This window comes from Watersipora subatra, chromosome 11 (assembly GCF_963576615.1).
Source record: "Watersipora subatra chromosome 11, tzWatSuba1.1, whole genome shotgun sequence".
Classification (NCBI taxonomy): domain Eukaryota; kingdom Metazoa; phylum Bryozoa; class Gymnolaemata; order Cheilostomatida; family Watersiporidae; genus Watersipora; species Watersipora subatra.
The window spans coordinates 29,512,499-29,584,587 of NC_088718.1; the positions used below are offsets into that span (position 1 = coordinate 29,512,499).

At 32.8% G+C, this 72,089-nt stretch overlaps 1 protein-coding gene across 1 annotated transcript; it reads left to right on the plus strand.

Annotated features, from left to right (window-relative positions):
* Positions 1–22,267: 22,267 nt before the first annotated feature.
* LOC137407954 (uncharacterized) lies at positions 22,268–28,997 on the plus strand. Its single transcript, XM_068094341.1, has 3 exons — positions 22,268–22,418; positions 24,652–24,711; positions 28,153–28,997. Exons 1-3 carry the CDS (start codon positions 22,268–22,270, stop codon positions 28,995–28,997), a joined length of 1,056 nt encoding a protein of 351 aa, XP_067950442.1.
* Positions 28,998–72,089: the final 43,092 nt, after the last annotated feature.

The following is a 72,089-nucleotide window of genomic DNA, read 5'->3' on the forward strand; positions in this document are numbered from 1 at the left end:
AGGTATATAAAATAGTCAGTGTTGTCTTACATGATTTGTATAGTTAAAACTTTAGTACCATAACAGGTTCCGCACATTCATTGGCATCCGTGGAAGACCTCACATCAACTCTTCTCACTGGCAAGATATCTGCTAAAAGTTCAACCAGGGATGACCAACACGAAGCACTTTTTAAAAGCATTTCAAAACTTCAGGCTGATTTTGACAGTCAGACTTAAGCTATGCTAAAGATTATTTGTGAGAAGAGAGATGCTCAGGTTAGACAAAACAAACATTCAAGTGTGCTTCAACTTAATCTATGAACAAGTCTGCATATCTTAATACATTTTCTGAAACGGTATGTTTTGCAGAGATTCAATGCCACAAATATAATAAAGCGGACAAAATAGTTTCAACAGAAATATGATTTTATTACTAAAGGTTCTTATTATGACATTTATCTCATATGATGACATTTAAAGCTAATAAAACAATCAAAACTAGAAAAGACTTGTACATTTATATTCATGAGTGACTCGCAAATTACACCTTGAAGGTGTTATATTCTATCAGTGTTGTTTCTACTTTGCTCATAGTCTATATAGTGACATGTTAACAACAAAACAGGCTTGAAGAATAAACTGTGAAAATATGTCTTTCTAGCTGCATAACTATTTATACCAATTATTCATAAGGAAATTAAATTGAAATTGAAACTTGGCTATCAGGCATAAAAATATTAACTCATACTGCCAGTGAGAAAAAGATAACTTCAACGATTTAAATAACTTTGTCAATATTAATATAGAATATGTGATGTTTGATTTGCATATTTTTATTCGAGACTGAAGCTAAACTTAATATGCTATATTAATAATTATGCATTTTACTACTGTATAAGTAAACGCAAGGGGAGTTGCCTTCTCATTACTAAAATGAAGCATTGACAACATCTTTATCTACAAGACCATGTTATATGATATAATTAATCAGCATGTCAAACTGGCTAACTTTGTTCCCGAGTACCTGCAACTCACTTGATACAATAACACAATTATTATGTCTTCTTTGTATTGTTACATATGATCATAGATAAACACACTGAAGCAGCAGTATGATGACCTAGAAGAAAAGGTCATTGAGAACAGACAGCTCTAAAGTACAAATTTAGGACGTTGTCCTAGACAAATGGAGAGGTCTTAGAAGTCAGAGGGAGATGTTGGAGTTTAAAATCAAGCATTCCCCACCTGTAAGTGAATATGTGTTTTAAGCTGTAATACAGTAGTTAAGATACCCTGCTCCTATAGCTAAATGCTATGAGTTCCTAATAGTCTGGTGTGCTCTGAAAATTGTCAGCTGGGCCAATAAAGTACTGTTAGTAAGTATATGTTCAATACACATAATCTTTCAAAACAGAAGATGAATAACTGGCTTGGAAGTTAATGTGTTGTTCTGCCAAGCTGATGCTTGTGGGTTTTAATTCTGTGTGATAAAATTTTTACAACATTTAACCATGGCTTTGGACACATAGAATCTGATGAACACAATGCTTACTGTAGTAAAGATTTAAACCGACTTGAAAAGTCGAATTGAAAATGATTATTTTTGTATAATGATAATTTTGGTGATGTAAAATAATAATCAGCTTTGATGCCTTCAAATGCTGGTCAATGATCAGGGCTAACATATAATTTTGGTTTCAAGTTAAGCTTTTTACAAGCTTACTAATTTTTTTGCGGTTTAGCTAGTGATTTGACATGATATCATTCACCAGAGTTGATTATTACGACATTTTACAGTATGATTAGTTATTTTAAATATTATCGAAATTTATCAAACTGTGCATATTTGTAGACCTGATCATGTTACTCTGGATCTGACAGTATTTAGTTTATCACTAAGAATAACTGGCTGATTAAAGATCACCTATGAATTATAAAAGTTACATATTTTAATCTGATTGGATTTATCGTGTATATTAAAAGCTTATCTCAGAGATCTACTGTATATATCTTAATGGATACTCAAAGAATACATCGGAGATATGGGTAACAAACTACTACACATTATGTAAAAGTTTGCTCAGTGTTCTAACGTTTAGGATGCTGTTGTAAGAGGGTTCAAACAACTCAAAGCGCAAATGGACCAGTTTATTTTTAAAAAGTCGCCCAACCTGGAAGTGAAAGAACAACTCCAACTAAAAGAAAAATATGAGACAGGGAAATAGTTGTACGATTTAAAATAACATAGCCTAATCACAACACAACCAGAATATTGCAACTACTATGATAGCTTGTTGGCTAAATGGAATGAAAAAGCTGCCCTTAAATAATGTTTTAGAAGCATTAGCATGTCTATTAAGATGGTAATAGTGTTATGGGAGGATGCTGTCATCAGGGCTGTAGCGGTAGGTCTCTTAGTCACCATGGTCGTAAAGCTGAGCCTTGAAGACCCAGAGAAAGCCCTGGCAACCGTTAGAGCATTTGGGCTACTGAAAAGAAACCGAGAGACCAAGGAAAAGTCAAGAAAGCTGTGAAATAGACATCGAGCGCAAATCAATGGAAAAGGGCCAGAGCCTAAAACAAAAATATGAGTATGAAAGAACAGTCGATGCTTTCAGCAGAGGCTTATATGCACCCTCTTTGAATGCTTGAAATTTGGTTTCTTGCCTGTCATGTAGGTAAACTTACCTATTACTTGGTAAATATATAATTTATTGGCACTTGACACTCGATGTTGTTGTTTGACAGCCCAGTGAAGAGTAAAGGGAACTGGCAGTTTCCTTTACCAGAAGTTTCATATAAAAGTATTATAAACTGTTAAATTTTTAACATAATTTGGGTATTTATGTTACACTTCGATTGCTGTTAAAATTTATTGAGTGAGGCACATGGCTATATTTTCCAAGTTTGGTAAGACTTCATAAATTTTATTAATATTCTATAAAATCAGCAGCAGAGCTATGCATATCAAATGAACAATATAAAGTACTACTATCAGGATGAGGAACTTGCTATCAATGTGTCTTTGTGCTAAAATTAAAGATGCTATACATGCCAAGTCCTAAGGCTTCATTGCTTCATGAAATGGATGAGGGTGGCTTCAGTGTACTAGCTAAAGCTTTACATGAACCAGCTGGTTTGTTGTTAACAAGAAAAAGGGAAGGTAACTCACAAAGCTATTTGATTGTCGGTTTTTGAAGTCTTTAATCATTTTATAGCAGTTTCGCTGTGTATTTTAATCAGACTTTTTTTTGAGCAGAACAGGCAGGCATATGAGTTATGACACATTAAAACTTCAATGTGCAATTGCAGTGCACTGAGCTGCAATTTGACCACTACACTGGTCTACTATACTTTGACGACTACACTACAACTGCACTACAACTTGTCGCAACACTACAACATTATGCAGTGAACATCTACTGATACTACAACTATATACCCCTAATGCAAATAACACTCTACAATGCACTGTTCATCAAATTCAATTACCGACTATCTGGAACTCAACAGTTCATGCATGCTGCAATTGTGCAACTTTAATGATTTGAAGCTGGCCGTGTGCAACTACTGCCCATTAGTATAAAACTGATACTGTGGATCAACTGACACTGCTGGCTTTCCAAAAAATGCCCTGTAATTTCATTTTTACTGAAGGCTGCCCAAAGTTCTCATGACAGTTGATTTTATTTTAAAGTTGAAAAATGAACTCAATTATGTACAAAGCTTGTCAGGTTCTATTTTTAGCAAGCTTATAAACTTGGGCTCTAACTACCATATCATTCGAAATAAGGAGTTGGGCATTATCACCCTTTTGAGGAAGTTGAGTTACTTGTCTTGTAGTCTTATTGACAATGTATATGAACACCATAATATATTCTCATTTTAGAAAAAAATGACATACTCATTGTGATTATCTTGATTGCTCACTCGTACTAAAGTTTCAGTAGTATTCAATTCATGCAGTTATATGGAACTGTCGCTAATATATTTTAGCTGTTGTACATCATATTTAATATGTTAAGCTGCATCGATTTATTAGCTTGAGTAAACAACTACAAACACATAGTACTTTTACAACTTTTTAACATGGTCAAGGTATGCTGCATTCAATTGTAAAGGGTGCTAAATTTTGTAGTTGAAAATTGTGAGATTGAATTAGAGATCGTTTCTTCTGACAATAGTGTACACATAGTTGAAAACTATCAGGACTTCATGATACCTCAACCTCTAGAATTTTTTTTCTTTCTAAAGCTTCACACCCAACATCTATAACTTTACTCAGCACCATAGAACTACCATCAAACCCCATATCAGTATGTCAGCATGAAGGAGTCACATATGTAGGACTGACTAATGATACTGTCAGTAAAATTGATAAAAATTCAGGTTGCATAACTCATTCATCTCTAAATCTGGCTGCATTGATTTAATCAACATCCACGAGAACAGACTATAGATATTATTGTCTAGCAGTAAAACTCGTAAAGTCTATGTCTATGACATGTCAGGTAGAGAGATAACAACCTGAAACTACCCAAATCATGACTGCTACTGTAGCATGCTGACTGTCGCAGCTGATAAGGTAGTGGTTGCTGACCCTCCTTATAAGAGGATAACTGTTTATTCTTTCAATGGTGAGGCTCTGATTCACATTAGCTGCCGCTTTTTGAGTGATAATATAATCACGATATGCGCTGTATATAGAGATGTTGTCATCATAGCTGATTATGACACAAACAAAGTCTTCAGATTAAACCTGACTACTGGGTGTATTGTGTAGGCTTTCGATCAACTTAGGAAACCATTAGGTCTGGTGTGCTATGAAGACTACATACTGGTAGCTGCAGATGACACTGATTTCTTTTACACACTCAGCTATGCTACAGGTAGGTTCGCTATTATATCTGGTGATTATCATAATTATTATTAGTGTAATTTATAAGTTCTGGCAAATTTTAGAATTATGAAAAAGTGTTTTAAATCAAACCTATTATGAAAAATTTAATGTTTTTGAAATACAATTTTTTTTTAAATTGACTCGTAAAAAGTTTTGATAATATGTAATTGCAAGACAAAATAATTTCACCAATAAACTTTTGGGTTTTAGCTAAATTGCAATTATGAAGCCAATTCAAAAACTTAAAAAGATTTTTGGAGAGTTATTATTTGGTGCTTAAAGAATAGTTCTTAAAATATCGCTCTAAAAATCAAACAAGTTTTGAAATAGCTCTTTAGACCAAATTTATCAGAGCATTTTTACAAACTAGAAATTCCCCTGTCATACAGCCCATGACCAAAGTGATAATGGAAAAAAGAAAGGGTTCTGCTGGTGGAGAAATGCAATATTAGCAGTCAAATGGCACTGCAGTGCAACCGGAGAACTGCAATGGTAGCTGCAATGGTAGCTGGAATGTCCTGGTGTTATTATGTACAAAAACAGCAATAATGAAAAGAAAAGATTATATGTTTATATCTCTCTCCTGCAATAGGAGAAATGCAATACTAGAAGTAAAATGGCAAGCTGCTTTGGAATATACACAGTTGGAAAGTTGGTTGCGTTGAATGTAGAATAGTTTTGACAGCGATCTTTAACCAAAGGTAAGAAATTGGTCATGATCACAAAAACCATGGTAAAGTCGGGCAAAGCGATATTGGGCACAGTCGTAGTATCATCAACAAAATCTTTAGAAAAAACAATACTAGTAACATATTGCCCAACATCATTCACTATATACTTTGATCTTGTAAATTTGAATGATTATTCTTATATTTAAATCTTATAATAATCTTATAAAATCAAACAATTATTTTTATATATAATTCAATATTGGAATAATTTTATAAGAATCATTTAAAAAACATCATTTTCATTTCCTTTGCTTTCACTAATTTGGACATCAGTTAGAATACCAAAGTACTCATTATAAGTGTCCAAAATATCAGTTATCTTTAATATCGACCAAAAAGAATCAATTACTTTTCAGTACTTCTACGTTAATTACAGAAACCTTCGGCAATTGGATAATGCCATAGACTGGTGAAAGGTGCTCGTTTTTCTCATTAAATGCAAACAACTTAATGGTTCTACTCTCTGTTGCACGGCTTGATCGGCGTTTTTTTGGCCGGTCCTAATTTTGATTAAAAAAGTCTTTTCAGGTTTTATTGGAGATTTTAAGCCAAATGAATGTTGTTAGTTACGTTTCATCCGATCAGATGAGTAAGTTTTAGGGTATTGTCATCAATTGTCAAAGAATTGATAACATATTTAAATAGGTGAATATGTGTTTTGTATCATTATTATATTTAAACGACTTCACAAAAAATGGTTAAACCTTTTGATGAGATATTGGTACAAGGGTTAGCGTTGGGCCATTCGCGGAAACTTTTCAGGAGTTGTGTGCACATATGCATTCACCAAAAAGCTGCCAAACACTCGCTTCGCTCGTGCTTGGTCGTGGGAATAAAAATCCATAATTTAAAAATATAAACTGTCAATCTAATATTAGAATGCATGTTTATGTGCCTTCTTCGTAGTCAAAAATATTTGATTGTATCAAATATTGACAAACATATTCTGTAAAGATGTCAGGTTCTCTCGAAGCTTACGATAAGTATGACCAGATTTCATTTATTTTGTTATAAAAATCCAATTTTTGTTACACCATTTAAATGCAGAAATGTTTAAATTACATTTTAAATAATTATGTTACAGTACTTATTATATGTTGTGACAGAACATATAAGTCCTATGGCTAATAAAACTGTTATAATCGGTAGAGGACCAACCAATTTTTATAGCTTATATTTCAAGAATGGAATTTGCTTTGCAGAAATCATTTTCTGTATATCCTTAAGTAAGATGTTTGACTTTGCATTAACTCTCACATTTATATACATAGTTATCGTTAGCATATGACTGTTTGTTTAGAACATTATACACTGTTCATGTCTTTCTGGTCTTTCTATTGAACACACTTGTCATCCTTTAGTAAGGCAATAAAAATGATAAACTTGTTATTATTATAATTCACTCTGTAATAATTACAATAATATGTAGTTATTAAAATAGTCTTCACCATAACTATTAATTAAGAAAGATATGATTAGCATAAGTATTGTTAACAATAGTGAGTACAAAATATTATTTATTATTGATATCTGCAGCAAGGATAAGAACTTTTTTATGTTGCTGTCTTGCTTTTTAAGAAGTCAAATGGGATTAATTAATTATGCAGTGTCGAAGTTTGAGCATTTTACTACTTTAAAAGTTGAGTAGCCGTGACCAGCTATAGACAGATGACACCTTGCGATAACTATCCGCTAATAAAATGTGTTGCAGTGAATAATGCTCAATCAAGATTGACAAGAACAATATTCCGATTTAGTAACAGTGAGCTTTGTTAACTTTTAAGAAACTTCGGTAGCAAAGTGCTACAATTATAAAATACAGATATTTGGTTATTTTCAAGTAACTTCTATGCAAACCTTAAATATGAACAACTGGTAAGCACAACACATTTCTAAATGTACAAATTTTATCAGTTAACCTACATGTAGTTAAAGTAATTTACAGTAAATCTTCTGGCAGTAATTGAACTTATATGAACGAGTTAAACATTTGCATTGCTGTTACAGGGAACTTCATAACAGAGTGATATGAGATTTGAGACAGAATCAATATAAGTTTGTTCATATTGATAATATAAAATTATTTTTGTTGCTAATATTCAGTATAAAGTGTCAATACACTGTAGTTTGCTTTTAATTGGAAGTAAAATAGTTTTTGTCTTTAAAGGTAATGCATTTCAGTTTTTATTAAAGTTTTATTAACATTATTATCTTATTATCTTTATAATTATCTATTATCTATTATCTTTTTAATTATAGTGCTAGTTTAATGCCGAATTGCGCAAATATAATCGTTCATAGAGTAGTACACGTATATGAGTCTAAACTAACTTGTCTGTTGGTATAGTTCATAGAGTAGTACACGTATATGAGTCTAAACTAACTTGTCTGTTGGTATAGTTCATAGAGTAGTACACGTATATGAGTCTAAACTAACTTGTCTGTTGGTATAGTTCATAGAGTAGTACACGTATATGAGTCTAAACTAACTTGTCTGTTGGTATAGTTCATAGAGTAGTACACGTATATGAGTCTAAACTAACTTGTCTGTTGGTATAGTTCATAGAGTAGTACACGTATATGAGTCTAAACTAACTTGTCTGTTGGTATAGTTCATAGAGTAGTACACGTATATGAGTCTAAACTAACTTGTCTGTTGGTATAGTTCATAGAGTAGTACACGTATATGAGTCTAAACTAACTTGTCTGTTCGTATAGTTCATAGAGTAGTACACGTATATGAGTCTAAACTAACTTGTCTGTTCGTATAGTTCATAGAGTAGTACACGTATATGAGTCTAAACTAACTTGTCTGTTCGTATAGTTCATAGAGTAGTACACGTATATGAATCTAAACTAACATGTCTGTTGGTATAGTTCATAGAGTAGTACACGTATATGAGTCTAAACTAACTTGTCTGTTCGTATAGTTCATAGAGTAGTACACGTATATGAGTCTAAACTAATTTGTCTGTTTGTATAGTTCATAGAGTAGTACACGTATATGAATCTAAACTAACTTGTCTGTTGGTATAGTTCATAGAGTAGTACACGTATATGAGTCTAAACTAACTTGTCTGTTGGTATGGTTTGGTTGGTTATATAACATAGTCATTGGCAACCAGAGAGATCTTAGCAGGAGTGCTTCTTCAATAGTTCAAAATACCTTTGAGGACAATTCATTACCATACATTACCCTCTCTGCATCATTTATTATTACTAGTACTTTTTGGCAGAGCACCGTGAGAGGTTGTAATAAGTAATCAGTATGTGCATAGTTATTCCACGAAGGGATTAGGTAGCTGAGTGGTGTAGTAGTTACCTTGCTTGTCTGTAAAAGGAAGGTGTGAGTTCAAAACTCGAGCAAAGAAACTTTTTTGATAATGCTGTTAACAAAATACAGATAGTCAGATGGAAACAGCTGTTCTTATAGTGAATAATTCTTCATAGTGCTTCAGTCTTTGGCAGACTTTGAATATAGTATATAAGTTCCTAGAGCCAGCTAAATTATGACTCTATATACTTGTGTTGCAGGAGAGCCAGTATCTATCATGGATCATGATGATCATGATGGGAGCTGTGTCTATAGCTTAACTGTATCTGACAGCACACTGGTTGTACCTGATTTTATCAATTACAAAGTGATATTCTATAAACTTGATGGAAAATAAGTGTCCCTCACCCCGGGGCTAATAGTTCTTCAAAAGAGCTATGTTTGATTGATCTACCGCTAGTAGATTACATGAGATACACAGTTTATATGTAGTACAAGTGATAATCCTATACTTTGTATTACTAGATTTTAATTAGTCAATTGATTCAATTTCTGCAGCTTCAATTGTTCAGTTGACTTACTTCCAGCGGAATATGTTATTACCGAGTTTATGAGCTCATCCAATAGTCTAGTCTGTGTAGATTTAGATTTTCAGTAAAACAAGTCAAACTAAGTATTATCTTCATAACGGCTTTAAGTAAAATAAAATAATAGAAAAATGGAAAATTTTTAAATATATGCAATTTCTTAACTGTCAGCAATAAATTATTAGTTGTAACTGTATTCTAGTTATTTTACTCTCGCAATCATTCTTCTTGCAATCATTTCTTTTTGACTTCTGTTAGATTACATGAGATATACAGTTTATATGTAGTACAAGTGATAATCCTATACTGTGTATTAATATATTTTAATTAGTCAATTGATTCTATCTCTGCAGCTTTAATTGTTCAGTTGACTTACTTCCTCTGCATTTATTATTATTGAGTTTATGAGCTCTTCCAATAGTCTAGTCTATGTAGATTTAGACTCTCATTAAAAAAAGTCAGACTAATTATTATTTTCATAACGTCTATATGTAAAATAGAATAATAGAAAAATGGAACATTTTTAAATCAATGCGATTTTTTAACGATCAGCAATAAATTATCAATTGTAAATGTATTCTAGTTATTTTAATCTTGCAACCATTGCTTTTAAATAATTGCAACATTTTGAAGATTGTTACGTGTAGGTTGTTGTAAATCAGTATTTAGTTCTCGTTTTACTAGTTTATGTTTTTAATTTGTACTACTAATTATAATTTAAGTTAATAAACTATAACAACTCGCCCGAATGTAGGAAAAGTCATGCAACAACACACGCTCACATTTGAAGCCTTGGTTACTATCTAATTAGTTTGCTCAAATCCCAATTCCCTTCTCACACTATCAAATGTTCTCTAACGATGTAAGTTTCATTTCTTTCATCTATCGGTCCCTTCTGAATCTTTTAAAAAACCAATAATGTTTTTATACACAGTATTTGTTGATTTGAAAAGTTCTTTTTTCTGAACTTTTGTGGCATATTTTAATTGCTGCTTCATGCCTTTCAACATGCATTTTAATTACTAATAAAACTACTTAAATCAAGTCTTTGGAAGACCAAAGGAAAAACATGTTCAACCTTTTGTGGGAGGTTTTTGTAGTGTTTTTGTCTTCAATAATTTTGACTGCCAAACATCTGACAGAATGGAGACACTATATGATAAGATGGCATAGGATGAGGTTTTTAAAAAAATGAGCACGGAGCGTGTAGTTTGTACACGAGGCACTACGAGTGTCAAACATGGTGAAGAGCAGCCTAGCTCTTTCAGTTATTCATTACACTACTCGTAGTAAGGAACTACTGGACCATTGGGTAAGATTAAAGCCATTATGTGCGACTATTCACTACCACTTTTGGTGCAATACAATCACCGTTAGATTGACTGTACCAGAGTAAACTTACCTTTAAATGTTTCTGATGCAGTATGTGCACTTAGATACAAAAAATTGTACTTCAGCATGGTGATACAGCCTTGCTGCAGGAGACCTACATTTTAACAGTAAATATGGAAACAATGTAATTTGTCTTATTGCCTTAATGCAGTGTTGTTAAACAAATATAATTAAGAGAAAGAAACACTTGAGATGACAGTTTCCTGGCTTTTAAAACGTAACCAAACAGACCGAGAAGTTGGTATTGACCATTTGCAGAAAAAATAATTATTAGTTGTTGGTAGATCATATTTCAACAGCAATATTCTCTATTTGGCAAAGTTGTGTAAAAACATTATTTTTTCCATTGCTTGAATAACTTATTATACACTGTAGTGTTCTAGAGCTTGTTCAAACCTATAAAACTGAGATGTTTGAAATAACTGCTTACCCACATTTAAAACATTTAAGACTGTAACCCACAATTTCATGCATTTTTATGTTAACATTTGCAAGAGACGCAACTAATTTCTTCATTATTTTGAGCAGAACACCATTTTTTTACAGCTTCTGATGTTTGTTTTAAAGGATTCTCTCCTAATGAGGGTAATTCAAAAATCATCATCTTCTATGGCGTACCTAAAAAAATTTACAGTTTGACTATAAAAAATTAGCATGGAGCGTGCAGTTTTGATATGAGACACTAAAAGTGTCAAAACACAGTAAAGAGCAGTTAGTTGTTTTAGTTATTAATTACACGACTAGTAGTAAGGAACTACTGGACCTAGAAATACATTAACAGAACTGTTATCTATAGGCCTGAAAATCAAGATGAGATACTGTGGGTTCAATGTGGTTGAGAAAGCTTCCACTTTCCATTGACTGATTCTCCAATTTAATTGTACATCACATACATTAAAATTACGTGAGTTTAAGATCGGAAAATAAATTTCAGCACTGGAGTCCATGTTTGAGTTAGAAAAGTCCAATTTGGATAAAAATATTACCGTTTCGTGATTTCTAGAGACAATTTTTTTTACACTGTAACAATCTGTAGCTTTTTTAAACCTTAAATAATGATTTGCTTGAGATGTTTGCTTACCTACTGTTAAGACTCTAATCAACAATTTAGTAAATTTTGATAGTAATTTTTGTAGGAAGAACAACTAATTTCTTTGTCATATCAAACATAAAGCGATTGGTTTCGTAGAATTCTCTAATTTGTTTTCATGACTCTATTTCAATGAGAATAGTTCAAAAATCATCATGTTCTACAACGTGCCCATAAGAAAGAGAATGATGATAATATAATAAAAAGATTAAGTGTGTAGTTTGGATAGGAGACTCTTCAATTGTCAGCACATGGTAAGGAGCAGTGCAGTTTTTTAGTTAATAATTACAGCTGTAATAGTGCTGTAATTAATAACTACCATGGTCCAGTAGTAAGGAACTACTCGACCATGGGCCACAAGGTAACATTGAAGTCACTATGTGTGATTCTCCACCACCAATATTGGTGCAATGCAACCACCACTAGGTGGGCTGTACCAAGGAAAACTTACCTGTAAAAACTGCTCATGCTGTGTGTCTTTAGATACAAAAAAATTTCCCTTAAGTTTAGTAATACATATTATTTGCAGAGGTATGACATGTTAAACAGTACATATGGGAACAATGTCATCTTCTGTATTGTTTCAATCTAGTGTTTGTCAATGAAGATAATTAAGATTTCAAACAGAAGTATAAAAAATAGGATACTTTAGATGACAGTATGCTCAACTTTTAAAACTCAGTCAGACAAATTGAGAAATTCAGATCAACAGTTGGCAAGGGAAACAACTACTAGTTTTGGTAGATCATATTTCAAATCCAATCTAACAGATTTTTCAAAGCTTATCAATTATTTCAGTAATTTTATCATATATTTCAGTACTTCAAATTCTTGGCTTTCGAATAAGCCTATATTCAATACACAAAGAATAATAGAACTATCAAAAACAGGGTGTCAAAAGTATGTCTTGCAATAAAAAATTGCTTGATTGTGGTTCGGACAATGCGATGCCATATTTAGCATTTAACCTTTGGTCGTCGTTCCCTTTGCTGCTGTTGAGGCTGCGCTTTTCTGTGACAATCGGTGCTCTTCAACCCAAAAAGCGCTGATATTAAACTAGGGTTCTAGATAATCAACAATGCCCGGGGATCATGCTAACGCCAGACCAATAAAAACACATATTATGTATTAATAGAACTCTGGTGATTGTTAGAGTTTGCTTTTTTCATCTTTTCATTCGTTTTAAACATTTATAGTAGTTGTTATCTCATCGTTTTATATGGCTGCGTTGTTTGTCCCATATCGAAATGCAGAGGAAATCGACCCGTCGTTGATATACTGCCATTGATAAAGGTAATTAAATCACTTCAATTAAATTGTGACCTGCAGTGGTGTGGCCCTAAGACTATATGTAAATTGCACTCTCCTGAGATCACGCAATGCTTGAAATTAATTACCCTCAGTCTTGCCACTCAACATCACAATATAAGGAAAGGGCTAGTGCACAATATCATCAAGAAAACATAGTATGGTGCTTGGAATCTGAGCTGCTTATCATAGAAATAATTTGTATATGGAGAGCTAATGACACTGATTCCTTTGTCAGCTTCATTAGTTCTCTGGAGTGGTCCTACCTTTGCCTGCCACTAGCGTTATTATCGTAGTTGATAAATGAGCGGTAAAAGCACACAACACCGAATATGAAAACTGTCGCATCATAATTTGCGAGCCTATACCACTGAGCATTTTTCTGGTACAGCTTTGAAGAAATTCTATAAACACCAACCAAGTCTGCCTCACCATGACAAACAATGGCTCATTTGAAAGCCAAGATATAGAAAAACCCGAATAGGCTAAAATAGTACTGATATAATTGATGTGCTTTAAGCCACAAGTTTTTAAAACTGATGACTAAAGTTTTGTGGTTTATAGCAAAGAGCCGACCATTCTGAAATCTAATTTTTTTAAACCTTTTACAATTATGTTTTAACATATAAAACATGAGCATCAGTGAAAATGGACACTTTGTACAGAGAGCATTCCAAATTGTCAAGAATTGCCTTCCACTTACATTATTTATTTTTGGCAGCATCACTAAATATACACCAACAAAACTGTCATCTATAGGCTTAAAGATAGAATCAAATTAAGAAACTGTAGGTTCAATGTTGTCGATAAAAATTTCATTTTCCATTGATTGATCTTCCCATTTAATTTTAAATCATGAGCATCAAAATTAGGTGAGTTTAAGATGGGGAACAAAATATCAGCACTAGAGTCCATGGTTGAGTTAGATAAGTCAAAAGTTGTATAAAAACATTACCGTCTTTCCATTTCTTTGGACGCTTATTTTACACTCTCATAATGTAATGTAAAGCTTTTCTAACCTAAAATTATGATTCGCTTGTGATAATCACTTGCCCACTGTTACGACTCTAATCTGCAACTTGGTGCATTTTGATATTAAATCTTACAGGAAAAACAGCAACTAACTTCATTATTTTGAACATCATGCGTTTTGTAGAGTAGAGTAGATTCTCCAACTTTTTTATGGGCTCTTCCTCAATAAGAGTACTGCAAAAATCACAATTTTCTATAGCGTACCTATAGGAAAATTTATGGTTAGACTATAGAAGAAAAATGACTGAGCATGCACTTTAGACAGCAGACACTAAAAGTGTCAGAACACGGTGAAGAGGGGTCCAGTTGTATTAGTTATTAATTGCAGTACCAGTAGTAAGGAACTACCAGTCAATGGGCTACAGGGTAACATGGAATTCACTATGTGCTACTCTTCACAATCAATACTGGCGCAATATCGTCTCCGTTGAGTTTACTGTACCAGAATAAACTTACCTTGTAAGCCTGCTAAAGCAGTGTGTGCGTTTAGATATAAGAGAATTTCACTCTGGTAATATTGTTTCGTTTCATATGTCCTACATTTTAAACAATAAAGAAGGAAACAATGTAATTCTGCTATTCATCTCAATGCAGTGTTTGTAAAAAAGTAGTTGAGATTTCAAAATCAAGTATGAAAAATTAGGACACTTCAGGTGACAGTATGCTTTGGTTTTAAAACTTAATCCCATGCATCGAAAGGTCAGGATTTACAATTCACAAGGGAAGCAATTACTAGTTTTGGTAGATCATAATTCAAATGTTATCTTACATATTCCTCTAACCACAAATTTTAAAACTTACATGTATGATTAAAGTTATGTGGTTTATAGCAAAGAGCCACACATTCCCAAGTGTAGTTTCACGACTTTTTACAAAAGAATTTTAGTATGTAAAATATGAGCATCATTGACAATTGAGATGCCCTACTGCATGGATTCTAAATTGTAAAAAAAATTCCTTTTATTTGAATTATTTGTTTTTGGCAGCATCATTGAAAATATACTAAGAAAATCTGTGATCTATAGGCTTGACAATCAAGTTGAGATAATGTAGGTTCAATGTTGTTGTGAATACTTTTAATTCACAGATTCCTCTAATCAATTATACAGTGTGCACATCCATAGTCAAGTGTGTTTAGGCTAAAAAGGATTAGGATTTTACATTTTTAGAAAGCCACATTTTTTTAAACTGAAAACTAAAGTTTTTTGGTTTACAGCAAAGAATAACCCATTCCCAAATATAGTTTCACAAGTTTTTACAAAAAAGTTTTAGTATATAAAATATGAGCCTCAGTGACAATTGAGACGGCTTAATACAAGCATTCTAAATTGTAAAGAAATGCCTTTCACCTGTATTGTTTATTTATGACAGCAGCACTAAATAAACTCTACTAAAACTGTCATCTACAGGCTTGAAGATCAAGATAGAATCAATTTGAGTTATTGTGGGATCAATGTTGTTGAAAAAACTTTGACTTTTCCTTGACAGATTTCTCGATATAATTATACATCACAGAAATCTAAATTAAGTCCGTCTAAGCTGGGTAAGAGAATACCATCACTAGAGTTAGACAAGTCAAAAGTTGTTTTACGCTATTACCATTTTTTCATTTCATGAGACACTCATTATAGACACACATTTTTATGAGACACTGTAATATTTTAAAGCCTTTTAAAACCTAAAATCCTGATTAGCTTGAGATAATCTTTTACACTGTTAAGACCCTAATCCACAACTTTGTGCACTTTGATGTTGCTGTTTACAAGAAAACCAACTACTTTTTTTTTTATTTTGAACATATCACGATTTGTTCTGTAGAACAGATTCTCCAATTTTTTTTTATGTTCTGTCTCCTAATGAAAGTACAGCAAAAATCCTCATCTTCTATAGTGTACCTATAAAAACACTGATGATTAGACTCTAGAAATAAAGATTGAGCATGCACCTTAGACATCAGTCACTACAAGTGTCAGAACTTGGTAAAGAGTAGTCCAGTTGCTTTATTTATTAATTACAGTACCAGTAGTAAGAAACTACTAAACCATGGCTCACAGGGTAACCTGAACGTCACTATGTGTGATTCTTCACCATTAATACTGATGCAATACAATCATCGCTAGGTTGACTTTACCAGAGTAAACTTATTTTTAAAAACTTATCATGCAGTGCGTGCAGCTAGATACATGTATAACAAAATTTCACTTTGGTGTAGTAATGCAGTTACTTTGCAGATGCTCTACATGGTAAACCGTAAATATTGAAACAATGTCATTCTGCTTATCGTTTCAATGCAATTCTTGCAAATAAGAACAGTTAAGATTTCAAAATAAAGTATGAGAAAATAAGATACTTCAGTTCACAGCTTAACTTTTAAAAATCATTCAGATGCATCAAGGATTTTAGATTTAGCAAAGGTTGACAATGGTTTGCAATAAAATTTATTTTTCAATCATTCTACTAGTTTATTTTTTCTGTTTTCAATTGGAAGTTGGCAACAGAAAACTAACCTTTGTCAGAGCATTGACATATTATGCTTAGTTGGTAATCCGCCAGTTGAAATACCTCTCACTACTTGCAACCTTTTTTATATTTTTGGTAATATATTTCATTAAAGCACAGCAGTTTCTCTCAGCAGATAGGTCATTCTTTCACTATGGAATATTTAGCTGGTTTTTTGGACTTAGTTCATGCCTACATACCTTCATGTAAGTTTGGCCTAAATTCATTGTATTTTTGGTTATGTACTTGGTATTTTTGCTTATGTACTTGGTATTTTTGGTTATGTACTTGATATTTTTGCTTATGTACTTGGTATTTTTGGTTATGTACTTGGTATTTTTGGTTATGTACTTGGTATTTTTGGTTATGTACTTGATATTTTTGCTTATGTACTTGATATTTTTGCTTATGTACTTGATATTTTTGCGTACCTAAGTAGTATTATACATGGTATTTTTCCTAGGTACATTTAAGTAGTGCATGGTATTTTATGGCGCTTTTGCTATAAACGTTAGAGTTTCTGTGATAGAGGATTATCTAAAATTTTTAGGTATCAGCAAAAAAAACTTGTGCGAAAATCAATCTATTTGACAAACAATAGCCGCACACAGTATACTCAAAAATTTAGTGAAATCAGCTAAAAAAGAAAAATGCTGTCATTTTCTCACATCCTTATTCTCTAACACAAAAATATAGTTATCAGAAATATCTGAGCCCCAAGTTTGAAGATATTCTTTTTGCAAAAATACTTTTAGGTCAGCATATAAATTTGTTTGTGTCGATTCTCAACCAAACATAAAACCTTGGGTAATGCAATTTTATGCTGTAAAATCATATTTAGCAAAATGATTACCCGATATCTCGAATTTATGGTGGCAAAAGTTTGAGGAGATATGCTAACACTGTGACCCGCCATCATCGTTTTCGAATAGGTACTAAAGCTAGCCATTATGAATGCTTTCTGTAGAACAAGCGTAAATTGTTGACAGACAACTAAAATCCTTGCTCCATTCATCAGCCAATTACTATGAACTATAAGGTTTGCCACAGGAGACTATTTCAAAAGGTTTTACAAGCACGCTTAGTTCATTTAATGGAAAATTACTTATATAGGAAATATAAAATTTTTGTCTCCAAATAACTAGTAGGTAGGATTTGACTGCTTGTACCAATATTGATCCGCTAAAGAAATAAAAAATAACCAAAAGTATTTCAAAAAGTAGTTTTAAAAGACATACTTTATAAAATTCCCCAAAAAAATTTTACTATTGCATTAAAATTGTGAACTTTTCTAACTTTCATAGAAAACGATGCGTAGAACTTTTGAATAAAATCTCAAGCTTTTATTTTTATGACAAACTCTCTAATGTGAAGAATACTACTCACCCTTGACATCTTCTAAGTAGCAGCATTCACAGCATTGGCGGAATGCTGTACACAACTCTCTGACTGACTGGAAGTCTTTCTTTGTTTTAGCAGTGATATGTTTATTATATCTACGCAGCGTTTCAGCTCTTCATTCTGGTGTTTTAACAGCATCTGGTAAATTGAATTGGCAGTTAGCAATGAACAAATTTGTTTCTGTATACATTCCTACTTCTTTTCTATGCAAATTGTCAAGCAATGTGGTGAACATGGTTTTTCATAGTAATTAAAGCAACTTTTTATCAATTTTTGACAGCTTTCTTATAGCCTTCCTATAAAAAATGTGATTGAAGTTTCAGTAATTAACAAGACTAGTAGCAGGCAATAAACGTCAAGTCAGCTCAATACACACTCAAGTCATTACTGAACCTCGAATTTTATTGGCTAATGTTATATTAGACTTTAGTAATTCACAAGCTTGATTGGCCAATATAACTTAAGTCAATACGATTATCACCATCTTTCATCTCTTCTAACATGTACTTGTTGCTGATTTACTAAAAAAACTGTCATATAAAAATATAACTGCAAATACCATCAGAAATTCTTCAATTTTGAATAATCACGCTTTACGGCATGTTCGGTTTAAAAATTTGTTACCTTTTTCTGCTACAGTTAATTTACAAAAAATTTATGTTAGGTTGAATATGATTTCTTTGCTTGCTTCTGTCTAGTTGCTATGTTACTACCACACTGACAGTTGCTATTTATGAACACCATTCAGATACACTAAACTATGGTTTATGGGTATACATATTGAAATGCTATCCTAGACTCCTCAATCATCTTGAGCACACAACTCTTGTTGTGAACTAACAAGTTTAAATGTGCTACTAACAGGTCGGTTATCTGACGGTAACCAAAGTGCTGTGTTTTCTATAGATTAAAGAAAGTACATTATGATATTTTTTCTGTTCTAAAGAGATAGTTTCATGAACTAGTGGCTTTTTTCTCTTTGTCAGAACTATGGAAGTTGTAAGTGCCTCTTCAGTCTGGCGCAAGACTTTTCAGCACTCTTACTTTCACACTAAAGAAATTGTTTATTTTGATTTACACTAAATAAATAATACAAAGATAGTATCAAGAAAAAGCAAAAAAACTTTGTTCTTTTCATGAAGCTTTGCAGAAAAATATCTTTTTTTCAGAATGCTTAAGGAAACAACCTTACACGTGAACATTGCAAAAATAATTTGATTGAAGGATCTTGCAAAACAACTTTGTAAAATACATGTATGCGAATGTTGCCAATGTGTGTATATTTTTTCCTTTCACCTTTAAATGTAGTTGAAAATTTGTTGAGCCAAAAGTAGCAACAAATGACCGTAAACTCTGAACTTGTAATTTGTGCCCAAAGGCCCCATTTCACCTGTGCTACACTAGAACGCCGCAACTTTGTAAACCTCTAAACAGGAGTGGGTGGTTGATATAAGAATAGTTAATGAAGTTATGATAGGTATTGCAGATTATAAATAAAGATATGCCAAAAAAGTGAAAACATTTTCGCGAAAGTTTACTCATTTTGCATGCTGTGATATATTTACAAAAGTTTAACAAATCTTTGTTATATGCACTTTTCCTAAAACTTTGCACCTTCCTGCAAGCAAAAACCTTGCAGTTTTTGCATATTTTATATGTATGCCTGCTTCAACGCAGTTGATTAAAAATTACATGCTTGTACGTGGCAGAAAACGTGCTCCATGAAGTGTGTAACAATATGTGACAGGATATCATCATCGGCGCATGTGTACTCAGTATTAGTCTGTTATAAACAACCAAATTTGGGTTAATTTTGTCCAACCCAATCTTGGTTTACAGCTCAACATTTTTTAATAAAATGTGGTAATAAGATAAAAACCTAAAAGTAATTCTAAAATATTGATATAGAATAATTTTTGTAAATAGATTAAATGATAAATTGCTGGAAGACAAAACTAATATGTTGTGTTCAACAATGCCAAAAAGTGCAACCAGCTCTGTAATATTGCTCAAGAGAGCAATTTATCGCTCACGGTGAACACAAGATCACAACAGAAAGTCGACCTTTTCTCCAGTCACTATATACCAATGGGGCGTCACATGTCTGCTAGACGTCTAAGCCGGACCCATTAGTTTCAGTAGCCATAACCTGTAGTAGTCTATTTAGCCTTTGTTTCTTCATTCCTAAACATGTTACAGTATGAATATATAACATGCCCCTTTTTTCTAGACTACAACGCTAAATCCAAATGCAAATTCTAATGTCAATACACTCACGGTTCATCCAAGTGCAACCACAATTAGCAAAACAGATAATCTCTTATCAAACAAGCGTTAAGTTCACTTAAGCAGGGTTATCAAGCAAAGCGGGTTACATAATCACAAGAGCATTAAATGATACTTAATCAAGATCACAGATACTAAATTTCCAAGATCAGATAAATATATATACAGTTTTCTACTCCCCCATTATTCTGTTTACTTACTCGTCTTTTCTTAGGTCATCTGTTATTGCAAATTTAACAATTTAATCACAACCCAATCCATCTCAATCTACCTCATTTTCATTTAACCACTCCAATTCATCCATACAAACACTCTCTCTGTAACAATTAGTTTTTCCAAGTTCTACCTCTATTGCCAAAAGGCTGCCTGTAACTTTTGGCTCAGAACCAGCATGCTGGCACCCATTGCAGCTTGTTGGCTCGGAACCAGCAAGCTGGTCGTCATTGCCACTCTTAACCTTTGGCTCAGGACCAGTAAGCTGGACTTCTTTAACTGTCGCACTACATTATTGCAATGCAGTAAGTGCAGTGCAATAAACGGTAACTTTGCAGGGTATCACAACTTTGCAATGCATGGTAGATATTTAATGCTATCATCATCAATTTATTGCACTGCAACTTCTATGACTGACTCAATTTACTTACATGTATTGTCAGGGTTCCAAAGCTGTCATTGTTTTTGCCTAGAAGTATCTAACAATGGAAGTATTTTTTGTGAATTTTTTAATTATAAATATGGTGTTAGAGTAGGTAAGTCTAGTTTCAGAATTTACAAACTAAAGAGCTATTAATAGCACAAGTTATAATTTATAGACCCAAACAATATTTTGACATTTGAAGTTATCTTAAATTTTGAACCTTTTCTCTATAGTTTTTAGCAAACAACCAATATTCTGCTTTTAAAATATAATTTTAATAAATTAATATATTTATTATTTAAATGATATATTGTGCTGCCATTAATACAATGGTCCAACTAGGTTATATTTATATAGACTATCATAATGACTCTTGGCCAGTGGCTTATTGTCTTTGTAATGGCTTACCATCAAAATGCTGCTGTCACACTAATATATTAAAACATCTACTATATTGTTTTATTGATTTGAGCTGACAATTACAAAACAAGTTACTCATGTACATTTCTAAAGGGGTCAGTGTATGCTACTTTTAACAGGAATTTGATCATATTTTGTAGGTGAAATACATGAGGTTGAGTTAGAGATTGTCTCCTCTGATGACATCGTAGTGAAAAACTACTGGGATTTCATGACACCTCAAACACTACATTTCCCCTCTTCCAATATTTCTCTTCCAACATTTATAATTCTACTCAGCACCATAGAACTACCATAAAACCCCATGTCAGTATGTCAGCATGAAGGAGTAACATATGTAGGACTGAGTAATGGTACAGTTAGTAGAATTGATAACAAGTTGAAGCTGCATAACTCATTCATCTCTTCATCTGGCCGTGTTGAGTCTATCAGCACCCATGAGAACAGACTATACATATTGTATAACAGTAACCCTTGTAAAGTATGTGTCTATGACATGTCAGGTAAAGAAATAACAACCTGGGACCACCCATTCTTAACAGTTACTGTAGCAGGCTGACTGTAGCAGCGGGTAAGGTCGTGGTTGCTGATCCTCCTAACAAAAGAGTGACAGTTTATTCTCTCACTGATAAGGCGTCGCGCAACATTAGCTGCAGCATGCTGAGTGATGGTACAGTAACGATAAGCGCTGGACATGGAGATGATGTCATCATAGCTGGTTGTTAGACAATGAATGTCTTCAGACTGAACATCACCACTGAAGATATCACGTGGAGTGTCACTCATCCAAATAGTCCAGAAGGTCTGGTCTGTTATGGAGATTACATCTTGGTAGTCGCAGCTGACAGTAATAGCATCTACATACTCAACTATGCTACAGGTAAGTTGTCTCTTAGATGTGCTAATTATTGTAGTTTTTATTGGCAATATTTAGAGCTAGCAGAGAGTATTAAAATGTAAAAAAACATCTTAACTAAGAGATTTATTGAGAAAACAAATTATCACTGGAAATTGACAGGTAAATTCATTATAAAGTTTTGATGAAGGAATTATTGTTAAAATCAACACTCAGTTTTTTAAAATCAATTACAATTATCAAAATTTTCTTATTAAAATATTTTCAAATGTTTGGATGATATAATTATTAATGCTTAAAGGTTATTTTTGTGAATATTTCCGTCGGTTTGTTACAAAATAAACTTTTTTTCTTTTTCAAAATAAAATTTCTGAGTCAACTCTAAAATGCAAATAATATGCAGAATAATTTTATTTCAATATCACTTTTGTATACAAGGGTTCACTAATAACTAACTGTTTCACTGTACTTCAAACTACATGTATAAAAGTGAACAGCTCCTGCGTTAGTGGTGACTACTTCATTTGTGTGACCTACAGTGCAAAATATATGTATTCTAATACTAAGTTTATTAAATTAATGTTATGCTACCTAAGGATACTCATAACAATAGCTTACTAATAACATTAGATTTATTCTATTGTTGTGAATAGAATATACTGTACAGAGTACATTACATGAGTTATTCTTCAACACTAAAATTGTTAGCACAAATATTATAGGTCTTTCCTGAGAAAATTAAAAAAGAATAAATGGTGTGAAATGTTAAACTATCATAACATCTAAATCTAATAAGAGTTGTATCTCCTCTGTCCTATTAACTAGCAATTAGTTGTCCAATAAGAACTCACGCAGGTAAAAATAACAGCAAGGCACAAAGTAGCTGTAACCAGTTTGGGAATTAGCATAAACACAGCAGCGTTTGTAGAGTTCCGTAACCATGGCAGCACAGGGTGATGATTTCTGCTTATGTAAGCAGCCCATCCTACAACAATAATAACAATTTTGTTGTCAACAAGCAGTCAGTTGTATAAAATATTGGCAAGCATATTATTTACAGATATTAGGTTCTCCTACAACTTACGGTATGTATGGCTAGATTATATATATTTCTTATATAAATACAAGTTTTTTTACCATATTTAAACTACAAATAAATAAATTATGTCCTAAAACAAATGTTAGATTATTTATTATAAACGATGACAGAATAGACAGCTATTAACAATATTACTGTTATAAGAGGTAGAAGGCCAGCCATTTTCTATAGTTGATAATTTAGGGGTAGTCTATGCTGTGTAACAGCCTACTAAAAAAGAGGAAGACTAGTCCATCTAATGACTGAATGACCACAAAATAGGCTGGCCTACCACCTTTTTGATGATGTACTGAAGTAGGATATATAGGTCAGTGTTTGATACAAACACTTAAAAGCGTTGTTATTATTATCAGCATAGGAAATTTTAGTCAAGACGGTATTAATTATTTATATATCATAGAATACATTCATTCATTCATTGAATACACTTTCTTTAGGTAACGTAAAAATAATTTTGCGATTATAAAATTATCATGTAATTTAATACAATACATTATATGTAATTTATAAACATTTAATTGGTATGTTATATACTTTTTACATAGGTTTATATATACATGTACATTAAAGTATTATTGGATTATTCATTATTTGTTAATGTATTACATATAATGCTTATCTTAGTTTGACAACAAAGACCTTTGAAATATTTAAACTAGGATATTATGAGTCATGTTGATTTTAGCAGGAATCTATGAGATGAGGGCTAGTATAAAAATACATTTAGGTCAGGTTAATAAAATAGAATATTTCTGGCAATGTTTGGTATTACACTATAGTTTGGTTGTAACTTGATGTCATAATTTTTTGTCCTTGACTCCAATAAATTTCAGTATTCATTAAGGGTTTTGGTAACATAAACTATGTTTACATTTAGTAGTTTTTACAAGTGTCTCAATTTTAAAATATACATTCACTGAGCTGCAGCTACAAAAATAGTCATTAATATTGTAGTATAATAGTTTATAACTCATAATATCACCACAACAAATACTACTGTATTGAATTTAAATAACAATAAGGTCCAGTTCATTACCATCACTGCTTCTGCAATATTCTTATTTGTTTTTCATTGTGCTTTAGTTTGTAGCAAACTTTAATGTAGTGTTGAGGTTAGTGGAACTTAATAAAGTATGAATCTGAAAACTTTTGTTGTAGGAGAGAAATTATCACTCATTGAAGATGATGATCTTAGTGGGAGTTTTGCCAAATGCTTAAGTGTGTCTGATAGCACATTGGTTGTAGCTGATTATACCAACTTCAAAGTGTTCTTTTACAAACTTGATGGAGAATAAACGTTTTCATGGAGAGATGCCAACTTTTCAAAGGAGCTATGCTTTCTTTCTAACAACATTTCACGCTGAACATAAACCCAACAATTGTTTCTCAGTAATACTGTTGAAATATACCGCATTTAATTAAGTATCTATTATACTTAAACCAGCTTCGATTACACACTAACTATTTCTATAAAATAATATAGTACTATATACTCAAGTTATAAGGAGTGAATATGTGGCTATATATGAGTATATGACTCTAAAATAATAAACATGCACTTTGATTAAACTGCTAAAAAGCGTTGCATTCACCAGAGTTCCAGGCTATTATGATTTTGGATTGACATGTTTCCTTTAAATAAATAAAGTGGTAATTCGCATACTCGCAAGCAGATACAGATAATAAAGAGCCGTGCTTCTTCAGATAACTCAAATCATATGAGCAACGCAACAACTAAAATATCTGTGCATAACTACATCTCTGTTATATAGCCTGCCAGAAAAAACTATATTCCTGATCATAAACTAAAATTCACAATTACGTGAAAAAAAGCAATAGGATGAAAATCTCTATTGCCTGGTTTGGTAGCCGCAATTTGTTTTTGACATGTGCAAGAGCATGAGTTGTTCAAATCATTTGATCTATTGGTTCTGATTTTCCTTTGCAGTGTTGTTTTCTGCTATTTTATAAATAAAGTGATAATTTTTATCTTTGTAAACAGAAAAAGATTATATAGAGGCACATTTTTCTGGATAACTCAAATCATGTGAGCAACACAGCAGCTGATATAATTAAATATAAATAAATGCCTGTTACATAGTCTGTTTGCAAAAAGATATGGTTGACCACAAAGTAAGACTTTAGATACTTAATTTTAGACACAACAGCAAAGAATGTTCATTTAATTTGCTCTACCAGTTTTGATTAATTTTATGGTGTTGCGTTTTATGATATGAATAAAGTGATTTTGCATCTTCACAAACAGAAATAGCCGATATAGAGACATGCTTTTTTTAATCAAACAAATCGTATGAGCAACCAACAGCTGATATAACTACAAATAATTACATGCATGTGACATGCGTGTCTAAGAAACAATTAAGTATTAAAGTATAATGTATGAAAGGATATTAGTTATTAAATGATAAGTATCGGCTATACAGGCTGGCGTTTTAAGATATTCTTGGTTAGAGAGGGCTCCAATGCATTAATGTTTGGCGGATTGACAGTTTGAACATGCATGCCATTGTCATTTGTTACAGTTCACACTTGAAAGTCTTTAATCTCTGTTCTAACTGTATTTTAGACAGAAAGACTGTATTTTAGGAAAGCCGTGAAATTTTCACAAATAGGTCTCATTTGTGTCTTACGTATACAGTTTCTACTCGCAGATCTACATGTACATCACTAAGGCTAACTCTATAGCAGATTAAAAATGCCATAGTTTTGCAAACAAATGTAGAAAAGGGTGATTTACTGTTTAGAAAAACTAACAATGATAACATCATGCCATAATCAACTTATCTAAAAATGCCCCACAAATTCTTTAGGGTATCAACAAGTTTGTTTTCAATGATCCCGACAGAGTAAAAACAAGTGGAGAACAGTTAGGCAACTGGAGAGTGTTATAACATATCTGGACTTTTTTTACCTTTTTACAGCTTTAGTAGTTACTTTTTGTCCCTGAGTTTTACTGAACAAATTCCATTAATGTGTTCTTGCTAATTAGTTTACATTATACTTCAAACAAGTTAGAGTTTTGAATTCCATTGGACAGGATTGTGTGCCTTTTTTTTCAACATTTATAGAAAAGGCTGCCCACGTCTAGTTTAGCATCTTATAGTGATTGGTCTGCTAGAGTTCAAGTTCTAATAGCTTTGACTCTCAAAACTAAATATCAAGTATATTTATAGACTCCTAAGTCATTAGGTCTGACTGCTAAAAAGGATTTGTCTGACAATAATGACAGCTACTATATAAGTGCTTTTCTTTCCTCTTTTTGATTCATAGTTTTTAGAGTTCATCTTTTAGGTTGACTGAGAAGCTAACTGACTGCACTTTTAAATTTATTTTACTAATATACCGTGAAACCTCTGTTTATACGCCACCTTTATAGGCTACCACTATAACAGAAGGATAGGAAATAGAGTGCCACCCACTAGTCAAAGACTGCCTCTATTTGGCTGCAACTTTGAAATTATTTGATTTTTAGGTGGCAATAATAGCCAATGATCAATAGCAAATGTGGGCAAGATGGTGCTAAAAATTACTTGGTTATACTTATAACAATTAATTATTTTGCGGTTGCTGTTCATATTGAAGTCTATTTTCTAACTCCATATCATAGAGTTGTTTTTAAAAACTTTGTAAACAACACTAATATTAATAATTAACTTTATCAGGTTAAAAGGAGTTCTATGTTTCACTCTATCTTGAAACTTCAACCTATGTAAAAATTGGGTTCACAATTACAATGATATCTTTGGGACTATTTTGAGGCTGAAACTTGTGCTTAGCGCGCATGCAACTACACTAGAAGTGTATCAGCATTTTTACTAAAGTTTTCTAAACAGCCACGCATAAAAGTTTGGCTCTGCTAAAAAATTGTTTGAACGCCATTATTGGCCAGCACCATCCATGCAGCATCGCAAACAAAGAGTTCGGGTAAAAAAACATTGCGAAAAGTATTGAACAGGCAGAAAAAAAAGTTTGCCATTTGACTTTAATGTGGTGTATGTAAAAGGGAAAAAACAACATTGCAGACCCACTTTCGAGGTTGATATCACACGACCCTAATGCTAAAAATTGGTCCAAGGCTGATCTTGAAGAGTTGTCAGTAAGAGCAGTAGTTGTTAATTCTACCCTCAAAGCTCTAACTGCTAGACAGATTGAAAGAGCATCCCATCTAGATAAAGAGTTAGGTAGAAGTAAAATCATGTCTTGAGAATGGAAATTGGTCACAGTTTACTGGTCATAAACTTTTCCGAGCGCTATCCCACGAGTTGTGTAGTGTAGGCTCAGTAATACTCAGAAGCTCTAGAATTGTGATTCCCAAAAGTCTAAGACCTCAAGTACTGTCTCTCACCCATGAGGGTCACCTAGGTATAGTGGGTACAAAAAGTAATTTAAGGTGCAAAGTTTGGTGGCCAGGTGTAGATGCTGAAGCTGAGAAATTGTGTAAATCGTGTCATGAGTGTCAAATCACAGGGAGGGGTTTCGGTCCAGAACCTTTGAGATCCACAAAACTGCCCACTGGCCCATAGGAGGACTTGGCTATCAATTTTTTAGGCCCACTACTGTCAGGGGAATCTATGCTAGTTGCAGTGGATTATTACAGTAGGTTTTATGAAGTCGCATACCTCAAAAATACCACTGCAGAAAAGACTGTGCTAGCCCTAGATTCTATGTTCTTTATACATGGTCTTCCTAAAACTGTGAAGTCAGATAATGGACCCCAGTTTGTTTCCCAAGTATTCCAAGACTATTTAAAACACAATGGCATTGAGCACTTAAGGGTGACACCAAGATATCCACAAGCAAATGGGGAAATTGAAAGACAAAATTCCTCACTCATGAAACGCATAAAGATTGCTTCCAGCCAAAATCGAGATTATAAGTCTGAGGTTCAAAAGTACATGACAGCATATAGGTCTATCCCTCATCCTAGCACTGGCAAACCGCCAGCATATTTGTTATATGGGAGAACTATTAGAACAAAAATGCTCAGATTCGAGACCTGTGCTGGTGACCAGGCTGTGAGAGACTCTGACAAAGAGTACAAAGCTAAATCTAAATTGTATTTTGACCAGAAAAATTCTGCAGACTTTGCATCCTTAATACCAGGTGACATGGTGCTCATGAGGCGGGAGGTCCAAAACAAAGTTGACACACCTTTTCAGAATACTCCAGTCACTGTCGTAGAGAAAAATCAAAATCAGGTGACTGTTGAGTGTCCAGGTGGCCATAGGTTAAAGCGCAATGTAACATGTTTTAAACCTTATGTACTGCCGAGTGATACTCTTGTAGGTAGAGAAGAAGCAGAAAACCAAGAGACAGGTACATCCAGTCTAGCTGAGCAGACTCCAGTCCCAGATCTTGTAGATGAGACGCCTTTGGAAGCTGAGCCGACACAGGAGGCACCTACTACAACCAAGCCGAGATGGACAAGAGAGAGAAACACAAAGCCACCAGGCTATCTGAAGGACTATGTCATGGGAAAATAAATCCCACTTACATACAGTTTACTTCTACTCGAACTCGTAGACAGCCGAGTGATACTAATACTCCGTTACAATTACTCATATACAGTCGAGAGATACTCATACTCAGTTACACTACATACAGTTTCGCAGATATCCATATTTTATCACATTTTGTCATTTGTGGCATAACAAACTTTATCGAGAAAGAGAAGGATGTTATGTCTATTATATATATTTGCTTTTATTCACTAGTGTTATATTACCGCGCGCAATATTATATTATATTATACCTAAAAAACTTTGTACCTCGGAGACATCGCTTGGCTGACTTGCATTTAAAATGGCTGAAACTTTGCCAGCACCAGGGTCCACACCTTCACTGGATAACTTGTGGCCCAGAAATTCAATTTCAGTGGCTCCAAACACACAATTGTCTCGGTTTAATTGTCAGCCCTGCCTCTGACAACCGGTTTAGGACCTGTTCTAGTCTGTTGTCATGCTCGTTCTTTGTAGAGCCATGCACAACCAGGTCGTCACTCATTTTTGAAACTCCTGGTATACCGGACACAACTTTGTGTTATTCATATTGGTATAACTCAGGTGCGGCATTTATGCCGAACATAAGACGTTTGTACCTATATAGGCCAGTGTGTGTGTTGAAAGTTGTTATACCTCGGCAGCTTTCATGAAGTTTTATTTGGTGACAGCCCCATTTGAGGTCTAGTTTACTGAAAAACTTGGAGCCATCCAAATCCAGCAACATTTCTTCAATTGTTGGGATGGGGTGTCTTTGCCTTTTGATTGCCTGATTAGCCTGTCGCATGCCTATGCACAAGCGGATGTCACCATTAGGTTTGGGGGTTATGACCACTGGGCTTACCCAATCAGTAGGCTCATGAACCTTTTCAATCATGTCAGCCTCAACCAACTCTTAGAGTTTTTCCTCAACTTTACTTCTCAGCCCAAAGGGTATTCGGCGGTAGGGCTGGATCACTGGTTTTACCGACTGATCGATGTACAATTTGATTTCACGATTTTTCAAGAGATCTACACCACTAAAAACTCGTTCGTACTTGTTGCACAAACTTGCATACCCATCGCCTGCACATCTATTTACGTTCGCACCAATCCTGAGCACACCCAGTGACTTAGCCGTTTCTCTACCTAATAGAGCCTCAACATCATGATCTACCACTACAAACTCGGTGTGTATTTCAGTTTGACTATGCCTAGCAAGAGTATCAAAAACACCTATTACCTTCAAAGGCTTGTAATTGGTCAATGCTCCTAACACCTCTTATATAGTGCATAAAAAGCCAATTTTGGCCTCAAACTATAGCATTGATATCATTGAGTGCAATGAGCTTATATGCCACATTGTTAATTATCTTAAACCTGGTTTTCTTTGTCATAATGTTTTAGTATTCTGTGACAGACTGTCTAATGATATTTATGAATCTTTATTAAATATATTTGAATATACTCATAGTTTCGTACTTATACTCCGCTACTTGATGAAAAACTGTTACAAAAATCCAACAGTTGTCAAAAATTGTAACAAAAATTCAATAAACCTCAACAAATTTTCAAAAATTTAACTAACAGTTTTTCAGGTTAAAACCAAAACAAATCATACAATTCTGAAAACTTCAAACAATTTTTGCACTAGCGTCATGTTTATCAGGAAAACATTCATCATCGTTTTATGACTCAAATAATCTAGGACATTGTAATTAGCAAAATATGGTTCTTCATCTACATATATCATTCACAACCATCTATTATATGAAAAAATTAGTTGTATAAATTTTTGTTGCGTTATTGCACCAGTAAAATTGTTAACATAGTGAAGGAAGTAGAAAAATAAAATTGAAAACAATTAAAGATGAAAGTAAAATTTTCAGTGTAAGGGCCTACACAAAAATAAATTTTATTGGTTCATGGGCTACTAATAAACCAGTATTTGTAAACAAAGCCATATTGGATGTTGGTATGTTAGCCATCAGAGTTTCTGACAGATCATACGCAATGCCAGAATTTCTGACATCAGAGTTCAAATGATTAAATGTAGTTATGAAATATGCCTTTATATTGAAGTTTATATTGAAATACAAAATAGAAAGCTGCAGAAAAGTTCAACACGGACTACAAGGTTATCATAAGCTAATTGTGAGCATTAGATATCAACTGGTAGAGATACTTTGCAGTTTCCTGAATCATTTTTATTTAAATATCTACAATCAGTTGGAGGTAAGTTTTAGTATTATTACGTCCAAGAGGTAATTTTACTAAGCTCGAAGGAGAGTGCGATATGAAGCGGACATTTGCTTTGCCTAAAATAGATTTAATTTTAGCTTTCCAAAATTTTGAAAAGCTAATCGCAAAAACTATGTCATCCTTTTTTGTGTATGTCACAAAATAAAACAGGAAAGAAGGTTAACAAATAGAGTACCATGGAGTTCAAAAATAAATTTTGCGGTAGTCGTTACTTTTGTTTTCTTTGCACAAACTGGGACATTTTATTTAGTTTTTTGCAACTTTTTTAATGTTAGAGCACAAAAAAATTCAAATTTTGAGACAAAAAAAACCTTTTTGACATGAAAACATCATCTTTCAGTAAAACCCTGACTGATGAATCACATTGTCAACGCCAACGAGTAGCTAGAGCATGAACCAAAGACAAAAGCACATTTATTGGTAATCATTCTTATGTAGGCCTGTTATCTTTTTGATCGAGTTTATAAAAATATATATTAAGTTGGTATGGCTCCCCAAAATGACAGATAATTTGATACACAAGGTTCTAATTTTTTCAATCAAGAAGGAGATTTGGTTTGCTTAGAAAGATATGAGTTATTCACGTTCAAGAATAAGAAAAACAAGAAATTAGCCTGTCTATATTGAAGAGAGCAAATAAAAGTTTATTAGAAACTAGCTTTATGAACATTACAGGGATAACTAGCGACAAACAATAAAAAACACAAAGTTTTGCAGAAAAGCTATAAAGATCATTTAACTTTAACATTTAGGTTCTGTTTATAGAATTACATCAATTGGCTTGTGTGTACACTTTGTGGAATGTGCTAGTAAAAAAATTGTTTTCACAAAAATAGAAAATCAAAAATGGTTTGTAAAAAGTTACCTATTCGAAGAAAAACATTTGTTTAATGACTTGTATGAGTATATTAAAATGGTTTGGTTGTTTGAACTCTTTATCTTTTTAGCTTTTCTGTTCTTTTCAGCCATATTGTAACAAAAATTAAAACAACACTGACTTTTTTGGCTTATTCTTCTTTAGAATAAGCTGAGGCTTAATCAGACTCTGTACTTTGCTATAGTCATGTTATATTGCTTCTAGAAACTAGATAAACCAAGCTAAAACATAGTATTAGAGAGGTAATACATCTTGAATAGTTCTTTTGACAAAGTATTCTGCAACAAGAAACAAAATATTAGTTTTACACTCATAAGTACGCAAGTCATTACGCAAAAACTATTTTAACACTTTCAGCACGGCCTTCAACAGATGGACTGCTAACTGACAGACTCAAGTCGTATAATAGAAATGATTACGATTATAGCAGCTTATTAAGTTCTTGAATCTCTACCAACACTTCTGATCAGCTTATCAGGTAACTTCATTTACACCAACACTTCAAATCAGCTTATCAGGTGACTTCATCTACACCAACACTTCTGATCAGCTTAACAGGTAACTTCATCTACACCAACACTTCTGATCAGCTTATCAGGTAACTTCATTTACACCAACACTTCTGATCAGCTTATCTGGTTACTTCATTTACACCAACACTTCAAATCAGCTTATCAAATAACTTCATTTACACCAACACTTCTGATCAGCTTATCAGGTAACTTCATTTACACCAACACTTCAAATCAGCTTATCAGGTGACTTCATCTACACCAACACTTCTGATCAGCTTAACAGGTAACTTCATCTACACCAACACTTCTGATCAGCTTATCAGGTGACTTCATTTACACCAACACTTCTGATCAGCTTACCAGGTAACTTCATCTACACCAACACTTCTGATCAGCTTATCATGTGACTTCATCTACACCAACACTTCTGATCAGCTTATCATGTGACTTCATCTACACCAACACTTCTGATCAGCTTATCAGGTAACTTCATTTACACCAACACTTCTGATCAGCTTATCAGGTAACTTCATTTACACCAACACTTCAAATCAGCTTATCAGGTGACTTCATCTACACCAACACTTCTGATCAGCTTAACAGGTAACTTCATCTACACCAACACTTCTGATCAGCTTATCAGGTAACTTCATTTACACCAACACTTCTGATCAGCTTATCTGGTTACTTCATTTACACCAACACTTCAAATCAGCTTATCAAATAACTTCATTTACACCAACACTTCTGATCAGCTTATCAGGTAACTTCATTTACACCAACACTTCAAATCAGCTTATCAGGTGACTTCATCTACACCAACACTTCTGATCAGCTTAACAGGTAACTTCATCTACACCAACACTTCTGATCAGCTTATCAGGTAACTTCATTTACACCAACACTTCTGATCAGCTTATCTGGTTACTTCATTTACACCAACACTTCAAATCAGCTTATCAAATAACTTCATTTACACCAACACTTCTGATCAGCTTATCAGGTAACTTCATCCATACCAACACTTCAAATCAGTTTATCAGGTAACTTCATTTACACCAACACTTCTGATCAGCTTATCAGGTGACTTCATCTACACCAACACTTCTGATCAGCTTATCAGGTAACTTCATTTACACCAACACTTCTGATCAGCTTATTAGGTGACTTCATTTACACCAACACTTCTGATCAGCTTATCAGGTAACTTCATCTACACCAACACTTCTGATCAGCTTATCAGGTAACATCATCCATACCAACACTTCTGATCAGCTTATCAAATAACTTCATTTACACCAACACTTCTGATCAGCTTATCAAATAACTTCATCTACACCAACACTTCTGATCAGCTTATCAGGTAACTTCATTTACACCAACACTTCTGATCAGCTTATTAGGTGACTTCATTTACATCAACACTTCTGATCAGCTTATCAGATAACTTCATCTACACCAACACTTCTGATCAGCTTATCAGGTAACATCATCCATACCAACACTTCTGATCAGCTTATCAAATAACTTCATTTACACCAACACTTCTGATCAGCTTATCAAATAACTTCATCTACACCAACACTTCTGATCAGCTTATCAGGTAACTTCATTTACACCAACACTTCTGATCAGCTTATCAAATAACTTCATCTACACCAACACTTCTGATCAGCTTATCAAATAACTTCATCTACACCAACACTTCTGATCAGCTTATCAGATAACTTTATTTACACCAACACTTCTCATCAGCTAGAAGATTGCAAGAGCTCATAAGCATCGGCTTCACCAAGTGCAGTTTTGAAACATAAAACAAATGTGTTCTCATCTTCCAACAAAATTCTAAGAAGTGTTTTTCTGTGTTGCTTTTCTTCAATAATTGTGTATATAAATTACATCTAGCTATAGTACAAAATTTATTAAAAAATCTCTTGACAGGAAGCTCTGTTCTCAATATATTTGTGACAATTTGATAACACTTTTGAATTCTGTTCAAGTGTAAAAGTCCTGTAAAGTAGCAGTTGAAAAAATTGTGTTCTGTCTGTGCATTATTTGTCATGTATTTATATATTACCATCTCTGTAACTCCTGTTTTGTTTATGCCAACAGAAGCACTCCTTTGTCTTAAACATGTATAATGCTATTAATCATAAAAAAGATTTTACATAAAGAACTGTACTATCAGCACTTAGTTAGTTAACGTATCAGGATTGAGCAATTACATATTTTAGAATGGTCAGTGATTTGATTGATTGGCAAAAAGGGTGACTATGTTTAAAATATTTAAAGACAAAATGTTTGCTGATAGTGTATACAAAAATAAAACTAGGAAAAACTAGCATTTGAGTGGTTTGTCTCTCACACAATTGGTTAAAATAGCATCAAGTTTTTGAAAACTGAATTACAGCAAATATTGTTTAATTTTCTATTTTGAGCCTTAATCTAAATTTGTAGTGGGTAGTTGTTACAAGTTTTGAATTTATTAACACCAGGGACTATTTGTAGACAAAGTAATTACCATAGCAGGTACATGTGTAAATCAATACTAATTCAATACTCATTACTCATGCTCAATACTAATTTAAATAAATACTAATGAAAATGTCTGTGCTGCCTTGTATATGATTTTTAAATTGGAATAATAGTATAATAAAACTAAAAATCAATACATTAGAATTACCGCCTCAAGCTAATAAGAAAATGCATAAATGAAACCATAAAACAATAGTGAATATCTACTCTTATGGAATACGTTACCATATGTTAACAATTAATGGATGATGAATCTGAAGACAATGTACCGAATTCACATGTAGATCTTCATGACATCAAACTAGAGTATTGTCCTAATAATTGTGATAATTCGTCTTCTCAGGTACATTGTCATTAAAACCATGAGAACCATTACAGCTCTGTTGTCTACAGAAGTTGTCTTAGCAACATAAAGTATGCAGTGTAATGTTTTTACACAAAAAACATCCACAACAAAAGTAAGATTTGTGTGATTAAAGCACATGGGTGTAGCAATACTTGAAGTGGGTAAATACGATCATACATGGCCTTCACATGCAAACCACACAGCTCTACCTAGATGACATAATCGCCCTTGCACCAGACTTTGACATTCTTATGCACAAGCTAGAACAAGTGTTCTAATATCTGAATGGAGCAGAGGCATAAATACTTGCACGTATTGAGATATGACAATCATGCATGTCTGTTCTGAATATCATTCAACATTCAAGGTGCGCATTATACTGATAATCACATTGTTTGGTCAAAATTTTGACGACATTTTTTTGAAACATTATCTGATAATGGTTTACAAACTGCTTGACAGCATACCTAGTAGAGTTAGTATGACAAACTGATGCTTCAAAAGTGGGGTTTTACAAATTTTACAGCAGCAATATGATTGCTTTGCAACTCCGTCAGTTGGCAGGTAAGCATGTCGTTTTTCCCAATACCCTGTCATCCCATATTATAAATTTGAAATTTTTAACTCCTGCTTAGGTTTGGTATACAATGGAGCAATGAATAACTGATTGATGAACTCGAAATAGTTTTAGAATGTGATCATATGATGGCTCTGAACAGAACAGCGGTAAAATTGAACAGTGGCATTACAGCGTGTTAAATTTAATGCATGACATTTTGTAGTGAGGGATTTTTTAGTACAGTTGTTCTTGTGTGCTCCTGTTGTTGTTTGTTATAACAGAAGACCAATTAAAGTTATGTTTAACAACGAGTATGATCGCGTCTTGCATCTTTCAGCAAACCATTATCAGGTTCACAAATCCACCTATGCATGATCAAAATCTAGTGTGTTACAATACCCAGCCATACATCAGGATTAATACAAAAATTAATAAAAGAGAACTAACATCCATTTGCAAGTGTAAAGGTAAACTTTAATACTCCTTTAAAACTTATAAATGGTATAAAACTGTAACTTTTGTAACTTTACTTTTTCATACTTATAAAATAATTATACTACTTTAAAATAATCTGATACTACTCTATAAATAATATAATATAACTTAAATTATTTATATAACATATATTAAATATAGTTGCATATAATTATACAAAAAACCATATGTCTAATTGAAAACATTTTTTTTAACATTGTTAACCTATAATGGTTACCTACTAAATATATTGCATACAGTTCCATGCAAAAATATATGTAAAATAAAATGACTGTTAAGAGTGTCTAAAACAGTGCAAAATTTGTGTTAATTTATTATAGGTTTTCATAAATAGAAACTGTTGACTACTAGATTCTACATCTTTGAGCTCAGAGCAAGTCAAGATTATCACATCCCTGAGTCAACAACCTGAAACAAACTGAGTTTAGACTCAGTAGTGGTAGTCATGTTAACCAAAGGAACTTCACCAAACCCTAATCTAATCTTTTATCACAATTGTTTCTTGGAACATCATTTTACATCAGTTTTATTCCATTGAAACCAAGTAGAAGTAACCAACTTGCATTTTCATTTGACAAGTGTGCAGCTTCACCATTACAGTGCTTATTTGATTGACAGCAATGTAAACCATAGCCAGTTGGCAGTTGCAAAGTCAAACACTGTGCTACCACACCAACTGACTGACAAGAAAATGCCTTTGTGCAGCCAGACCTAGAGAGAGTCGAGCTGACCTTATATGATCAGCCCGAGATGAGACCGTGTCGACTGTGCAAAAGGCTGGTCAGCTGTCAAGCGGTAAAAGAGTGACTGACCAGTCACCGCCATTATTAAGATAATCAACCATCCACTAGGACGGTGTAAGATGACTGGCTGGCCTCAGATGATAAACAAAGAGCCAACCCAGCATCTAAAGTTCTGGGACAACCAAACATTGGTGGAGCAAGATGAGCCTCGCCCAATGCAGTTGTATGTAAACACACTGTTCTGCATAATATATATATTTCATACATAGGTGGAATAGTACAGAGTTCACAGTGAACTCTTTACACTCAGTCTAATAGCTTCCTATGCTCATTCAGCCTTTATCTGGGTCATCTGCTTATCCTCCCGCTTACATTTACTATATAAACGGCAACAGTTGCCTGTCTGTGTATCCACCTTATAGAGCGGTCTTTCCTTTTATCGTCGTACGAATTTTGGTCTTACGAAGCCAACTGAATTAATATGTGTAGTAAATATCGTAATTTCGAATTATTAGCCGCTACTTTTGTCTGACGATTTGAGCCAAGCAGCTTCTATAAAGGTGTGGCGATTCTGTTTTTCTTTCACCGCTAGGGCGCATTAACCGAAATTTCCAGTTAGCACACTTTTTAAACAGCAAATTTGCTGCCGTATTAAAAAGCACCGTTCCTAGTTCTGCAGCCTATACAAAGGTGTCTATAAAGCTATACAATTGTACTACTCACTAAAATAAAATAAATTGATATGTAGTTATTTACATGCAATTAATATTTACTGCCAATGTATACTGAGAAGGTCACGTAAATGTTTGTTTCTTGCAGCCACTAGAAAAACACAGTACTCACCTACAAAAGTTCCACATCAAAAAGGTAAGTGGTTCTTATTCAATATTTCATTGTCTATGAATTGCAACACTTTCAATATATAACCCTATCACTTGCGTCCACGTACAAATATTAGCTATTGGCCTACTGCCAGCCATTTTGCCGATATTGCTTCATATGTATACAATAGATTTTAAATTTCAAACTCCATCTAGAACGTTTGTTTTGGTTATATTTTTCATTTTGCCAACATGTTAACAAGCACTGCTATGCAAAAAATTCTTTGTATCTATACTTTGTGCATTGATAAAACGATGTGAAGCTACAAAGCAAAACGATACTCTACAATGTTCCTTATTCTTACAAAACCATTACTTTCACTGTCATCAGAGTCAGTGCTGCTATTGCTTTTTAATTATCCTAATTATTAATTAATCACAAAAATCTGAATCGGCTAATAAGTCCTCAACACAAATAGTAATTTGTTTTCTAACTCGGATGCATTTAATGAACTTGCACAAAAACTTTTGTTTTTAAGTTTTAAATTCTCAAACAAAGCTTTAAAATTAACCTTTTGGTTAATTTTATAGAGAAATCTTAGGAAAACACTGTCACTATCATAAAAGTCCTAAAGACCAGTGGTTATGTAATCAACAATAATATAATTAGGTTACTAGCGATTGCTGGTAAAATCTCAAAAATGCGTCTACGTGGTCGACCATAGAAAACGCATAAATGAGTCTACTTCAGTGAAATGGTTAAAAACGTTGGATTTGCCACTGTTTGTGATAATAAACATGTTCATTTCTTTTGCAGCCAGTCTACTTATCCATTTTTTCCAGCTATGACTACACAGAACTACAGCTACTACAGAACTTGCACGGGTACTGCTAATGCGTTTTACCTACTAAATTTCTACTTCAAAATGGTAAGTACTTTTCATTCAATGTTGTAGTGTATTGTATATGAATTGCCACACCTCAACTTCTTAATAACGTTGGATTTGCCACTGTTGGTGTTAATGGGACAAGTTCATTTTCTTCAGCAGCCGAGTTACTAATTTTTTTTCCAGCTACGAGTAGGCCTACTGTAAATTACTACTACAAAACTTGCACGAGTACTCTGAGGGTTGCGATAGGCGATGGTGAAAAGAAAGAGAGCAGCTGGTATCAACTTACTCACCCTGTTTTAGCCATGCCCAGCTGTACGTCGCCTGCTCAGAAGTAGGCACAAGCCTAAAACTGTTTGTTCATACACCTGACAGAAAAACAATTCTCAGGTACATCGTCATCAAAACCATGGCAATCACTACAGCTCTGTTGTCTACTGAAGTTGTCCCAGCTACATAAATTATGCAGTGTGATGTTTTTACACAAAAAATCCACAACAAAGGTAAGGTTTTGTGTGATTAAAACACATGAGTGTAGCAATACTTGAAGTGGGTGAATACATGGCCTTCACATACAAAACACAGCTCTACCTAGATGGAATCATTGCCCTTGAACCAGATTTTGACATTCACATGCAGAAGCTAGAAGAAGTGTTCTAATACCTGAAGAGAGAATAGGCAAAGATACTTGCACATATTGAGATATGATAATCGTGCTTGCTTGTACTTAATATCATTCAACATTCAAGGTGCGCATCATACTGGTAATCACATCATTTGGTTAAAATGTTGAAGACAGTTTTACGAGGCATTATCTGATAATTGTATACAAAATGCTTGACAGTGTACCTAGTAGAAGCAGGATGACAAACTGATGCTTCAAAAGTGGCATTTTACAAACTTTACAGCAGCCAAATGGCTGCTTTGCAACTCCGTCGGTTTGCAAGTAAGCATATCATTGTTCCCCATTACCCCGTCATCCTCACATATTTTTTTGAAGTTCTTTTAACACATTCCTATGTTTGGTATACAATGGAACAATGAATATATGATTGATGAACTCTAAATGGTTTTAGAATGTGAACATGTGATGGCTCTAAACAGAACAGGTTTAAAATTGAACCGTACCATTACAGTGTGTTAAACCTAATACATGCCCTTTTGTAGTGTGGACTTTTCTAGTACAGTCGTTCTTGTCTGCTCCTGCTGTGGTTTGTTAGAGCAGAAGACCAATGAAAATTTTGTTTAACAACGAGTGTGGTTGCATCTTGCTTCCTTCAGAAAACCATTATCAGGTTTACAAGTCAACCTATGCATGATCAAAATCTAGTGTGTTACAATACCCAGCCATACACCAGAAATTTTAATACAAAAATTATTAAAAGAGAACTAACATTCCATTTGTAAGTGTAAATTTAAAATTTAATACTCCTTTAAAATTTATAAACAGTATAAAGCCGTAACTTTTGTAACTTTTATTTTACATACTTATAAAATAATTATACTATTTAAAAATAATCTTATATTACTTTTGAAATGATATAATATAACCTATATTATCAATATAACTTATATTAAGTATGATTGCATTTAATGATACAAAAAATCATATATGTAACTGAAAATTAATTTCTAGTTTAATTTAACATTAGTAACCTAAAAGGATAACCTGTTGAATGTATTACATACAGTTCTATGCAAAAAATATATGTAAAATAAAATTGCTGTTAAGAATGTCTAAATCAGTGCAAAATATGTGTTAATTTATTGTCTTCATAAATAGAAACTGTTGACTACCAGATTCTACATACATGTATTTGAGATCAGAGCAAGTCAAGATTATCACATCCCTGAGTCAACAACAAGAAACAAACTGGGTTTAAACTCGGAAGTGGTGATCACGTTAACCAAAGAAACTAATTAACCAAATCCTAATCTAATCTTTTATCCCAATTGTTTCTTTGAACATCTTTTTGCATCAGTTTTATTCCATTGGAACCAAGTAAAAATAGGCAAATTGTATTTTTATTTGACAAGTGTGCGGCTTCACCATTATGGTGCTTATTTGATCGACAACAACGGAAACCCTAGCCGAATGACAGAGACAAGGCCAAACATCTTGCTACCACACCAACTGGCTGGCAGGAAAATGCGTTTGTGCAGCCAGGTCCAGAGGGAGTCGACTTGACCTTATATGATCAGTCCCAGATGAGACCGTGTCGACTGTGCAAAAGGCTGGTCAGCTGCCAGGCAGTATAGGAGTGACCGGCCAGCCACCACCATTATTAAGATTATCAACTAGCCACCAGGCCGGTGTAAGACGACCGGCAGACTTCGGATGATTAGCGAAGAGCCATTCCAGCATCTAATGATTTGCGACAGCCAAATATTGGCGGAGCAAGATGAGCCTCACCCAATGCAGTTATTTGTGAACACACTGTACTGCATTAATTATATTTTATACAAATAGATATATATATATATATTTGTATATCAAAATATATCTATGTATATATATATTTATATATCAATATGTATATATATATATAAAATTGTTTCCTCACCCCGGATACCTGTATGGGTGGTAAAATCTGCTCTAACTCGGGTCTAATTCTGCTGTAACTATATATATATATATATATATATATATATATATATATATATATATATATATATATATATATATATATATATATATATATATTGTAATTCATTAGCAGTGATTTATTCCCTCATACTGTGAGGGTTAATTTTTATATATTGTTATTGCTTCTTGAAACTGTATGTTCACATATTTTTTTGCTCTGCTTTCATTAATAAGTGAAATTTGAGCTCGCAGATGCAGTCGTGCAGTATTGCTATTACGGAGTTAGAGATCAAAATATAGCTATAATTATTAAACCTGCGAGTGCTAAGAACTCTTCAACATCCAATATTTTATTTGTATCTACCAATATATTAGAATTTAGAAAGCACTTTGCTTTTCTCTTTTTGCAGCTGTAAATATTTTAGTCAAAAATACTTGACTGCAAATTCTAAATGAGGTACAATAAAGACAGTCTAGATATAACATTACAGTTTTTGTCTTTCAAAAACGTTTGAACGCCTTTTCATAAGTTGGTATTGCTTTCTCTGGAAACAAAATGACTGCAAATTTTTGTATAACTATTAAACCATTCAAATATCAAAGCAGCTTTTAGAGCTCTGCATCTAAGCTATTCAATATATTGCACATTTAACATAATTTGGTGAGTTGTTTTACTAGTCAGCATTAATGACACACTTGAACTAATTATAAAAAATTGTCAGTATGCCAGAGACAAAAATATAGCAAATATACAACAAATTATTATTTTCAACACACTTTGGTCGTTTTCAGCTAGAACAACCACATTTTTTACAACATGCATTTTATTACATATATATTGAATTTAATAATCACAAAAATACAACAATTATCAAATGTGCAGCTCACAGTAGAAGATTACATCATCAATATTATTTTCCCTTAAAGATAACGCAAAGCATAAATAATAGTTTAAGCCGAGTTGCTTAAAGACCAAATGCAAAAACTGAAAAACAATAGATAAATTGTTAAAATAGACTATGAACCATGAAGAGAGACAATAGCTGAAGAACAATAGGTAAATTGCAAAATGAGGCTATGAACCATAAAATCAGACATTAGCTGAAAACCAATAGGTAAATTGCTATAATAGACTATGAACCATATAAAGAGATAATATCTGAAGACCAATAGGTAAATTGCTATAATAGACTATGAACCATAAAAAGAGACAATAGCTGAAGAACAATAGGTAAATTGCTATAATAGACTATGAACCATAAAAAGAGACAATAGCTGAAGAACAATAGGTAAATTGCAAAATGAGGTATTGAACCAAAAAACTAGACATTAGCTGAAGAACAATAGGTAAATTGCAAAATGAGGTATTGAACCAAAAAACCAGACATTAGCTGAAGAACAATAGGTAAATTGCTATAATAGACTATGAACCATAAAAAGAGACAATAGCTGAAGAACAATAGGTAAATTGCAAAATGAGGCTATGAACCAAAAAACCAGACATTAGCTGAAGAACAATAGGTAAATTGCAAAATGAGGCTATGAACCAAAAAACCAGACATTAGCTGAAGAACAATAGGTAAATTGCAAAAACACCATTTGAATCACGGAAAATTATAATATAGAAATCTATCACAGATATTGCATGATTGCATGATCATGTAATATTACCATGATAATATTTGATCAGGTATATTTATGTAGTATGATGATAATATTTGATCAGGTATATTTATGTAGTATGCAGAGAAAATACAAACAATTAAAAACTAAAAACAACCAAAGAAATAAGATAATAACAAGAAAATTATACCCAAACTTCATGATATTTATCTGTGAGTTTTACTTCTTGAATTGTTTAATAACTCCCACCTACATGTAGTCAGTCTGCTATCTACTGGCCAATTACTACATGAAACAGCAATGTTATTATTAAAACCTAATTTTACCATCCTCAATGCTATCAACTACAGAGATAAAGTTCTTGTATAGCGGTAACCTTGTCTTAAAAGTGATATAAAAACTTACCAGAAGGCTCAATCGTGTCTGACCACGATTGGTCAATTGTCTTAAAATTTAGGGAAATAAATATTTATTATCAAAAAATTGTATTGTTTGAAACTATTTTTGGCATGGCTAGTAGTCAGTGACTCCCCTATGCATGCAAATATAACAAGTGGTGACTTATTAATTGATAAAATACACCAACATAAGTTAACTCGTTATAAGCTACTCTCAGAGCTGTTAACGTTATACAAGCTTCTGAACTTGCGTGAAACATTATTATACAAAAAGTGCTATCAAAACTGAAATTTAAGACTACAAAAATTTACATATCAAAACGTCATTAATAAAATTAGACAAAGGAACTGTTAACAATGTTTAAACTGTTAGTACAGAAAATATAAAAAAATTGTGAGCTTTCATTAAAATATAAAAAAAACAGAAAATTAGTTGAATGAAACATTTTTCCTTTCTCGGTATATAGTTTTCAGTTCGGACCATAATATGAAAAAGGTGGAGTTGTTATGTAACTTTTGTGTGATCAACTTTTTGCTACAACTTGTTGCCTATTCCATGGAAAACATGACTACTATATCATAAAAAGTCACAACGGATATAATAGTGGTAGTCATCTCTAGGATATAATTTTTGTTTATTTTTTAAAAAACAAACAAAATCGTTACAAATCCATCAGCAAAATATTGCTTCTAAGTATAACAGAACATGGTCTGTCTGACAAGTACATGTGTGCATGGGAAATAAAGTTGGCAACAATATTATAAGCATGAACATAAACTGTAGTTATTAAAATCTGTATAACAATATCAAGACAACTTAAACAATAGTCTATCTGTGTAACAAAATAGTTCGACCATGAACAGTGCTGATAATAAGAAGCCAGATAAATAAGATTGATGTATTGTTGAAAGCGAACCTGCCAGTGAAACTGCAATATTATCTATTTTGGTCCAACACACATCATTTGGTAGTTTACTCTAAAGGTTTTGTCTTTAATTTTTTGGCAACATTCAACTTTCTAAAGGAATAATTTTAGGCAAGTTTATTGCGACAAGAAAGAGTTTTGTTTACTTATTTAGCAGTTACATATTTTCAAACTACACAAAGTATTGGGTATGTCAACTAACATCATCATTCATATTACTGCATGTATTTCAATTTCGTATAAGTTCATAAAATTAGTGACCATAAACTGTAACTGAACTAATCTGCCCGGTACAAGAGAAACACATTTTATCAAGGTGTAATACTGGTCAAGTAGTCCATCATGATGTCCACAGAAGTTATCCCCCTTTTCCGAGACATAGAATATTCCAGAAACGTCATCTGCTACTGTGACATAAGCATTGGCTGCACGCTGGTAGGTGCCTAAAGCTACAATTTGAAAGCTGTGAGTGCAGTTCCAGAATAAAAAAATTTTTAAATATTTGAAGAACAGATTTTAAAGATGTTGAAGCAGAGTTGCTGCTATAAAAGTCTCATGTAAGTTTAAAAGTTTTAAGCACTGTATTCACTCACTGTTATATCATGTGGTCACTCACTGTAATACCCTATGGTCACTCACTGTAATACCCTATGGTCACTCATTGTAATACCCTGTGGTCACTCACTGTAATACCCTATGGTCACTCATTGTAATACCCTATGGTCACTCACTGTGATACCCTTTGGTCATTCACTGTAATACTCAATGGTCATTCACTGTAATACCATATGGTCACTTACTGTAATACCTTATGGTCACTCACTGTCATACCCTATGGTCACTCACTGTAATACCCTTTGGTCACTCACTGTAATACCCTATGGTCACTCACTGTAATATCCTATGGTCACTCACTCTAATACCCTATGCTAAATTCTTATCACTGGGCTTCCATGGCACAGTTTATCCGCATGTTTGTGTCATACGCAAGCTGGGAACAGCAAAAAATTTGCAAGTCCAAGTGATTTTTGTTACTCGTAAATTTTTAATGATCGTTGCATGCTTGCCAAATATGGAAATGGCTCTTGCGAACAATTCACCAAAAAATGCTGCGAAGGCAATCCCATTTTAAACATTTGCAAACTTCTGTCATTATGACATGTAATTTGATCTAGAGAGTTTCTAAAGCTTTGTTTAGACTCTTAGCTTAGAAATATTATATAGCATGCAAATTTCCATTCAAACACTTATCACACTGTGAAATAAAGTGTGCACAACTTCAGAATCATTCCACCTGCATCATAAAAAACATGATGTATTGGTTTTCGGGTTACTAAAACCCAAATCCCTTTACAATGGTTGAGTGACTCGGAGTGATGTAATATTTGAGTTAATATGTCTTCGCTACTATCTTCATATATTGTCTAATCAGCCAATAAAACCAAATATATCGTTTTGGTTTATATGAGATTTTGAAGAAACTAAACTTTGAAAGCATCAACTTACCTCTGTTGAGTATATCAACAGCATAAATCATTTGTAATTTCTGTAAGTCAACCCTCCACCAAGGATTCTTTTCATAGTTTGTGTGCATGAGTGATTCTATCTCACTATTGATTGGCACATACATTCCATCTACAGCTTTTTCTGCTGTAAATTGGCTGACAAAAGTGCTGCTCATCTTAGCTGGCTTTCCTGAAAGATGTAAAAACAATCAACAATAGATCTATGTTATATAATTAGACTTATTCATTAAAAGGCTTATAGGTAGAAGAAGCTCCAAACTATTTCTAATTGAAGATATTTATTTCTGTTGAAAGATATTTTAGTGGTTCAAAGTTAATGTCACTAACAATCTTTATTGAAAAGTTGAGCTGATTTTTAGGTTCTCTTCCCAGTTGATTGATATCTGTTCTTTTTTAGCTCATGTAAATTTCAGCAAATTGTTTTTAGTTTCACTGTAAAATTTATTAAATGATCAAGAATTGTTCTTGTTTTTCCTTCAGCACAAGCTGTACCAATTTTTATTGGAGCTACTAATGTAGTAACATTAAGCTGTTTTCTTGTGCAATAAATTAACTAATTCAATATCGTAATGGTACATAACGTCACAGTTCACAGCTAACAGTCGACTGTTGCCTTCAGCGTCCACTGCTACCTTCGTATCATTAAAATTAGTTTATTATTTGTTGTCACAAGGTCTACATAGAAAATAGCTATCAAAAAAAATATAATTTGTGGAAAAAATGCTATAAACAAAACAACAGATTAATTTGGTTAAATTGATAAACTAAAAACGTCCATGAAAGTCAAACAGCAAAATATCGCGGCAGGCTTTCAAGCTCATGTGAGTATAGTTTGTTTGACTCGCACTTTTGGGAACGTCAAAGTGTAAGAAATAAAGTTGGCATTACAATTATTACCATAAATATAATTATTTAAACTTAAATATGTTTTACAGAAAAAAATTGTTTCTGACGAATTTATTGTACACATACTAATAGCACTATAAACAGGAGATTAAACTTTATTAGATATCAGAATAACACAAAACCTTAAAAATAATATATGTATGAAACAATACATTGATACCTAAAACCATGCCCTGTGTGATAATATAATCAAACCATGAACAATATTCTATGTGTGTAATAATATAGTCATATCTTGAATAATGCTTTATGTGTGTAATATTACAGTAAAAATTTAAAAATGCTCTACTGTATCTAACAATACAGTCAAACCTTAAACAATGTTCTCTGCACGTAAAAACACAGTCCAACATTTAAGGTTGACTTGCAAAAAAACTCACATTACAGTCATTTGGTATCAAAAAGTTGACTGGGTCTTACTTTGCTGTGTTGTAGGTGTAAAATATGTAGAATTGTGATTACAAGCTCCTAAAATTTCCAAAATTAACAGTTAATCACAGCCATCACAAAAACGCCGTAGGTGAGAACCCATTTATTTCAAAGACGTACTCAACAGGACGCAGTTATTGTTTTGGCACGTGATGCCATCACGTGAATTGAACGGCCAATAAAAGGCTCAATACAAAACATATCGTAGCACTAGTTTATGACAAACACTTTAGGTGCTACCGGAAAGTCTGTATCGAATAAACATGCGCGCTACTTTACAGTTTTGTTCCAGTTTAGTCTAATCATCTAGTCATAATCTGATCATGTGACCCGTAATTTTTGCCAATTGGCGGGATCAATTTCTGCAGAATTTTTTGACTATCACAAGTGACCAACAGGCGCCCTATGTTTATCAGAGGATGATATGCACTCCTTTGGGCTAAGTTTAAAAATTTAAACAATTTTTAAGGCTAGTTTTTGAGATATCAGGTCTTAAAGTGACAGCATCACGATGATGATGAAAAAATTGCATAAAAAGTATATTCGTGAAAATATTGCGACAAATGAGGTTGCATGAAAATGTAAACTGGAGCCATTGCGTTGCCAAGTACAACCCATTTGAGCCATTTTGGAAACGAATTCCAACATACAGTGTGTTCGTGATAGCTGTGATTAACTGTACGTTTCTGAGCTTTTAAAAGCTTGTAGTCACATTTCCACATATCTTGCACTTACAACACAGCCAAGCAAAACATGGTGAACTTTTTTATAGCAAATGAATGTAACGTGAATTTTGTATGCGAGTCAACCTTTAAACAATGCTCTATATGTGTTATAATACAGTCAAACCGTAAACAATGCTCTATGTGTGTTATAATACAGTCAAACCTTAAACAATGTTCTATATGTATAACAACACAGTCAAACCGTAAACAATGCTCTATGTGTGTAACAATATAGTCAAACCTTAAGCAATGCTCAATGCGTGTTTTAATCATAGACCTATTAACTATACTTTATAGCTAATATACTGTATAGCTAATAGGTCTATGGTTATAATACAGTCAAACCTTAAACAACTCTCTATATGTCTTATAATACAGTCAAACCGTAAACAATGATCTATATGCTTTATAATACAGTTAAACCTTAAACAAGGCTTTATGTGTGTAATAATACAGTCATATCTTAAATAATGCTTCAAGTACAGTATGTAATAACATAGTCATACCTTGAGCAATGAGTTTGTCAACTCGTGGGACATACACCTCTTTCGTGTGTTTGTCTGGGCTAAGTGACCAAAAATCTCTTTCAGATGTATCAACCACATAGCAACTGAATGACCATTTTTCATACACAAAAGCTTGGCAGGTTGACATGTCGGTACATGTCAAGGCACATTCAATAGGGCTTCTGATCTTCTCATTGACAGCGACTGTTTGTATTTGAGGCAGAATGTTTTGCTTTTCGTATGTGAGGAGAGGGTCTGATCTTACGATCTCTATCACTATTATAGCTAGTGTCACCAATATGGAACCTACAAGCCAAGATATTACATTTTATGAGTTCTTCAAGCTTATTGAAAATATTGCAATATTCTTGAGAAGGCACATCTGACCTGCGTTTAAACTCTGCGTGAAACACCAAATTCTTTAATTGTGCACATTCTGCTCACAATCGTTAGTTCTTTATATTTGCATATAGAAAACCCACCATTGGTTCTTAGTTTTTTTTTATTCAAAGCATTTCTTTTAATGTCATATTCAAACGTGTTCAAATATACATTTTAATGGATCAAATTAATTTTTCTTGTTAGAGTTTAATGTGAAAATTGGGCTGTTGTAACATTTGTAGTTCAGCAAAATTTCATAGTCTTGCATGATTTTGGTACCACAATGGCACTATACTACGACCTGGAATAATTGTTAGTGACACATATTTGGATTGCATTTAACGACTTAGTAAAATTGATTTTGAGGGGCATCCACTAATAATTATATTAATAAAAGAGTATATTTTGTCTATCACTGGTACATAGTTCATAAGACTCATGCTATTACAAATGAATATTTTAATACATGTTTTTTGAACAGAACCAATAAATTCATTCAAAGTTGGTGTAATCTAAGCGAAAATCTAAATGGAAATCCAAAAGTTTTCTAAGTGGAGTAAGTTGGGCAGAGAGTCAATCAGATATAAAAGTTTAGTGCATCGCTGTGGTACAACTCATTTTTACCGTTGTTATGTATATGCCAACATTTTAAAAAAACACATTCGGTATGTTCCTGTCAAGTTCACACGTCAAAACTAAAATCTATATTATTTTGCTTTTTTTAAATAATACTAGTCGATTGTGAAAAATTTTGATAGAGCAATTTAAAGTTTATTAATGGTCTATTTTACTATTTTTTTAAAATAGAGTAGAAGGAAACCAAAAAAGTACAGAAAAGAGCCAGTTTGGCTCACTGAAAAGTAGCCAATCAGCTAAGCCATCACCAGCTGGCGATATCATAAATGTTAGAAGAGGACAGAGTCAACCACAGAGCAAAAGATATTAAATGAGCACACATCGATCCTAGAATACACAATAACAGTAATTGCGGGGTACACTTGTTTATGCTATAGTCCCAAATATGATTGTTCACAAGTATATGTGACATAATTGTTAAAACTTCTTGTTGTTGCAAAGATTTCTAGAGTTGGTGATTATATGCAAAGTGTCTCAAGCTCCAAATGGCCAGGGCATAAACTGCTCATAATATAGGTTCATTTACACATGTATAGTTGAACTAGGTAAATGCTCCGCATTGCACAGATAATAAATTAATCACCCAATAAATCTAAGTAACCTACCTTTTACATCACAAAAGATTAGCTCTCTTTTACTAAAAACTATTGCTATGTTGGCAGACAGCTTAAAGGTTGACTTGCAACAAAATTCACATTACAGTTATTTGGTATCAAAAGATTCAACATGTTTTACTCTGTTGTGTTGTAGGTGCAAAATATATGGGAATGTGATTACAAGCTCTTAAAAGCTCAAAAACAAAAAGCCGCCGTAGATTGGAATCTATTTATTTCGATGACGTAGCACTAAAATTTGGTTATTGTCTTGTCGCGTGATGTTCTCACGTGAATTGAAAGGCCAATAAAAAGCTCAATATAAAACTTATCCCAGCACTAGTTTATGACAAGCACTTCGGGTTTTACCGAAGACCCCATATCAAATATAGATGCTCGCTCTTTACAGTTTTGTTTTGGCCTGGTCTAATTGGCAAGTCGTAATCTGATCATGTGACCCAATACTTCGTAAATAATTTTTGCAGCCCTTTTCGATAATTACAGGTGACCAACAGGCTCGTCATGAGTATCAGACAATGATATGTACTCCTTCGAAGTAAGGCTAAAAAATTAAATGAATTTTTATGGCAAGTTATAAGATATCACTGTTAAAAGTGACAGCATTACAATGACGATAAAACAGACGCGTAAGAACATAGATTATTATTAATATTATTAATATTAAGTATTTCATAGATTTTTTTAAATAACTTTTTGTAGCATTTTTTTAAAACAAATTTTATAAATTACATGATATTAAATTATAAAATTATAAATAAATTATATGATAATAAATTATAAAATTATAAATAAATTATATGCCATATTCTTTATTTGGGTTAAAAAGAAAATTGTGATGCTTACAAATGGTAATCAGCAGAATGAATGGGGATACTATAAAATTTCAAATTTTCTTTAGATTTAAAAAATATAGACTAAAATTTATTGGATATGTCAAGCCATAATTAATCTAGGTTAGGTTTCTATAAATAAGTACTACATTTATTTTAACTCACTAATGTTATGATACACAACTTTAATGTTATCAAAATCTTTTAAAAATAATTAATAGAAGGATTGTTAAAATTAGCTACAGATGTATGAACAATGTGAGCAATATTATAATTGCTCACAACACTAAACTACTGTAGCACCATAATAAGACTCCAATAAATACAGAACCAAAATATTTTTTCTGTTGAAATAGTTATAGCTGTCCACTATAAAGAAAAGTATCTGAAAAAGTCCATTATATGCAGAGTAACATTCACCACTGAGGATAGCTAGCTGAATAAATATTATGAAAGTCATAACAACAACTTATTGCCTTGATAGTGTAATGATTACGTCTGCTGCCTCTAGGTCTGGAGGTTCTGAGATCAAACTCAGTGTCGTTGGATCTTTCATTGCAAAGTAATAAACGGCATATCTAAACACACATGGCGCACAGACTTTGCAGTTATATATAGATGACCACTAAATTTTTTTATCAGTTTCTTTCAACTAATATCAAAACAGTTTAAAAATTTCTATGATGACAACATTCATATAAAACTTTACATTATTGTTTTCAGATTGTGGTAAAAAACATTGATTCAGGGCATGCTTGTGATATTTAATAAAAATGGGGAAAGGAATATTACTTCGTATTCAAACATCAAAAAAAAAGCCGACCTGACACCAATTCCCATGTTTTAGCATTTAGTGTACATAGAACTAGTTATAACCATAGTAGACAACAGCTGTTACTGAATATAATAAGTATAGCACAATATTCACACAAGATAATAGCATAGAACTGCTTATTAACATGTATATATATATATATATAAACTATATTAAGAACTGAAAACTTTTAAAACATTTTACAACTTAAAGTTTCATGGTTGCTACCATTCATCAGGTAAAATTAAAATGAACTGAAGCTCATATGACTGTACGTAAAAACACATCAAGTAGCTTAACGATAAAGGCCAGCTACATATACGGTAATACAACAATTTAATTGGTTCATGTCACAGCATTGCAAATTAAGTGCTTATTTGAATGTCTGCACTTTGACACAAGCTCGTTTCTTGAGTTTAAGCTTGCAAGCTCAGGTTTGTATAGAATGAAGTATTTCTCCCAAATACACAAATTACAGCGTTTACTGGTCTTATTGTAACTACTCGCTTTTTTCAATACTCTCCACTTGATGTCGTACTGGATGGATCGATCTTTAAGCTGCCATATATAATTACTTAGTTCTGTTGAAGTTCGTTTTGATGGATTGTTGAAGCTGCTACGATGGTTGTAATATCTTTTCTTGAATGAGCCCTCTGTCAAGCCAACATATGTCTGTTTGGTAGCATTAGGTTCGTTGGTCATAACTGTAGCCTGATAGATTACAGAACTGGACAAACATACATTTGGCAGTGGACATGTACTTTTATCTCAACAGTTGCATGTTGCTGTTGGCTTTTCGTTTGATAGCTGTGCTTTGTTGTTATTTGTAATAATCTGTTCAATATTCTTCATGCAGCTATAGCTAAGTTTTAAATTGTTTCTATTAAATATCGAATAAAGTTTGTGATCTTTGGGAAATTCTTCACTCATAGCTCTGAAGAAAAGCTTTCCTATATTGGTGGCAACATTTTTAAAAAAAGGGGGGTTATACCAAAGTATATTTCTCCTGCGTTTGTTTCTGGTGTTATGCGATGTTGTATTCTCACTAAATGTCAGTTTATGATGGTATCCACTTCTATTGAGAGCTTCTTGGTGCTCTTTTGTATTTTGTCTAAATATATAGTACATCCAAATAAGCACTTAATTTGCAATGCTGTGACATGAACCAATTAAATTGTTGTATTACCGTATATGTAGCTGGCCTTTATTGTTAAGCTACTCGATGTGTTTTTACGTACAGTCATATGAGCTTCAGTTCATTTTAATTTTACCTGATGAATGGTAGCAACCATGAAACTTTAAGTTGTAAAATGTTTTAAAAGTTTTCAGTTCTTAATATAGTTTATATAAATGCTCTATTTTAATATTGAGCACTCTCTTCTAGTGAACTGCAACCTTCTTCTTCATCAGTATATATATATATATATATATAATATATATAATAATATATATAATATATACTTTGAAAATACATATATATATATATATATATATATGTATTTTCAAAGTTTGTCGTTTGACGTCTGTCTTTTAGTATGTCCACCTACAGCGGTTAAAATCTTGGAATTGACCTACCACGCTTTGAGGAATTGGAACTCAGGGAGGTTGCGACCGATGGTTTTTAAACCGCGTGTTTTACCACTGGGCTATGCAAGACATACCTCATCTTATATACCAAATAGAGTATGCACACGCTAAATGGCGCATTATTTGAAACTGTACAATTTTTAATTACTCTATGAAACACGATGGGTTTTGTGTTTTTGTGAACTTCCATTTCCGGTTTTCCGTAAGGCTCAATTGCTAAATCGGGGTGAAGGTCAATACCTTTTTGCGCGGAGATTTGTATTATCCTGAGTAGGAATGGCTTTTAAGTTCTTTCACCGTTCGGTCCAACAAAGACAGCCTGATATCTCATTTTTACATTTGTACCAGTTTCAAGAGGTACTAGTATCGTCGTATTCAAAAACTTTGATAGATAGTTTATGATGTAACAGTAACCTTTTTATACACACATTTCTATGCAAGAATTGTTATTATTAATCCATTGTATATAGGATTTTGTTTCGTTTTCTCAGTTCGTATCAATTGTATCAAATCATTGTAGTACAACAAACTTAATTTAGTTATTACTTGCTAACTATTTCAAAATTTACATTAAAACCCTTTTATTGTGGTTTTTATTATTCCGTTAACGTATTTGGCATGCAGAAGACATCTTTCTCTTGATATGAAAGTTGAAAGTTACAGTTTGTTTGAAAAAGTTTGAAAACCTTTACAATAGTTTTTATTTTTTCTCTCAAGCTATTTCAACTGTGCAAAACACATTTCTCATGACATGTAGTTTGAAAGTTAGAATGGAAACTCTTGTTATATGTTAAATACAAATTGGTTTTCTCCCCAAAGACTTTTTTTACTATCGGGGCAACGCCAGGTAGTACAGCTAGTACAGCTAGTTTTATCATAAAGACTTAATATATTTCCATTTGTTAAACAACAAAATGGTGAAATAGCAAGTTGGTAATTGGTTATAAATTACATGCAATGTATTTACCTGCTTGCTGAACTCTCAATCTACCAGCAGGCGTCGTAGCTACTCGTAAGCTAAATCAGCAAATAACTGAGTACTTCCAGCTAAAGTGATAAGCTGATAGTGTGAGTTACATTACTTTGACATATCAGTCAATTATTGATTTCCAAAGAATCAATTATTATAATTAGATGCCACTCGGTCTATAGTATTCCAGCCAGCTACATTAGCAAATGTCTTTATGCATCAAGCTCATTGAATATAAAACAGAGTCTAAATGTATGAACGAATCAAATTAGTTTAGATTACTGTTGTTAGTGAGTATTGAACTTCCTGTCAAATATCCAATAAGTTTAAAAGCTTTGTAGCTGCCATAAAACTTGTCATGAGTTTAAAAGCCTTCATTGCCTAATGAAACTGTACATTCAAATAGTTAAAGATGCATGATGATGCTCTGCTAATAACTGAAATTTGAATACAATGTTACTATTTTCTCCAATTTAGGTAACATAATTTAGCATAGCCACCAAAGATAGCAAATAACTTTGTTAAGGTGAGTAGAAATAGTGTTATTCTATTGTTACAAAATAATGGCTGAATTGTACAGGTTCGGTACATGTAGGCTTGTATGTAGTTTCATAATAATTCACTTTTTTGTGTTTCTGATATCTTTATTATATGTTGCTCACACATTGTGTTGTTGATGAACATATAGTATGGTTTTATGTGACTACTGCATAGTTTATTAGATTATGCTCTGTGCGTGTCTCATCATGCCAATCTCATGATAGCGCAATTAATGTGGTAGTCGCATGTCCATTCCGGAACTTTCTAGAAGTTTTATTTTGATTATAAGCAGGTAGTGTTTTGCAGTAATACACAATCCTATTTCAGAAGTTAGTCAGTCAGGTTATTTAATATTTTTCCTGAGACACTGTATATAAATAAACCTAGTAGTATTCCAACGACAGGTCAATGTTCTTCATCTCATCAACCCGGTAGCATCTATGTTTCCTGTTTGCGTTTAATATTAAAATCAAGTCTTTGAAAGTTACACAAAATTTAATTATAAAGATTTTTGAAAATGATTGTTTTGTAGCATTTATTCCCAAAAGACAATTTGGAAATTATGCTACATTTTATTTAATCTTTATGTTAAAAAAATGAGTGGTGGTTAGAAATTGTAACTAGCAAAATTATTGGTGATCCTTTAACATTAAAAAACATAATTATATTTGAATAGTATAGAATAAGAATTTTTAGATATGTCAAGTCATAATTAATCTAGTTTAGGTATCTATATACTAGGTACTACCATTATTTTAGCTCACTATTGTTATGGTAAACAACTACAGTATTATAAAAATTTGTTTAAAATTGACTATAGAAACTTTTTTTAAGAATAGCTACAGCTGTATGAACAATGTGAGTTATATTATAATTGTTCACAACACTAGACTACTGCAGCACCATAATAAGACTCCAATAACTACAGAATCAATAGATAATTGTAACTGCTGAAATAGGATTAGCTGCATATTGCAAGAAAAGTACTTGAAAAGTCAATTATATTTTTCATAGAGGTAATAGAATTCATAATGTTTGCAATAAACATCATTTAGCATATGCCTACACTATATTGTATATGATAGCGGATAACTCCAAACTCACGATGGAGAGCATTGTATATCTCTTAATAAAATATATACTCAGTATACTAATCGCCAAATTTTACTTCTGAAAGAAATTAATGTTGATATAGCCCTGCAGAAAAAATTCACCCTGATGAAAAAATAATGAAAAAAGCATCGTGTTCCCTATAGGCTTGCAATGAATATTTCCTAACAGGGCATCGTACTGTGTGGGCGCAATGCTAAAATAATTCGTCATTTAGTGTGTGCATACGCTATATGGTATATGATAAAATGTTGATCAATAAGCCAAATCTAGCTCAGTGTTGGAGCACGTTGATTTAAAACTTGCGATTGCAATCTCTGTGAGCTCAAATCTATAATAATGCAAAATTTCAAGTCCCAATATTTTAATACCTCAACAAACACAGACACATAACTTCAACACAGAACTTAAAGAAATATATACATGTATAAAGAAAATAAAAAATTTCATCAGTTTCTTGCAACTGCTACCAAACAAGCTGAAAGTTTTCTATGGCAACAGCTTTCATATAAAACTTCACATCTATGTTTTCAAATTGTAGCAAAAAATATTGTTTCAGGCCATTCGCTGTTATAATCAACAAAATGGAAAAAAGAATATTACTTCTAATTCAAACATCAAAAAATTGCCCGCCTGACACCAATTCTCATGTTTTAGTAGGTAGTGCACATTAAACTAAACATAACCACAGTAGATCAAAAGCCGTTACTGTATACAGTAAGTATTGCATAATATTAAGACAGAAGCTGATTGCATAGAAATGCTTATTTTACCATAAAACTAAATATATCACCATTTTTTAAGCCAAAGAACTGTGCAACAATTAGTTGTTAATTGTGTATAAACTGTTTGAAATGTTTTTACCTGCTGAATGCGTTGTCAGTCTATCAGCAGGCATCATGACTTAAAAAAGATGCACAGGTAGCTGAGTATTTCCATCTAAAGTGATTAGCTTATAGTGTGAGTTACTTTGACATATCAGCCATTTATTGATTTTCAAAGAATCAATTATTATAATTAGATGTCAGCTCTGTCTATATTGCACCAGGCAATTACATTAGTAAATGTATTTATGCATCAAGCTCATTAAATATAAAACAGAGTCTAAATGTATGAACTAATCAAATTAGTTTAGCTTACTGTTGTTGAAGAGTATTGAACTCTCTGTCAAATATTTAATAAGTTTAAAAGCTTTGTAGCTGCCATAAAACTTGTCATGAGTTTAAAAGCATCCATTGGATAATGAACTTTACATGTCTAGTACATGTACACTCAATTAGTCGTTCAAATAATTGAATATGCATGATGATGATTTGCTAATAATTGAGATTTGAACACTATATTACTATTTTCACCAACCTATGTATCGGAGATTAGTATAGCCGTCAAAATAATACTCAACTTTTTACGGTGCGTACAACTAGTGTGTTACTCCATTGTCACAAAATCTAGGCTTAAGTGTACATGTCTGGTGGATGTACATGTGTACGATGTTTTATGATAATCATCCTTTGCTTTTGCTTCTGATAATTATTTGTGTGTTGCTAGCACGTCGTGTAGTTCTTGGACGTATAGCATACTACTGCATAGGTTATTAGATTATACTATGTACATGATCATAGCTTGACTCATCATGCATTTCTCATGATGGCACCATTAATATGGCATTTGCATGTCTATTCAGAAAATTTATAAACATTGTTTTGTTTATATGCACGCAGTGCCTTGCAGAAAGAGCCAATAATAGCTTATAAGCTAGTCAATCAGGTTAATTTGAAAGTGTATGTTTAGTGTGTCTTTAAAAGTGAAACAAAAATTTATTCCATAGATTTTTTTGAATATTTTTTTGTGTATATGCACGCAGTGCCCTGCAGAAAGAACCAATAATAGCTTATAAGCTAGTCAATCAGGTTACTTTGAAAGTGTACGTTTAGTGTGTCTTTAAAAGTAAAACAAAAATTTATTCCATAGATTTTTTTTAATATTCTTTTGTTTATATGCACGCAGTGCCCTGCAGAAAGAACCAATAATAGCTTATAAGCTAGTCAATCAGGTTACTTTGAAAGTGTATGTTTAGTGTGTGTTTAAAAGTGAAACAAAAATTTATTCCATAGATTTTTTAAATGCCGTATCTAGACACACATGGCGCACAGACTTTGCAGTTATATATAGATGACCACTAATTTTTTTTATTAGTTTCTTTCAACTGATATCAAAACAGTTTAAAGTTTTATGTGATGACAACATTCATATAAAACTTTACATTATTGTTTTCAGATTGTGGTAAAAAACATTAATTCAGGGCATGCTTGTGATATTTAACAAAAATGGGGAAAGGAATGTTACTTTTTATTCAAACATCAAAAAAGACCGACCTGACACCAATTCCCATGTTTTAGCATCTAGTGTACATTGAACTAATTATAACCATTATAGTAGACAACAGCTGTTACTAAATATAATAAGTACAGCATAATATTCAGACAAGATAATAGCATAGAAATGCTTATCTATATATTTATTTTCAAAGTTTGTCAAGTGACGTCTGTCCTTTGGTATGTCCACCTATAGCTATTAAAATCTTGAAATTAACCTACCGCGCTATGGTGAATTGGAACTCAGGGAGATTGGGACAGCAAGTTTTTAAACCAAGTTCTCTACCACAGAGTTATGCAAGGTCATACCTCATATTATGTACCAAATAGAGTATGCATACACTAAATGGGGCATTATTTGAAACTCTATGATTTTTAACAAATCTATGAAACACGATTTGTTTTGCGTTTTTGTGAATTTCTATTTCGGGTTTTCCGTAAGGTTCAATTGCAAAATCATATTGAAGCTCAATAATTTTTATATGGAGATTTGTATTACCCAGACTAGGAATGGCTTCTAAATTCTCTCACCGTTCGGTCAGACAAAGACAACCCGATATCCCATTTTTTACATTTGCACTAGTTTCGAGAGGTACTAGTACCGTCGTATTCAAAATTTTGATAGAGAGTTCATGATATAACAGTAACCTTTTTATACACACATTTCTATGCAAGATTTTTTATTATTAATCCATTATATACAGGATTTTGCTTGGTTTTCTCAGTGCATATTAATTGCATCATTACCGAACCATCATTTGTTGTTATGGTAGCACAACAGACTTAATTTAATTATTACTTGTTAATTATTTCATATTTATATTAAAACCCTTTTATTGTGGTTTTTCTTATTTCGTTAACTTACTTGACATGCAGAAGACATGTTCCTCATGACATGTAGTTTATAAGTCATAATGGAAAATCTTGTTATATGTTAAACACAAACCGATTTTCTCTCCAAAGACTTTTTCACTACTGGGGCAACGCCGGGTAGTACAGCTAGTTTTACCATAAAGTCTTAATATATTGTCATTTGTTAAACAAAAAACGGTGAAATAGCAAGTAGGTAAGTGCGTATAAATTACATGCGATGTACTTACCTGCTTGCTGCGCTCTCAATCTACCAGGAGACATCATTGCTACTCGTAAGAGAGATCAGCAAACAATTGAATTTTTCCAGCTAAAGTGATGAGCTAGTGGTGTGAGTTACTTTGACATATCAGCCAGTTATTGATTTTCAAAGAATCAATTATTATAATTAGATGCCAGCTCTGTCTATATTGCACCAGGCAATTACATTAGTAAATGTATTTATGCATCAAGCTCATTGAATATAAAACAGAGTTCTAAATGTATGAATTAATCAAATTAGTTTAGTTTTCTGTTGTTGGAGAGTATTGCACTCTCTGTTAAATATTTAATAAGTTTAAAAGCTTTGTAGCTGCAATAAAACTTTTCATGAGTTTAAAACCTTCATTGGATAATGAAATTGTACATTTAGCTAATTAAAGATGCACGATGATGTTTTAAGATAATAAGTGACATTTGAGTACAATGTTACTATTTCTCTAATTTGTATATCATAAATTAAAATAGCCGCCAAAATAATACCTAACTTCTTTAAGGTGAGTAGAAAAAACTTGTTATTCTATTGTCACAAAATATAGGCTTAACTGTACACATCTGGAACCTGTAAACTTTTTTGTAGTTTTATGATAATTCACTTATATGTTTGTTTCTGATAGTTTTTTGTGTGTTGCTAACTTTTTGTGTGGTTTGTGAACATACAGCATGGTTTGATGTGACTACTGCGTAGTTTATTAGATTATGCTCTGTGCGTGACTCATCATGCCAATCTCATGATAGCGCAATTAATGTGGTTTTCGGAACTTTTAAAAAGTGTTGTTTTATTTATAAGCAGACAGTGCTCTACAGTAAGAATCAATCCTATTTCAGAAGTTAGTTAGCAATATTATTCAAAATTTTTCTCCGACAATATACAAAAATAAATCTAGTTGTATTCAAACGACAGATCAATGTTTTTTATCTCATCAACCTGGTGGCATCCATGTTTCCTGTTTGCGTTTAATACTAAAGTCAAAGTGTCTTTGAAAGTTACCAAGAATTTCATTCAATATAGATTTTTGAAAATCATTTTTGTAGCATTTCTTTCCAAAATACAATTCAGTGATTATACAACCTTATATTCATTCTTCATATTAAAAAAAAGTGGGTGGTGTTTAGAAATGGTAACAGGCAAAATGATTGGTGATACTTTAACATTAAAAACACATTTAGATTTGAATTGTATAGAATATGAATTTTTGGATATGTCAAGCCATAATGAATCTAGTTTAGGTATCTATAAAAATATATTAAAAATTTTTTAACTCATCATTGTCATGGCACACAACTACAATATTATTGTGATTTATTTAAAACTGTCAGTAGAAACTTTTTTTAAGAACAGCTACACCTGTACGAAAACTGTGAGCACTATTATAATTGCTCACAACACTAGACTACTGCAGCACCCTAATAAGACTCCAATAACTACAGAATCAAGAGATTTTCTCTGCTGAAATAGTAGTAGCTGCCCACTGCAAGCAAAGTGCCTAAAAAGTCAATTATATAAGAAGCATAAGTCACCACGGAGAAGAGATTACTGGATGAACGTAATAAAGGTCACCACAAAAATGAAAAAAAAAAGTCAAAAACAAAAATATATTACCTCGTTAGTGTAATGATTAAGTCTGCTGTCTCTAGGTCTGGAGTTTCTGAGATAAAATTCAGTGTTGTGTCAATTTTTTATTGTTAGATTTTAAACACCATAGCTGGACATGCGCATGACACACAGACTTTAGGATTACATATAGATACAACCTGTACTACCCAGCGTTTCCCAGGTAATAACAAAGTCTTTTGACAGAAAATCTATTTTTATTTAACATATAACAAATTTTTCTAATGTGGCTTTCAAACTGCATATCATGAGCAAAAGGTTTTGTGTAGTTGAAATAAGTTTAGAGACAAAATAAAAACAACTGTAAAGTTTTTAAACCTTGTCAAGCAACTGTAACTTTTAAACTTCATAACTTAAAATAAGTGTTTAGTTGAAATAAATTAGGAGGAAAAATGTAAATGAAAAGGTGTTTAAATGGAAGTGTGAAATCATTAACAAGTAGTGTCTAAAAGTAAAGTAAGTCTGTTTTGCTACGAAAACAATGAAAAACTATTTGGTATACATTTATGATTTTAGTTCGTTTTAGTGTTGGAATGCAAAACTTAGCGTGCAAGTTTTTGCATGCCAGTGTTGGCATGCAAGAATATCGTAAGTCGTAGTTTTACATAAAAATGTATATAAAACCCATAGTAAATACATGAATCTAATGCAATCACCTTCTGGTATGAATTACATGTGTCATCATTAAAAATGTTAAGAAAATTATTTGTTGGCATCAGTAACTATAGGTATCTGCAATGACTTTAGTGTGGTTTGTGGTTATGTTCTGCAAGATAATATAATATTATAATGTACTATGTAAGTGTAGTTATAATGTACTATGTAAATAGAAAGAGTTTTTATCTACAAGACAAGACAAAACACGTAACATAAACGCTGAATTTAAGCTAAACGAATTTAGTTTATTAAATACATACTTTAAGGAGGTTTCAGTATGTATTTTATTAAACTTCAATTTATAACTAAAATTTTGTCTTTTATTCTATTGCGAATCTGTTTTTACCATAACGGAGACTGCTAAACTCACCATGGCAAACAACATATATCTTTTAATATTGTATAGAATCAGGACACAAATCGCCAAATTTTAATTATGAGAGAAATTGTTATCGACATTGTGTGACAAAAAACATTTACCCTGACAAAATCTACTGAAAAAGCGTCGTGTTTCCTACAGCTAGACAAAATCATATTTTAACGGAGACATCGTAACGAGTGGGCACAATGTTCAAATAACTTCATTTAGCGTGTGCATACCATATGTCGTATATGATATTGTTTTTGATCAATATGCTTTGTATAGCTCACTAGTAGAGCACACCGATTTAGAGCTTGTGGTTGCAATCCCCATGACTTCAAATCCACGCACCGTACGGCAGACTTTTAATTTCCAAGATTTTAATAACTATAGCTGGACATACACACAGAAACACATATACACAAACTTCTAGAAATGTATATAAAGATTCAATAAAAACTTCCATCAGTTTATTGTAACTGCTATCAAAAAAGTTTAAAATTATCTATGGCAAAAAAATACATATAAAACTTGCATCCTTGTTTTCAGGTTGAGGTAAAAAATCTTTCTTCAGGCCATGTGCTGTTATGATCAATAAAAATTGAAAAGGTAATATCACTTCTTATTTAAACACCAAAAGATTGCCCACTTGACCCCAATTATCACATTTTAGTAGATAGTGTACATTTAACTGAATATAACCACAGTAGACAAAGCGGTTACTGCATACAATAAGTATTGCATAATATTCAGACAGAAACTGATTGCATAGAACTGCTTGTTTTACCATAAAACTAAATATATCACCATTTGTTAAAACAAATAGCTGTGAAATAGCAAGTTGTTAATTGTTTATAAACTGTTTGAAATATTTGTACCTGCTGGATGCGTCGTCAGTCTATCAGCAGGCATCATGACATGACTCATAAGAGATATCAGCAAATAGCTGAGTATTTTCAGCTAAAGCCATTAGCTGATGGTGTGAGTTATTTGATATATCAGACAATTATTGATTTTCAAAGAATCAATTGTTATACTTAAATGCCAGCTCGGTTCACAGTACACCAGACAGTTATATTAACAAATGTATTTATGCATCAAGCTCATTGAATATAAAACAGAGTTCTAAATGTATGAACTAATCAAATTAGTTTAGCTTACTGTTGTTGGAGAGTATTGAACTCTCTGTCAAATATTTAATAAGTTTAAAAGCTTTGTAGCTGCCATAAAACTTGTCATGGGTTTAAAAAGCCTTCATTGGTTGATGAAGTTGTACATTCAAGTAATTAAAGATGCACGAAGATGCTCTGCTAATAACTGAAATTTGAATACAATGTTACTATTTTCTCCAATTTAGATATCATAAATTAGTATAACCACCAAAATAATACTTAACTTTTTACGATGAGTAGAAATAGTGTGTTACTCCATTTACACAAAGTCTGGGCTAATGTTTACATGTCTAGTATATGAAGTATATGTGGATGTGTTCTTAACACATTGTGTGGTTTGTGAGCATATAGCATGATTTGGTGTGACTACTGTATAGTTTATTAGATTATGTTCTGTACATGACCATAGCATGACTCATCATGCATTTCTCATGATTGCGCAATCCTGAATGTTAATTTCAGGAATTTTCTACAAGTTTTATTATTGTTCATAAGCAGGCAGTGCTCTGCAGTAAAAATTAATCATATTTCAGAAGTTAGTCAGGTTACTCAATATTTTCTCAAGACACCATACTTAAATAAATCTAATTGTATACCAACAACAGATCAATTTTGGTAGATCTCATTGGCCTGGTAGCATCCATGTTGCCTGTTTACGTTTAATACAAAAGTCATAGTGTCTTTGAAAATAAAACAAGAATCTATTCCGTGGATTTTGAAAACAATTTTTGAAGCATTCCTTTCTTAAACAAACTGTAAAATTTATAAGGCACTATTTTTGATATCAAAAATAGAGTAGTTCTGTTTAGAAATGGGAATCAGCAGAATGAATGGCAATATGTCATCATTTGAAAACATGTTAAGATTTGAATAGTATGTATTAAGATTTCTCAGAAATGTAAAGCTATAATAACTCTAGTTAAGGTATTTGTAAAAAATGTATTGCAAGTTCCTCAACTCTCTATTTTCATAATTTGCTTCTACATTATTACTGCAAATGTATTTAAACTTATCAATAGAACCTTTCTCAAGATTAGCTACAGCTGCATGAACAATTTGCAGATCACAACACTAAACAACTGCAGCACCATAATATGACTCCAATAACTACAGAATCAACAAATGATTGTAACTGCTGAACTAGTAATATCTGCCCACTGTAAGAAAATTGTCTGAGAAAGTCAATTGTAAACAGAGCAACTGTCACCACTGAAAAAATATTAATGGTTGAACATTACGAAGGATTGAAAGATGCCATTTTCAAACAACTCCATCATAATCACATGTTAACTTTTAGAGATGTCTGCTAAAGATCAAACACTGAGGTAAATAAGTATATATAAACATTGAAACAACAAAACAGATTACAACGCTAGGTGGAGCATAACGAGAAGAGCAACTTTATATACATGTAGTAAGACTACAGGCAGATATAACTTATGTCTATATGAGTCATTTGATACCATATATGATTGTTACAGTGCTAGTTTGAACAAAACATCTAAACTTCAACAGGTCAATAGGCTGGCTATTTTTTTAGCAATTTGAAGACTAAACAGTTACACATTTTTAAGCCTTTTATCATTATACATTGCTTACAATTGCATTGTCTGTCAATCTCCATAACATATAAGTGGTGATTTTAGTATTTTAACACTTGTGCTTTTAGCCTCATTTATATAAAAGATGCGGTTTGTGTTAACAATTTTATCTCATGATTATCTTTACAATATGGAACATCACTTACATCAGAAATATAATTGTGTTAAACTTAACTCAAATATTAATTTCACTCAATGTTGCATCCCAATGTCTTAATTTGAGCGGCCTTATGCAAGAGACTTAGAATAAGGCATCTAATTTTATATATAGTTTATTGTCCATATTGTGTATATACTATATTAGCATGACCAAACACGAGCAAAGCGATTGTTTGGGAGCGTCATGATAAATGCATATGCGCACACAACTCATAAAAAATTATCCTTCAACGGTCGTTACCAAACCCTGCACCGAAATCCCATCAAAATATTTCACCATTTTTGTGTAGTCGTTTAAGTATAATAATTATACAAAACACATATGAACCTACATGTATTTAAAGATGTTACCAAGTCTTTGAAAAGTTAGTGCATTAGCTTAAAACTAACCCATCTGATCGGATTATACATAAATAGACAGATTAATTTGGCGTAAAATTGCTATTAAAGCTTGGGAAACCTTTCTTAATCAAAATTAAGACCGGCCGGCGAAACACCGATAAGGCTGTGCGACAGAGAGTAGAACAATTAAGTTGTGTGCATTTGACGAGAAAAACGTGCACATTTTACCAGTCTTTAATGGCATTGTTCAAATGCCAAAGGTTTCTGTAATTAACACAGAAGTACTGGAAAGTAATCGTTTTTTTTTGCCGATTTTACTGCAATCTTACATTTTGAATACTTATTATGAGTACTTTGGTATTCCAACTGATGTCCAACGCAGTGAAAGTAAAGAAATGATGAGGATATTTTTCTAACAATTCTTATAAGATTATTCCAATATTTAATTGTAAGAATAATTATTCAATTTTATAAAATGATTATAAGATTTAGTTATAAGAATAATCTTTGAAATTTACAAGATCGAAGTATATAGTGACCGATGGTGTGCGCTATGTTAAAATCTAAATACCAGGTAAAATATGTTTATATTTTTAAATTCAGCATATGTGTATATTACACAGCAGCTTGCCATTGTACTTCTAATATTGCATTTCTCATATTGCAGGGGAGAGATTTGAACATAATCTTTTCCTTTCATTATTGCTGTTTGTTGTACATAATAACACCCAGTACATTACAGCTATTATTGCAGCTACTTTTTCAGTTCTCCAATTGCACTGCAGTGCCATTTGACTGCTAATATGAAATTTCTCAACCAGCAGGACCTTTTCTTTTTCCATTCTCACTTTGGTCGTGGTTTGTATGACAGGGAATTTCTAGTTATGTGTAAAAATGACTTTGGATGTGTATACACATATTTATACATACACTAACAGCTGTGCTACCCGGCATTGCCTAGGTAATAAAAAAAAACACTTTTGAACAGAAATTTGATTTGTATTTAACATATAACAACATTTCCCACTCTAAATTTCAAACTACATATCATGAGAGAAGTGTTTCGTGTAGTTGAAATAAATTAAGAAAAAATAAAATCAACTGCAAAGGTTTTAAAATTTTGTCAAACAACTGTAACTTTCAAACTTTGTATCGTAAGGAACTGATTTTGTGCAGGACAAGTTCTTTTCTTTGGAGGCATTAGATATTGCGTAACAACTGAGATTACATGTATTTAACAGATTAATAAAAATATATGACAGAATATGGTAGTATTTTACAGTTCAAATTTTATTAAAACAATGTCTACCAAAAATTTTTTAAATGAAAAATTAACATTAATAATAAAGATTGGAAACTAATTAAGTAATATTAACAGTGATAGGAGAATGAATACTAGTTAAACTTCAAACGCGACACTCAAATTATGTTAAAAAATGCAAGTGGAAATAAAAATGATAATGAAACAAACATTAAAAGCTTATAATGTAAACTTTAAAAGTTATAAGAGGTTTATAAATGTAATAAGAGAATGTAAATGTAGATATATATTATTCAAAGTATATAAAAATGTATAAATATAAGAGAGCGAGGAATAACTAATACTTGTAACGTTACACGATAAATCTTACAGTAATTCATACAGATACACTAACAGATAATTTTACAGTAATCTTACAAATGTTTGTTGTAAAATGTAAAATTAATTCTGAATCACTAATTGGTTAGGTTCAGAAAGGAAAATGAACGAAGTTTAAACTTCAAACACGGTACTCAAATTATGTTTTCAAACGCAAGTTGAAATGATAACGATAATGAAACAAACTTTAAAAATTTATATCAGGAACTTCAAAAGTTATAAGAGGTTTATGAATGTAATAAGATGATGTAAATCTAAATATATATTATTTGAAGTATATAAATATGTGTAAATATGAAATATCAAGGAATAACTGATATTTTATATTTTACAAAAAAACTCTTACAGTAATTTCTACAAATAATCTAACAGATACTAATACAAATGTTTGTTGTAAAATGTCAAATTATTTAATATTTACTAATTGTTTAGGTTTAGAAAGAAAAATTAATAATGTTTAAACTTCAAACATGATACTCAAATCATTTTTCTAAAAATGCAAGGTAAAATGATAAGAACCATAAAACACCATAAAACTTGTATTATAAACTTCAAAAGTTATAAGAAGTTTATGAATGTAAGAAGAGATTGTAAATCTAGATATATATTATTTAAAGCGAGCACTGATAGGAACTTTTGTGAAACGCATGACTAGCGAACTTCGCTTTATTCGTCTGCTAAGAAAAGAAAATTTTGCCTGCTAATGTCCTGCATCACTAATAAAATAAACGTTAAAAAACAACGAATTGAAAAATATCCATTGAAACAAAAATGTTTTAATTTTAACTAAAAGAAACGATATAAAACATTTTTTAAATGAACAAAGATCATCATCACAAGAAAATCTTTTTTTTTAAACTAACAAATCAGTAAACTACTAGTAACTAGTTGGTAAGTTTATAATCCTTATTTTGTTTATAGAAAACAAAACATAACATAACTAAACATAGCTTTACTATAGCTTTAACAAACAGGAACCAAGCATTACAAAGCAATTAGAAGTATTTGACAAAAACATATGATTAGTTCTGACCCTCTTTGAATGGTAAATACTTTAAACACATGATGATGCATTAGAAAAACATGACAAAATACTGATTCTGGAATATATCACACAAGAAAACAAGGTCAAGGTCAGCCGCTGTACCAAGCACAATAACCAGCCATATATTCTTGGTTGTGGAGTCTGTCATGTGCCCAGCTGATTGAAGCGTGTTCCTGACCTTCCAACCTGCGACAGAGGTTGGAGGTATATAGGTTGTACTGCGGTTGCAATTGATTTGTAAGTAACAGGTTCATAGCTTTAGAATTAGCAAAACAATATTTACACATTAGCTTGACAAAAGTTAACTTTTCATGTTTGCATTCTAGCCTACAGCAAGGTCTAAAGTATATGACCATATCGTGTCAATTATATCACTAATGTCTGTAGCTTGCGACTTCCTAGTGACAGACATGCAAATGTAACTAAACTTAGTGAAGGCCCAACATTCCATTGGTAAAATTTGTGCAGAAAATTTATTTGAAAGAAATTACACGATTCATCCTTCTAACTTTTAAATAAAAGCACCTGTTTACTTTGGTGCACTGTAAGTTTATCTAAAATAATGTTATACACAAATATATTTAATATTTATATCATTTTGGTGATATCCAGGCACTTTTTTTCTTCTTCTAAAACTCTTTTGGTAAGCTAGTTTGAGGGTTAGGCATGGAAATTTTAACAATCTTTCATTGGCAGTTGTAACAAACGTGTGAAACCTTTTTTCCATTGTAGAGCAATGTTACAGCTTGGTATAGTAGTTAGCTCACTTATCTGCAAAACTTAGGGGTCCTAGTTCAAATGAATTGTGAATTAGGTTGTGCTCATGAGTATTTTATTGATATACTGAGACACAAACTACTAACGACCAACGGACAAAAGACAACTACTGAAATATATATAATGGGTAATAAATAATAAATTCCAATTAAACTTTACTCAAACTTTTGTGTTAGGTATGTAGTCCAGTCAGCGTTGTTCAGGTTCTTTACATTCACTGGTACCTTTGGAAGACCTCGCATCAACCCTTCTCACTAGCAAGATTTCTGCTGAGAGTTCAGAAAGAGATGATCAGCTCGAAGAACTTTTTAAACGCATCTCAAAATGTCAGGCTGATTATGACAGTCAGACAGAAGCTATGGCAAAGTTGATTTATGAGAAGAGGGATGCTCAGGTTAGAAAAAGGAACATTCAATTGTCCATGAGTTTGATCTAAAAACAAATTGTTGTTCAAACAACAAGTTGTTCATATTAAACACACAGTACCCAAGAAAGACCAATATATATTCAAATTCAAATCAAGCATAATGACTTGTCAGAATATGACAAAGCATACAACATTTGAAAGAGGTCATTAATAATACAACAAATGTTTATAGATCTGATATGACATCCAAACGCTGCTTTAAATTGTTTAACTTACAGGCACAAGGATGCAGTTTCTGCTTCATAACATAAAATATATCTGTTAATTTGAACGTTATGATTCTTTTGCATCAGAATTCCAAGCGACATGAACTGCTGTTAGAATGTTTTGTTTAAATTGAATGACTGTAGCCTAAATTATAAAGATTACTGTGAATTAATTGGTCTTAAGTCACAAGGGAGCCTGCGATCCAATCCATCTTACACTTCAATGTTTTTAAACCTTCCTTACACATGAAGAAATTTTCTTTCAAACGCTTGATTTGCATTCTGCAACTGTGACCTAGGATATAGGGATGATTTTGAATTAATAAGGTTTATTCAACAGTCTCCCATCCAGTCCAACATGTCCACAAAGTTTTAAGACATGTTTAAACCCACAGAATTATCTGTGCAAAAACTAACTTTAACATAATCTTTTGTTTCTACCCGATAATTATAGTTTATGTTATAGCGTTACCCCTAAGATATATATCTTTACATAAATCAGGATATATAATATATTGTATATGTATGTTTAGGTATACATGTATATACCTATATATACATATATATATATATATATATAAAATTGTTTCCTCACCCCGGATACCCCGTATGGGTGGTAAACTCTGCTCTAACTCGGGTCTCCCACCAGAGACCTGGGAGTTTGAGCACTCGCCTCAAGATCTTAGCTGTTCCCAATAGCGCACTTTTCTGCAACTCACCTGAGTTGATTGCTGTTGGTATTTGGGCAAGCCACATTTTATGCGCCGGTATTATTGCGCCCAGTGCCCCAATGACTACTGGGATTACAGTTGTTCTTAGATTCTAGCATTTTACAATTTCTTCTCCAAGAGGGAGATATTTCTCTACCTTTTCTTTTTCTTTGCTGGCTATATTGTAGTCATTGGGTACTGCTATATCTATTATAGTAGCCCTCTTGTTCTCCTTGTCTACCACCACTATATCTGGTTGGTTTGCTAGGACATGCTTGTCAGTTTGGATGTAGAAGTCCCAGAGGATCTTAGCCCGGTCATTTTCATTGACCTTACCAGGAGCTTCCCACCAGTGTTGTGGTTTATTAAGGCCATACTCATCACATAGACTTCTATACACAACATCTGCGACATGATTATGCCGCTCAGTGTATGCGTTCCCTGCTAGCTGCTTGCATCCACTGATGATGTGTTGGATGATCTCAGGTGCATCTTTGCACAGTCTGCATCTAGGATCGTCTCTAGTGTGATAGATTTTCGTTTGGAGTTGCCTTGTTGGGAGCACTTGCTCCTGGGCTGCCATGATTAGCAACTCTGTATTGGCCGTTAGGTTTCCTTTGTTCAGCCACATATATGTCTAGTGAAGATCGCCAACCTTAGATATTTGTTGGTGGTAAGCACCATGAAGAGGTTTTGTGTGCCAGTCAATTTCCTCATCATCAGGGCGTAGGTCAGTTGTAAGAGCAGCCGATTGAAATTCAGCTAGCAACTTATCTGAGATGGCCATGGAGGCTGCATATGCTTTGATGCTTTGCTCCTCCTCTTTCACTGTCTGCTGTACACTTTTGAGTCCCCTACCGCCATCTTTCCTATCAAGATACAATCTAGTAGTATCAGATTTTGGGTGGGGTGCTCCGTGCATGGTCAGCAGTTTACGAGTTGCTATATCTGTTTCTTTGATGGCTTCCTCAGTCCACTTTATTATGCCTGCTGGATATCTTATTACTGGCAGTGCGTAGGTATTTATTGCCATGACTTGGTTCTTGGCATTGAGCTGGCTCCGTAAGACCTGCCGAAGGCGTTTTTTGTATTCGGTAATGGCTTTGTTACGTACTTCGGCTTCGTGGTTGATGTTGCTTTGCATAATCCCCAAGTACTTGTACCCTTCTCCTATATCTTTTATGGTACCATTTGACATTCTTAGGCCATCTGTGAGCATAGAATGGCCTTTCTTAAGAATTAGCCTTCCACCTTTCTCAATACCGAAAGTCATTCCAATGTCCTTGCTGTATACCTGAGTGAGGTGTATTAGCGAATCAATGTCCCTTTCTTTGTTAGCATACAGCTTGATGTCATCTATGTAGAAGAGGTGGTTTATCTTGGTGCCACTCTTAAACCGGTACCCATATTGAGTCTCCTCCAGCATATTGCTTAGAGGGTTTAGGCATATGCAAAAGAGCAGCAGTGATAAGGAGTCACCTTGATAGATGCCTCGTTTAATTTGTACACTCGCCAGCTTTTTGCCATTAGCCTCCAGTTCTGTCTTCCATTTGGTCATTGACATCTTGATGAATGCTCCAAGAGCAGGGTGAACATTGTACATACTGAGGCACTCAAGTATCCAACTATAGGGAATTGAGTCATAGGCCTTTTTGTAGTCAATCCAAGCCATGGCAAGATTGGTTTACCTTCTCCTGCTGTCTTGACAGACCATCCGATCCACCAGTAAGTGA

Excerpts from the sequence above, each read along its gene's own strand:
- LOC137407954 (XM_068094341.1), top strand. The coding sequence starts at position 22,268 with ATGAATGTCTTCAGACTGAACATCACCACTGAAGATATCACGTGGAGT. Across the intron at positions 22,419-24,651 it reads CATACTCAACTATGCTACAG|GAGAGAAATTATCACTCATT; the intron begins GTAAGTTGTCTC and ends CTTTTGTTGTAG. Across the intron at positions 24,712-28,152 it reads GAGTTTTGCCAAATGCTTAA|AAAAGACTGTGCTAGCCCTA; the intron begins GTGTGTCTGATA and ends ATACCACTGCAG.